General features: G+C 56.6%; 2 protein-coding genes across 2 annotated transcripts; both read left to right on the forward strand.

The window, feature by feature from the left end:
• Positions 1-6,633: 6,633 nt before the first annotated feature.
• LAPTM5 (lysosomal protein transmembrane 5) lies at positions 6,634-28,474 on the forward strand. Its single transcript, XM_012931656.2, has 8 exons — positions 6,634-6,778; positions 20,148-20,241; positions 21,003-21,079; positions 22,013-22,144; positions 22,993-23,115; positions 24,287-24,382; positions 25,489-25,575; positions 27,016-28,474. The coding sequence occupies exons 1-8, from the start codon at positions 6,692-6,694 to the stop codon at positions 27,103-27,105; spliced, it is 786 nt and encodes a 261-aa protein (XP_012787110.1). The 5' UTR covers positions 6,634-6,691; the 3' UTR covers positions 27,106-28,474.
• A 15,000-nt stretch (positions 28,475-43,474) lies between these two features.
• On the forward strand, positions 43,475-52,245 carry MATN1 (matrilin 1). Its single transcript, XM_055139757.1, has 8 exons — positions 43,475-43,623; positions 45,067-45,413; positions 47,168-47,390; positions 48,911-49,036; positions 49,631-50,047; positions 50,572-50,724; positions 51,385-51,463; positions 51,970-52,245. The coding sequence occupies exons 1-8, from the start codon at positions 43,524-43,526 to the stop codon at positions 52,019-52,021; spliced, it is 1,497 nt and encodes a 498-aa protein (XP_054995732.1). The 5' UTR covers positions 43,475-43,523; the 3' UTR covers positions 52,022-52,245.
• Positions 52,246-57,500: the final 5,255 nt, after the last annotated feature.

The following is a 57,500-nucleotide window of genomic DNA, read 5'->3' on the forward strand; positions in this document are numbered from 1 at the left end:
TGGATGCCTGAGAGGGGTCCTCAGCCCCGCCCACGGCAGGTGTGCCCATGGCAGAGAAGACACTGGGCTGGTGAGCACCTCACCCATGATTTTCAGCCGACCCCCTTTCCACACGGTCCACCGCCCGGGCCGTCTGTGTGCAGAGTCCCCGGCAGTTGTGGACAGGCCAGGACTGAGATGAGGCAGATGGCCTCAGGGATGCCCGCTTGCCCACACGACCCACCCACCAGTCACCCAGGGCCCTTTCATTTCCACGGCATGATAACGAAGTAAGAGAGGGGTCCTCAGATGTTCCCTGGACAGAAGCCAGCCCCTGGGAACCTCCTTAGTGGGGAGGGGGGCAAGAGAAGGGGAGAATGGGGAAAAAGAGAGAAACCTCTAGTTTGGCTTTGACCTTGCACTGCACCCCTCCCGGGTGGTGTGGGCGGCTGGGAGAGAATTCCAGGCCAGGACTCTGGCTAAACTCAATCTTTAGTCGGGATAAGCTATAGAGGGCGTTCAGCAGCTACCTGGGGAAGGAAGCCTTGGAGTCACCCCTGGCTGCCAAGGACACACACACACACACACACACACATACACACACACACAGACACCACACACAGAGACACACACAGAGACACACAGAGACACACACAGAGACACACAGAGACACACACAGAGATACACACAGACATACAGATACAGATGGACACACTGACACACACAGACACACACAAGCAAACACAGAGACATACACCCAGACACACACAGACATACAGATACAGATAGACACACCGACACACACACACACACATATATAGGCACACATATATATACACAAATACACACACAAACACATGTAGGCACACACAGGCACATACACAGACACACACACACAAACACACACCTGCAGGCACACACAGACACACACAGACAGACACACACACCGGTCTCTGAGGAGCACCTGTCCGGCTTTGATCCCTGAGCAGCTGAGCGCGTGCCGGCCAGGCACACAGCAGTGCCCCCTCCCTGCCCTCCTCAGACCCGGGCTGCGGAGGCTCAGAGAGCTGCGCGCCAGGAAGGGCTTCCGGGACCAGAAATCACCCCGGCAAACAATCATGAGGGGGGCAGCTCCGAGCCAGGCCCAGCGCTGTGTCAGCGTCAATGGAAAGGACTCAGAGCCTTTGACTGAACCCGAAACCTGGCAGCGCCTCTACTCATTCTCACCTCCAGGAGAGCGGGTGAAGGGGGAAGTTCCAGTCATGCTCTGCCTCAACAAAGAAAGCTCACCTCGGGCTCTACCTCTGAGGAAACGTGTCCGCTGCCGTATTAAACAGGCCAGCCCAGCGCCTGAGGAAAGCAGCAAGACAAACCCACCCCCCTCAGAGATAGTTTGGGAATTGAAAAGGATTTTTCTGGGAACTGGGAGCCCTCCCTGAAGTCAGGGATGAAGCCTTAGAGGAATCTCTGCTAGGAAGGACAGGCCCAAGGACACGTTTCCCACAAAGACCTGCTCCAGCTTTGCCTGTGGTGTGTGGGATGGGGGACATGGGGGGACGTTTGTCCTTACCTTGAAGAGACGGAAGGTCCTGAGGCTTCAATATTTCTACCGATACACAGAGTTCTGGAAGGTGTGGGGTGGGGGAACCAACAGGCTCAGATCTAGTCACTGTAGGGGGGCCAGTGGGTGAGAGTGACCGGGGACAGAGAGCTTGCTGTGGCTGAACATGTAGGTTCTCACCAGCCAAGAACTGGGTGCTGGCTTACCCCGCCTTTGCCAGAGGAAACCAGGTTTGGAGACTGCCACTGCTTGTCCAAAACCCCCAACAGGGGTCAGGGCTGTCCTTGTCGGTCATGTGGGTCATGTGGGAGCCCAGGTCAGGGAGCTAGGTCCCTCTGTGGACCCTGCTGAGTAGTTTGGATGAGTTTCCTGTGTTCACTGAAACAGACGAACATAAACTCAGCAACACAAATCAGTGACGGTAGAGCTCTATGGTCAGAACTCCAAAAAGGGCTTTGCTCCAGGTCAGGGGGTCGGGCAGGATTGTGGCCCAGGGAAGATCTGTGCCTTCCCCGCGTTCTGGAAGCCACCTCTGCTTCTTGGCCCAGGGCCCCTTCCTCCATCATCCAAGCCAGCAGGGAAAGTGCTTTCCAGTTTTCTGTTCTGCTGCCTCTGAAGCCGAGGCAAGGCAGTGAGTTCTTGGGAAGTGATAAAACCAACTCACCCCGAAGCTGCTAAAAAACCCACCTCGTTTGACTCCATGGCTTCGAGGCTGGCCTCACGTTCCGGGGAAAGGTCAACTCAGAGAAGCGATCACCAACTACATTGTAGTCGAAGGCCATGTGGGGGAAGGGAGTTGCGGGCTGAATGAGGGCTAGAGACTGAGCACAGCGGCCACTCAACACCTTTATTGCAAACCACAACAGCTAATTAGAGAGAGAAAACAGAAGGGAATGCCTTGCCACAGTGGCAGGGTGGGGTGGGGGGGAGATGGGATTGGGGAGGGTGGGAGGGACACTGGTTTACGGGTGGTGGAGAATGGGCACTGGTGAAGGGATGGGTTCCCAAACTTTGTATGAGGGAAGTATGAGCACAAAAGTGTATAAATCTGTAACTGTACCCTCACGGTGATTCTCTAATTAAAAATAAATAAATTAAAAAAAAAAACCCACCTCGTGGGCACAGGCACTAAGGCCTGATGAGATCTTTATCTGGACCAGAGAAGGTCGGATGGACCTTCCTCAGAGACAAACTCCAGTGGGAACACGGGGCAAGAGAGGAATGTCACAGTAGACCACCGGCTGCTCCCACCCCTTCCCCTTGGCAACCACCCTAGCAACAGACTCTCCCCTGGGTAGAAAGCCCCACGGGGGCAGCTTGGGAGAAACCCCTTTAAAGCCAGCTTGAACCAAGGAAGCGTGCACATGTGCTGCCCAAACCCGTGTGCCGCCTGCACCCACATGCTGCTGCCGAGCGCATGTGGTGCCTGAGCACACGTGTTGTCCACGTCTCCCCTCTGGAGATGTGCACTTTCATACCCTCATATCTAGTGCTGGCATGTGTACCGAGGTTCTCCTTCTACTCTGAAAAAGCCCATGTTCGCTCTCGGGCATGTTATTCTCCACCCCCCTCTCCCCGCACCCCTTCTTCATAACTTCCAGATAAAACCTACTATACTTTGCTACTCCTCTCCTGAAATTCTTTTCAGAAAGGCAAAAGGCAATGGATGTGAGAGCCCTGGGTAAGGTCTAGGACGAGCTCTACCTTTCCCGCAAGGAGCACGGCTCGCACAGTCAGCCTGAGACTGCCCCAGCCATTCCCCGGTGGCAGAAGGTGGATAGAGAGAAAACCAGCAGATTCCCTTCTTAAGGCTGCCGCCTCCCTCCCCCCTACTTTACTAAAGTCAACCCAGAACCCCACCAGTATTAACTTCATCTCCTCCTTTCTCTCCTGGGGTCCTCCTGGCTATCTGGACTCACCTGGATAATCTAAGAACATTTAAGACTGGCAAAACATACGAGGTAACACCTATTCTCAGGTTCCAGGCTTATGATATGGGCATCAACTTTTATTCTGCCTACTAGAGTAGCCTGTCCAAGGAGCTGGGCACCGGGGATAAAGCCAGCTCATCCTTCACAGGTTGGTGGAGGGGATGACAATTAGGTTTGCAGACCACAGGGAGTGACTGAGGCCCCACATGGGGCCAGCAGGTGCTGGAGGCTGGGGATGCCTTGAAGGCTGGTGCTCCTGGCAGGGAGAGAGTGTCAGGAAGATGCTTCTTCCCTGAAGGGTGTGTCTCTCAAGTGGCTGGCCTCGTGGACGGGTGGCCCGTGACAGCAGCAGGCTGAGGCTGCAGAGTGGAGAAGAGAGGAAACATGTTTGCACGTGACTCCATTTCAACCTCCCCTGCGTGCAGCGTCTGCCTCGGGTTTGCAGATGTGGAAACAACAGCTCAGAGACCTCAAGCTCCTTGTCTGGGCTCAAGCAGCTGCTGTGAGAGAGTGGGAGTTCCCAGGCCGGCGAAGACCATCTATTTCTGTAGAGGTTGGGCAGATCTATCTCCTTCTGAGCTTTCTTAAAAATTTTCTTTCGATCAACTAATGGTTCTTTAATTTTTTTTCTTTTTTTTTGGAGCCTCTCCAGTGTTGCTCAAGTACCAAGAGCCACTCCATGTGATTCATAGTGACTGGTCAGTGGTTACACGCAAGAGCTGAGAAGTGGTCGGTCCTACAGTGCTGGAGACAGCCAGGTTCACCCTGACAGTGTTGGGATTTCCAGACCACATAAAAGGCACGTGTCCTACCCTGTATTATCTCCCTGGCCCCCCGACTCGCTGCCTTCTCATTCTAATGCACCTTTTTAAAAATGAGACTTCATGAGGGCTGGAGAGATGCTACAGTGGGGAAGGCATTTGCCTCGAACATAGACAACCTGAGGTCTAATCCCGGCATCACATAGGGTCTCCTGAGTGACCCCTGAGCACAGAGCCAGGACTAAGCCCTGAGCATGGCTGCCTGAGTGCCCCTCCCCCACCGCCGCCTCTGCCAACTGCTAAATGAGGCTTCATACTATCCCCATAGTTGGAAAATCAGCAGGACTCTTGGGCTAGTCATGTGTATTTCCATAATGCATACTAAGAGAAATTCATCATTGTATCAGTGGCAAGTGTTCATCCACGTAGCACGTAATAATCTGTATAAATGCTTCCGGTGGGGCTGGCCTTCTCTTTGGGAATTCAATCCACATTTCACTCATCTCAGCAAATCAGAATGTTATTAACGGTCCTCTTTTACTCGGCTATGAAATGTTCGCACGGCTTCCCAGAAGAAGGAAACCCAGATTCCCCGGGTGGCCTCTGTCCCTCCTGGCCCCTGTGATTCCCATCTCTGGAGCTTCCCGCCATGGTCAAACACACGCCTCCTCTCGCTGCTTTGGTCACCCAGGAAAAGGTGCCAGGGTTGGAACCCAGGCCATGTGTTCTGGAGCCCAAGTCTATAACTGCTCCTCGGTTCCCCTTTCTGTGATATCTCATCTGTGGCAGGACAGACGAGAAAAGAAAACTGCAACAGGTTTGGAAAGTAGGGAAAGTGTTGGTGGGGCCTTTTTGGGATCCCCCAACTTGGAGAGCCCCCTTATTCTAATCAGCACACCTTGGAGTTTGATCCAGTTCTCCAGCCTAGTCTGTGGGTCCAAGAGAGCACCTCCTGGGGCTGGAGCAATAGCACAGCGGGTAGGGCGTTTGCCTTGCACGCGGCCGACCCGGGTTCGATTCCCAGCATCCCATATGGTCCCCTGAGCACCGCCAGGAGTAATTCCTGAGTGCAGAGCCAGGAGTAACCCCTGTGCATCGCCAGGTGTGACCCAAAAAGCAAAAAAAAAAAAAAAAAAAAAGAGAGAGAGCACCTCCTGCCAAGTGGGAGGAGTCTAGAGACCTTTCAAAACCTGTGGCAGAAGTGACAGGCAGCTGTGGTAGCCCATCCTAACTGCCTGATCTGAGGGGAGGCTGGGGCTTCCCTGTGGCTCCCCCGACACCTGCTACTGGCAGTGGAATGAGCTCAGGCTCTGGCCAGGGCTGACATCATTTTCCCTTTCTTGGTGGCCAGGCAGATAATTTACCACCCGAGCAGGGAGCACAGACCCCAGGGCAATAGCCTAATAGCTATGGTTTATACATTCCCATTTTCCTGAGAGAGGGGTACCAGCCCCCGGTCTCAGGCGAGCACCGGGGAGTTCAAGGCCAATGAATGGGGATTCAGCCAGATTCTGCCATACTCTGTGGGGGCGGGAGGAGTGGCCAGGCCCGGGACCTGCGACGTGGCTGAGGGGTTTGCTTAGGCATCACGGTCTGTCCTGGGATGGAGCCTACACCCCTCGCTGGACTCTGCTCAGGAAGAACATGCTGCTCTGCACTGGCTGCGGGGTGGGATGGGAAGAGATGACGAGCTCTGAGCTGGCGGCCTGGCTTCCTGTTCCGCCGCTGATTAGGCATGCATGACTATGGACACATCCGCTCCCCAGTGGACCTGGTCAGTGGGGACACTCAGGGTACCTGAATCAAGGGGCGTCGGTGAGGACTGAAGGGGTTAAGCCAGGGGAACACAGAGGAGGTTCTAGATAATGATGATTTCTGCAACCAGACAGATTTGGGGTTGAATCCTGCAACCAGCCCTAACTTGCTGTGCAATTTGGGGTGGAGGCCTTGCCCTCTCTGGACCTTTACTTTTTCAGTGTTGCAGGAAGGAGGTCTACTTCTAGTGATGTCTGAGGGGGACCTTATTGTGCCAGGGACTGAATCTGGGGTTCCCCCAGGCAGAGCATGCGCCCCAGCCCTTTGGGTCTTCTCGCTGGCCCAGACCCGTCTCCTCATCAGGAAACGGGGCTGGGCACAGTCCCTGCTGTCCGGGGCGGCGAGGAGCCTCGGGGAGCCAGGCCATGTGGGTGTCAGGGTGTGTCTGCGCCCGCTCCCTTTGCCCCTCCCCGGGCAGCCCTCCTGGGATGGCTGAGGGCCAGGTCCTGGGCTGGGTGTTGGCTGTGTCCCTTCCCTGCCGCCCCGCCCCGCCCTGCGGTGACGATCTTGCCCCTTCCTCCCCCCAACCCCCCCCCCACCCCGCCTGTCTGCAGGGGGCAGGAAGGAAGCGAGGAGGGCAGCCAGCTTCCCCTTTTCTGCTCTGCTCCCGGAGTCAGTGGCTCGGAGAAGGGGACAGCAGCGCCATGGCCTCCCCCACGGCTGTCGTCCGCCACACTTGCTGCTGCTTCAACGTTCGCATCGCCACCATGGCACTGGCCATCTACCATGTGGTGAGTGTGGGCACAGCGCCTGTGAGGGCCTGAGTGCTCCAGGCGATTCCTCCCCTGCCCCTGACCCCCTCTCTCTGTCCCTCTCTGTCCCTTCCTGGGCCTCGGTCTCCCACTCTATGCAGCGGGGGCAGGGGAGTCCATCCCGGGTGGCCTGGACTCAGTTCCTGCCTCTGTAAAATGGGGCAACAAGTAGCCACCAGACGTCCAGCACCAGGGGGACAGCAGAGGCGAACACAGGGTCCTGGGGAAGTGGGAACTGGCCTGTCCCAGGAGGGGAGCCAAGTCCGTCCCCCTCTTCCCATGGGGCCTGGGCTGCTGAAGGGGCGAGAAGTGGAGCTCTGTCCTCTGGGCTTCCAGAGTTGTCCTAGCTCAGCAGCTCTGCAATAGCCGCCGGCTACCCCCCAAAGATGAGGGGGAGTGTGTGCACCTGAGTGGGGCGTCTTCCCTGCTCGAGTGTCTGGGGGCAGCCGGGAAGGGCCCAGCGGTCCCCTTCATCTGCCCGTGGGGCCTTATCTGTTTGCTCATGACGGGGCTGATGACAGCTCCACCCCCCAACTCTCAGCCTCTGCCCGTGTCCTGACCACACTTGCCCCCGACCCCTCCAAACGCAGTCACACCCAGGTACCCAGACCCGGACGCTTCCCTCTCGGGGTGACTCAGGGCCTGTGGTTAATTGTTCTCTCAGGAACCTGGAAGGGCTTCCTCAAATTTGCCTGAACCCCACGGCCTGCGGGCGCTGCAAGCTACTTCCTCCTAGTTGTGCAGGCTGGCAGGAACAGTGTGTGGGGGGTGTCCAGGGAGCCTCTGCAGCCCTCCTCCCAGGGGCCAGTCTGGGCCTCACTGCTTTCTGGCTGGGCTGCCTCTCACCACTGCCTTAACCTCTCTGAACTTCACGTTTCCAGCTCTACGAGTGGGCACGGGAATCCTCACTGATGGGACGGTAGTGAGGACCGAGTGTGAAGGGCTGGCACAGAGCCTGCTGCTTGTTGAGGAGTGTGCAGCCAGCTTACAGCATCAGTGGGATGCCGAGAGGGGTGGACGGTGTCGGGGCTGTGGCCACCCAGAGTCGTGGCAAGGGAGTGTCGCTCCCAGGACCTGGGTGGCCACATAAGCAGCCAGGAGCAGGGCCCTGCGGAGTCTTTGTCCCCACCCTCCCTCTGACTGGCTGGTAAACCCAGACACATTCCTGTCTTGGGCCTCAGTTTCCCCTTCATAAAACGGGCAGCAAGAGGATGGGATCGGGCACGGAGTTCCGGAACTCCAGAGCCTCAGGGGCCACGCGTGGGGGAGTGCGGCAGGGTGACGGGCCCGGGGGTGCCTGGGGAGCCCCTGCAGGTCTCCTGCAGACAGCTGGCACCAGCGGGTAGGTGCTGGCCAGTGCCTCCTGTCCTCTAGAGAAGCAGGAAAGGAAGGATTTCATGCCCCGCTGCCTGCAGTCTCCATGGTGGTGGCTGACTCGAGGCCGGGAGAAACCCCCATGCACACTGCCCCACAGACCCTGGGTGAGCTTTATTTTTCCAGGGGCCACATCCGGTGGTGTTCAGGGGCTGCTCCCAACCCTGTGCTTTGGGGGGGGGTCACTCCTGGCAGTGCTCAGTGAGCCGCACGGTGCAGGGCTTGAACCCGGGCTCTGCATGCAGGGCATGCTCTCTGTCCACTGCAGAGCGCGCCCTCTGTCCACTGTGCTTCTCTCTAGCTGACTGTGATCCTTGAGTTGCTTCTCCATTGCACCACCTAGAGTCCTCACCTTATGTGGCTGAGTGACATCCAGGCCCGTCACGGAGCCGGAGAATGGTGGGCATCAAATCCATGAAGCCTGCTTGGAGGTGTTGCAGAGGCACATCGCTCGGCTGAGAGAGTGTGGGGAGGGGAGCACCGGAGTGGAGCACAGAGAGGATGAGGTTCCAGGCCAGAGGCTTGCACCGCATCCCAGCCTACCTGGTGGTGACAGGTTGGGGCACAAGTTGGTGGGCAGGAGGGCTGGCATGACAAGTGAAGAGCCTGACCCTCACCTGGGTGCAGGATGGACATTGGGGGCTGGAGGACACATGGTGGGAGGTTGGGGGCGTTCCTGGCCTCCTCTTGTAAGATGCTGGCCCCACCCCTCGTCATGCCCACTTCATGTCTCTGACATGGCATGATCACCCACCTGTGGGCAAAGTTGCCCCTCCCAGCCCCACTGGGGAGCCGGGGTCTAGTGGGGGCTTGGAGGCGGCCAGGAAGCTCTGCAGCCCTCTAAGCTGGGCAGCGGTCATCTCTGGCGGGGGGGGGTCCTGGGCTGACTGGGAGGCGGGATGGGAGATGTTCTCGGCTCCCTGTGGGAGGGTTCAGCCCCTTCCCAGAAGGGCAGGACTTGGGGGCTTTCTGGGGCCAGCAGCAGGGTGGCAGGTGTGCGGGCCGGGCCTCGGACATCTGGGTGGAAAATCAGAAGCGCCGCCCAGATGTGCCGCTGGGCAGGTTCGTCATCTGGAGTCAGTCATGGGCAACGGCCCCGAACGTTGGCAGCTATTTGTGGACAGGCCCCTTGGGCTGCAGCGTCCTGGGGAGGGGCCCCGCCCAGGGGCTGCTCCCGCCTGGAGCTAGGGCCTTGCTCGCTGCTGGACTGGGCTTGTGGGGTGCAGAGAGGGAACTCCCCAAGTCGGCGTGCTCACAAAGGGGCACCGAGAGCTGGCTTCAGTTGGCCCCTTCGCTCCTGCTTCTCAACCCGAAGCTCTCCCCCGGCCCCAGATAACCCTTTGGCCCTAGAATCACTTCCTCCCTTCCCCAGCCCCCGGCGGCCTCCCCCCACTCGTCAGTGAGCCCTACCCTGCAGTGGTGGCTGGAGCAGGAGGGAGGCCCAGGCAGGCCAGCGGGGCTGGTGCCAGGGAGCCGCCACTATGAGGCCAAACAGCACCATGACAATGCTAGTTCTTCGGCTTCTCTGTTTTCTCCTTACGGGGCACCATGGATAGATGTTGCTCTTTGTGTTCCTGGAGTGCGCAGACGCCACTAGGCTATACTAGCACGGGACAGGAACGAATAAAGACGTTACTGGTGCCCACTTGAGCAATCGAGCAATCAATGAACAATGGGATGACAGTGACAGTTACAGTGATTTGCTTATTTATTTTTTTTGGGGGGGTCACACCTGGCAGTGCTCAGGCTGACTCCTGGATTTGTGCTCAGGGATCACTCCTGGCAGGTTTCAGGGACTCTGTGGAATGTCGGGGTGCCAGGCAAGTGCCCTCCCTGCTGTATTCTCTCTCCAGCCCCAAGTAACACTTTAAATTAATTAATTAGTTATTATTATTATTTTTTTTGCTTTTTGGGTCACACCCGGTGATGCACAGGGGTTACTCCTGGCTCTGCACTCAGGAATTACTCCTGGCCATGCTCAGGTGGACCATATGGGATGCTGGGAATCGAACCCGGGCCAGCCACATGCAAGGCAAATGCCCTACCCACTGTGCTATCACTCCAGCCCCTAAAATTTATTTTTTAATTGAATGAGAGTGAGATACAGAATTACAATATTGTTCGTGAGATACACAGTTACAAAGTTGTTTATGATTGGGTTTCAGTCATATATGTTCCAGCACCTGTCCCTTCACCAGTAGACGTTTCCCATCACCAATGTCCCCGGTTTCCCTCGCACACGCCCCACCCCTGTCTGCCTCCATGGCAGGCACTTTCTCTCTCTCCCCCTCTCTCTCCTCTCTCTCTCTCTCTCTCTCTCTCTCTCTCTCTCTCTCTCTCTCTCTCTCTCTCTCTCTCTCTCTCTGCACACTATGGTTTGCAATACAGATACTGAAGGATTATCATGCACACCCCTTTACCTGCTTTCAACACTCAGCTCTTGTCCAGAGTGATCATTTCCAACTATTATTGTCACACTGGCCCCTTCTCTCTAACGGCCCTTCTTCTTTTTTTTTAATTTATTTTTTTAAATTGAATCACCGTGTTGAAAGTTACAAAGCTTTCAGGCTTAAGTCTCAGTTACATAATGCTCCAACACCCATCCCTTCACCAGTGCATATATTCCACCACCAAGACCCACAGTAAACCTCCTTAACTGCCCCACACACTTGTGAGTTTCCAACCATGAACCCGTGCTCCGAGGTGCCGTTCTCTAAAGGAGACTTTATTCCAGAGTAGATGGGTGCCTGGGTCAGTGGTGAAAGAGGTGCAGGCTCAGCCCACCACACACCAGCCCCCTCACTAACACCTTGCAGCTTTTCACAGAGATGGAGACTGAGGTCCTTCGTCCTTACTGTCTGCGAGTTTCACCACTCAGTCCCACTGAGGGCCCTTTCTCTTGCAGGGCTCCCTGGAGCCCTCTGCCCTTTCCTTCTGTCTTTGTTGTTTGCTGTTGTGATGCTTGGGCTGTTGCTTGCTGTTGGTGGCACCAGGGGACGCAGCCACAGTGTCTGGGACTGCAGTCAGTGACAGGGGGGAGGGGGGCGGGCCGGGTGGCAGGGATTGGACTCAGGGGCTCATGTCCATGAGAGAGATGTTGTCCCCGGGAGCCGCATGCCCTGCAGGTCCCCTGCGTGGATGACCCCCACAGTGCTGGCAGCTTTGGTCACACACTTGACGAAATGTTCCTCCAGTGCGACTTGTCTGAGGGGCTTCTTGCGACCGACTTGGCTTCTGTGTTTTGGGGAGGATGACCAGGGAGGGGAAATTCCATCAGCACATCCTGTTGCTTGGCCCTTGATCCCCTGGGAGAGAAGGCGTGTGTCAGGGCGCCCCGGTACTCCCATGCCCCCTTTCCATGTTCTCCTTGAGAGAAAGTACCCGCCTGACTCCTCTGTGTGTGTGTGTGTGTATGTGTGTGTGTGTGTGTGTGAGTGTGTGAGGAGGAGGTGGAAGGGAAGGGGGGATTGTCTCTGCTTCTCTCTCAGGGGTGGGGTGGCTGCACCTGGTTTTTGCGTTTCCTTTGGGAGGCTTGTGTGTCTTCATTTATTGCATAAATAATCAATTTGTGAGCTTGTACCGTGTGTCATGGGTCTCTTCATCATTGGGGGGTGTCCTGTCCAGTCTAACTGCTGTGCTGGGAGGAAGCCCCATGCGCTGCTCCCGTGGGGGCTCTGCCCTGAGTGCCAACAGCTCTGCCAGGGCTGGGACTGCCAGGCTCACTCACAGCCTCTGCCCTCCAGACTACCCATTGGTCAGGGAAAAAGTGTGACCATGGCTTGGTGGGTGACAGTGTTGCCACAGATGAGGGTCCAAGGAGGGCCTGAGCCCAGTCCTAGATTTGTGTGTGTGTGTGGGGGGGGGGGTGGCGGGGAAGATCCAAGGAGTGCAAGGATGAATAAGGGCATCGTTGGGCCAAATGATGCGCCTGGAGGGAGCAGCATGTGCAAAGGCTTGGGGACAGGGGGAACTTTGGGAACACTGAGAAATTCTGAACCAGAGTTAAGGGGAGGGATGACCTTGAGGGGTGCTAGGGTCAGCTGCAGAGGTCAGTAGGGGTGAGGCTGGGCAGAGCCTCTCACTTCCCTCCAGCTCCAAGTTAAGAGGAAGAGCTCTGCTTTTTCCAGGTCTTCCACCTTAGCCATGCAAAAACTGAGGCCAGGAGGGACCCTGGTCTGTTCCAGGCCCCACCCCAGGACATGGAGACTGGACACAGGTGAAAGGGATGACAAGCCCACAGTCGGGGTGGTCTGTCTGTCTTGGAGATCTTCCCTAGGCTTCATTTCTTTGTTAACGTCCAGCTTATGGGAAACTTCCTCCTCCAGGAAGCCCTCCTGATAGTGTCTCCTCTCACTGCTCCCCCTCCCCCGCAGACCTACCTCTCTCACTTTCTCTCTGCCTGAGCAGCCGGTGCCCGAAGCTGGTGAGGCCAGTCTCTGGATGACTGTCTCAAGGGGCTGTGCCCGGCTGAAGGGGACTGCCAGTGGCAGTGGAGCCTCAGGGACGCTCCTGAAAGCGCATCTGGTGGCACCTAAATATAGGTGCCAACCGCCTGCAGGGAAAGCCCCGGGCAAGCCTGGAGGCACCTTCTGCATCCGGCCTGGACCAGCCTCACAGGGGTGGGAGGGGAGAGCCAGGGCCTGGAGTCCCGAGTGGGAACTGAGTCGGGGCGTGCAGATCCCTCTGGGGGCCCGGCAAGCCCGCTGGCCCCGGGCCAGGTGCAGTCAGCCCGGTCTGGCCGGCCCTCGCCCTGCTCGCTGCTCCTCGGGAGGGGAGCGGCTCTGGGAGCTGGACTGAGCTGGGGGTCTCCTGCAGGGAGGGGCAGGAGCTGGGAGCAGCACAGGGGAGGGGTCCTAACTGGCCGGCCTGCTGGGACCCACTGGGACCCTGCCACCACTACTCAGGACAGGAAGGCGGGGCTGTGGCTTGGGGGCCTCCCTGCCCCGGCCCCTGCCCCGACCCGCGGGAAGTGGGGTTCTTATTTTGAGCCCCGGGCAGCGGTCTGGAACCAGAACTTCACTCTGTGCTCTGGGTGACGTGTGTGCTGGTCTCCCAGGGGACCGTGGCCTGTCTGGGGGTCTGCGGGGCGTGAGTGGGCTCAGAGTTTGTCAGGAGGTGCCGAGTGAGGGGCTGTGCACGGTGTCGTGCTGGCCCAGTGCTCGCGCCCCGCTGCCACTTCCTCTCCAGCCTGTGGGGTAACGTCCACCCAGAGCGCCCCACACATGGCTGCACCCCCAGGGCCCCGACTGAGGAAGACGAAGCCCAGGGGGGCTAAGATGGGGCTCTCGCTGCGACGGGCACGGGCAGCTTACCTGCTACTTTGCGGGGGCCGACGAACTGTGCGAGTCCTGCGCTTAGAAACGGCACCCACAGGGAAAAGGGGGTCTCGGCACCACCCGCAGGGGCTGGGCTGGTGCTGGCAGGCTAGAGGAGAGTGTGTGTGTGTGTGTGTGTGTGTGTGTGTGTGTGTGTGTGTGTGTGCGCGCGCGGGGAGAGTGACTGACGGGGAGAGTTTGGGAGTTTGGGGGCCAGGGGGGCTTCCCCAGTAATGAAAGATGACAAGGGCTTGAGCCAAGCCTGGGGCTGAGCCCTTAGGTGCTTATCCATGAAGAGTTTGATGACACCCCCCTCGCGCCCCCCTCCCCAACCCCCCCTCGCCGCCTCAAGGATAATAGAGGCCACCGGGGCTCACTGGGCCAGGAACTCACCCTTAGTGTCCTCATTCCGTTAAGACTCCTCAGTCTTCTCTCCAAGGGTCAGGTCTGGAGGGCAGAGGGCAGAGGGTAGAGGGCAGGGTTGGGGCATCTCCTCCGGCCAACCTGGGAGCAGCACCAGAACCATGGAATATGTTCTCTCAGCTGGGGCCTTTGCTCCAGCTGCTCCTCCTTCTCCCACCCCTGCCGGTCCCCAAGCAGGTGCCCCCTAGGCCCATGTGTCTCCCCGCGTCGTCTACATCCCCTCCCTCTTGTTTGTGAGGTTACCATTCCCGGGGACTCCTGCCTGGCACCCGGATGACCCCCAAGTCATAGTTCACTGTGGCTCAGAAGCCCTGCCCTCCCCTCCTCTCACTCCCCCTCCCCCCCCAGGCTGCCCCCAGCCAGCCCCTCTCGGGCACCAATCAAGCTGGATTCCACTTCAGCTCTGCACACATTTTTTTTTTTCTGCTTTTAGGGTCACACCCGGCGATGCACAGGGGTTACTCCTGGCTCTGCACTCAGGAATCACTCCTGGCAGTGCTCAAGGGACCATATGGGATGCTGGGAATCAAACCCGGGTTGGCCGAGTGCAAGGCAAACACCCTACCCGCTGTGCTATTGCTCTGGCCCCCCAGCTCTGCAAACCTTTCCCTGCAACCCTATTTGAACTTCTTCCAACTTGTGTAGTTCTAGAAGGTTCTATCACGGAGTGAGATCACAGCACTTGCTCACTCATGCCTGCTTCGTTCTCTCCCCAGGATGCTCGTAAACTCCACCCCGCTCCTGCAGCAGCCAGCTCCGTGTGTGGGTCTCTGCCGCAGAGGGCACCGTGTCCAGCCGCGGCCCTGTGCTTCGGTGCCCACACACAGCACGGCGGCTACTCCCTCGCTGTCTGGAGCCCGGTGGGCTCTGCGGGCAGACACACGCACACCAGCTGCATCTGGGCGCCAGCCCTTCTCTCTGCTCTACAGATGGGGAAACTGAGGCACAGAAAAGTGATGTGGCCATGTGGAGGGAGGGTGGCAGCCTCCCGAGCAGCTGGGCTCTGGGAAGAGGGGAGTCTCTGGGGCTCCGAGATGGCATCTGTGCTGCGGTGGAGAGGTGGCCCCTTCCGGCTGCCCCCGATAAGCTGAGACAGGAAGTGTGATGTGAGGCGGGGCTGGGAGCTTCCTTTGCCACTGACACATCTGGTTCTCACCCCCCATCTCTGCTCCAAAACCTGGGGGGGCGGTGCCAGGGAAAACTGGGACAGAGCTGCAGTAGCAGGTGATAATCAGAATCACCCGAAACGCCCAAGGGGCAGGTTCCCGTGAGTCATGGGCCCGGGGATGGGGGGGAGAGGCTCCTTGGGGAGATTGAGGGGCCAGGAGGGACTCATTCTGCAAACTGCGTTGTCTCTGGCCACCTGGGGCGAGAGCCCAGACCTGATGTCTCCTGGCGCCTCCTCATTTCATGTCCAGGCGGGGCCCTGCTGTCCTCTGGTGAGCGGGACACCCTGACCTTTATCCTTGCAGGCTGCTCAGAAGGAGAGCACAAAGGGCGTGGCCACTGCCTGCAGCAGGTGCCCATCACTGGGGCCGCTGGGGGTGTTTGAGCCTCCTCCCTCCCACTGTTGCATTGTGAGTGGAGGCTGTGCTCTTGGCTCGGAGAGGCATGCTGGAGGCACCAGGGACCCTAACAGCAGTGCCACCGGAACTCTCTCAGCTTGGCAGGGGTGGTGGTGGGGGGTCCCGGGACCAGCTCTGGCCTCATGCCCGCCCGGGGCACTGGTCCTCGCTGCCCCTCTCCCCCGCTGACAGCTGGGTGTGCGCGCCACAGGGTCTGAGGTGGTGTTTGACTCAGAACTGGGACATCTGGGATCAGGCTGATCTCGACCATCACCCGTGTATCCTGGTGTCACTGAGGTCAAGGCAACTGTGGCTTCGGCTTATGGCCACATGATTGTGGCAGTTAATTATCACTTCCCAGCAGGCACCCTGTGTCCCCCTATCACCCCCGCCGTCACCTCTATTATTACTGCACATGTGATCCTGGCCACACGCAGCCGCTGCCCGGTCCCTCCGTGCACGGTCACCACTGTCTGGCCTGACCATGGCCCCTCCCCCACCGCCAGCTGGGATGTAACCTGTCCTCCCCCTCCGTTTTTTTTTTCTCTCCTCTCACACCCCGTCCGTTTCTGCTCCTGCCCGGTCACCCCTCTCGGTCTCCCTGGAAAAGGAGTATGAATCCTCCTGGTCCCTGCCTGCCTCCGCCCCCACCCCCCCCCAACCCCGCTCGGTGCTCACTTAGGGAAGTTGTGCTTGTTGTTGAGAAGCGGGGGTGGGTAGGAAAGGGAACTGAGATCAGGAGAGGCGGAGGAGGGCCAGCAGGGGAGGGGAGTGGGGCTGGGGGCCGAGGCAGGACCTGGGGCTAGGCTGACCTGGACCCTGCCTCTCTGGCCTCAGTTACCCACTGGTCACTGCCTGTCTCGCCCCCGGCCCCTGCCCCTGCCATTCCAACCCCGCTCCAGCTCTCCAGGGCCTTAGCACTTGCCCATCTTTTGGGATGGCTGGAAAGCTTCTGTTTATTCTTCAACGCTCGGGCGTTTCCTGCTAGTGGAACCCAAACAGCAGCTCTGGTTCCTTCCTGTCCTGCCCCCGCCTCCCCACTGGTGTCTCCTATACACTTACACAGACATTAGAGTCTCGGGGCTGAAACTCCAACAGGCCAGGTGGGGTTAACCATGGGGGCTGGAGGCCCCAGGTGCCCCCTGATGGTGCCACCCAGAAGCAGTGACGTAGCAACAGAGCCCATAGCAACCCCATGAGGCTGGGCGGTCACCACCCCCATTTCCCAAGTAGGAAGACTGAGGCTCAGAGGGGGCAGTCACCTGCTTAAGGACACAGAGCTGGGGATAAGCCAGGCACCCTCCTTGGCAGAGGAGCGAAGGTAGTGGAGGGGTGAGAGGGGGAGAGGGCTGTGTGTGTGTGGGTGTGGGGGGCATGCAGGAGACAATATTCTTATCCCACTTCCCCTTAGGGAGAGGGGAAACCTGGGAAATCCGGGTTTGGGGGCTTCCCCAAGGGTACACTATAGCGAAGCCAAGAAATTTTCAGGGGTAGTAAATGGGTTGGGGGCAGTGAGGGCCTGGGGCGCTGCTCTGGGGCACGGGGCAGAGCCCAGGCTGCCCTGGGGAATGACATATGCAGGAGCTCAGTTGTCCCAGAGTGGCCTCTGGCAAAGGGGGTGGCTCTGCCCACTGCCCAGAGGATGCAGACGGGCCAGGAGTCTCTCTGGTAGCAGAGGGAGCCCCTGAGTGTTGGGGAGAGTTCGGGGCCCCCTAAGGGTGCGAGCTCGCGCACGGTGGCCTGGCTCTGCCACCCTGGGCTATAGCTCCCTGCTCGGGGGTCCTGGGGCTCTCTGGGACAGAGGCCTCACCGCGCCTGGGAGGGAGGAGGGGAGACCGGTGGAGGTGAGCCTGGCTTTGAAGGCAGGATCCGTTTGTTTTATTTCCCCCCACAAAACAAAAAATCCGTTTGGGGCGCTGCATGACTGTGGGGCGTGGGGGAGACAGGTGCTCTCTCTGAAGGCTTGGAGCCCCGACGAGGGGTGGGCAAGGCGGGCCGGACCCCAGCGAGGGCCAGGAGACACGGGCAGAGAATCAGAGACGGGCCCAGGGCCTGTTCTGGGCTCCAAAAGCTGCAGCACAGCCTCAGTTGGCCAGGGGGGCCATGGGGGTCCGCGGGGGGCCATGGGGGCCCATGGGGGGCCATAGGGTGCTGTGGGGGGCCATGGGGGGTTGTGGGCAGCTATGGACAAGCTCCCTGGGCACTGAACCTCCTCTCTGGGCTGTGGCTCCAGAAGAGAGTTAAGTGGACTCTCCCGGGGTGCCTGCCCTTCGGGAGTGGTGGTTGGGGAACAGTGGGGAGGGGGGAACGGCAGGCCTGGAGGGGCTGTGAGTTCGGGACCAGAATTGAGGAGCCTTGGAGGGTGAGTTACACATTCACAGAGGTTTGTAAAGCAAAGTGATGTCCAGGGGTCCCAGGAGAGCAACGTTAGCATTTGTAAACATTACAGTCCTGTTCTTTAGTTCTGAGATGTGTGTGTGCATATGTGTATGCGCACACTTGTGTGTGTGCACGAGCACATGTGTGAGCACATGTGTATGTGTGTGTGTGTGTGTGTGTGTGTGCGCGCAGGCACGTGCAATGTGTGCATGGTGACACTGATGACCATGCAGACAGGAGCCCAGGAATAGACTTTAGAGGTAACACAGAAGTAACAGCAAGGCCTTATGGACGGAGGTGCAGACTGACCATCTCTGGGCCTGGAGTGTGTGTGTGTGTGTGTGTGTGTGTGTGTCGGGTGGGGGGCAGGGGGTAGCAAGCATCGGGCAGCTCTGGGAGTCGGACTCCAAAGCTCCGCTCTGCTTCCAAGCTGTGATGCCCCTGAGCGAGCCCCTTGGTGTCTCTAAGCTCCCGAGAGGAGGAGGAGTTAACCGGCCGCGCAGACAGGCTCTTCTCCGCTTGCAGCCCTGACTCAGCTGTGCCCAGGGCTTAGAGAGTCCTCGGTACCTGGGGCCACACAGGCGACCCCACCCCCGTATGACACACATGTGCTTTGCCTCCACCTGGGAGCAGGCGCTCACCTCACCTCTTCTACCCAGACCAGCTGACGCTCCCCTGCTCCACTTTCTCTTCCAGGAGCACCTGGGGGGGTGGGTGGCCTGGGGCTGGGGGCTTTAGCCTTCAGGGGCCCAGCAAGCAATGTGTCTTCCTGAGCACTGTTTGCTGTGGCTCAGTCACGGAGTCTGCCCGCCACACCCCCGCCCCCCGTCCCCTGGGGCCAGCTCTAACCCTTCCTGGTGAATCAAGTCTTCTGGGGTCTCCCTGTGCCCTGCAGGCAGACGGAGGACGGCCAGCGAGCTCACACAGCTCCTGCCCCCCAAACTTCGCTCCGACACTGCTCCCCGCCAGCCCCCAGGCAAGCCCAGAGCAGAGCAGTGTGAGGCCGACTGCCGGGCCCCCAGCCCCGGGTTCAGTTCACACCGTGCAAGGCATCCCTCAGCAAGGCCAGGGGCACCCCATTGGCTTATCCTGTGGGGAAAACTCAGAGGTGAAGTGCCTTGGCCAAGGTCACAAGCGGAGCTGGGCTCAAGTACGTCTCTGGCTGAGCCTGGAGGCTGGAGTCCGGCTCTTCATCACTCGTCTCTGCTACCCCGTTCTGCCTCCTGAACAGGATGTTAGTGTGGCAGGAAGACAGATGGAGACCTGCGTCGGAGCTAAAAAAACCACAGTGTCAGTGAGGAGGAAACAGATGGTGGGTGTCTGGCTGCCTGTCAGCTGAGCCTGAGTTACATGCAGAGACACCTAGAAGGTTGATGCTGAGGTCATGTTAATAGAGATAGGACATCCATGACAAGGGAGGAGATGCATCATTTTTCTCCATGAGGGCAAATAATTCCTGAAGAACAGTGTGCGGTAGGGGTGAGGGGTAACAGAAGACTGTACCTCTTGTGGTTGGAAACCTTTCAGCTGAGACTGCTTGACCACAGGATGGAGTCATCTGACAGTGGAAATGATCCCCAGGATCCTTTTAAACTGCAGCTTTGTGGCTGGACTGCCTTTATTTCCAGGACTTTCAGACACTCCAGACCTCCTCCTTCTTTCCAATCCTAGCAATGGCGCCCTGAGGAGACAAGGATCATTGGTTCATTCATTCGTTCACTACACCTGGCAGCTAAGGCAGAGAGGAGAGGCGCGAGCCCTCCGCCCTGGACCCTGCAGGCAGTCACACTGCCCCTGAGCTTAGTGTGGGGGCGTGTGTGGAACAGAGACTTGAAGGGCTCATCCCCTCCCGCCCCACTGCAACCCTGAAGCTTTTACTATTATCCCCATTTTGCAGATGAGCACATGGAGACGCCAAGGGGGATACGGTTAGCAGCACCCATGGGTCAAATGATCCCATTCCTGCACGGGTGGTTCCAAGAACAGGGGTCAATGCCCGGATACTGTCCTTGTGAAATGGGGTGCAGGAGAGGGGCCTGGCCTCTGGTGAGGCCCTTCCCTCCGGCCGCCCGGTGCGTTTCTAAAGGCTCTCCTTGGCCTCTCATTCACTCCTCCGGGCAGCGGACAGAAACTGCTAGAAGGATCCTGATCTCACAGCTCCGGCGGCTGAGCCAAAAGGACGAGCCGCCGACGTGCCTGTGGTGCAGAGAGGCAGAAGGGGACGGCGGCTGAGCCCTGCACAGCTGCTGTCTGTGCCGGCCGCCGGCTGACGCTGTCTCTACTCTGTTCCAGATCATGAGTGTGCTGCTGTTCATCGAGCACGCCTGGGAGGTGGCCCACGGCACCGCCTCCTGCAGGCTCTCCAAGACTAGCTACCTGCGTGTTGGTAGGTCCTGACTGCTGCCCAGCCATGAGTGGGCGGGTGGGGAGCAGCCCTGGCTGAGGCTGGGCGTTGTCCCCTCCCCCCCTTTTTTATTTTGCTTTTTGGGTCACACCTGGTGATGCACAGGGCTTACTCCTGGCTTTGCACTCAGGAATTACTTCAGGGGGGACCATACGGGATGCTGGGAATCGAACCCGGGTTGGCTGCGTGCAAGGCAAATGCCCTACCTGCTGTGCTATTGTTCCAGCCCCGCCCCCCCTTCCTTTCTTTGAGCCTCTGCCAGGGCGGATGTGCCACCTGTCTGCACCTGACGTGCAGAGAGCAAACCTGTCTGACTTAGAAGGTGGCAGCGCAGACTACTAATAGCTGCCCACCTCCTGCCACGCTGTTTCCCTCGCCAACCCCTGCTCACCCCTCCAGGGTCCTGTGGCCCCTGAGCTTCCTGTCCACACAGGCCTGGTCTCTCCTGGGAGATGCTCAGACCCCTGGTCACTCACCCACAGGCCGCCTTCTCAGAGCCTTCTCTGACCTGCTAAAGCAGAGCTCAGCCTCCCAGCCGTGCCCCTTACACTACCTGGCACTAGCCAGAATGGGTTTGGGTCTTGGGGCCCCTTCTAGACTGAGAGCAGCAGAGGGTGCAGCCTGAGTATGAGGATATGCACTGCCATGGTCCCTGTGCCAGGGGCTCCCAGGGTGTGGTCCTGGGCTCCAGGTGGGTCCCCAGGAGCGGCCGTGGGCCCTCACCGTGTCCCCCTGTCTTCCAGCCAACCTGGTGTCCAGCTTCCTGCTCATCGCTATGCTCTTCATCATCAGCCTGAGTCTGCTGATGGGAGTGGTCAAGGTGAGGGTCTGAGCAGAGCCCGGGGCAGGGGGCCGGAGCTGCCCAGTTGCCCACTTGCTGGTCCTCCTCACAGGATGCCGGGGGGGGGGGAGGCAGGGGGAAGCAGTGCTTTAGGAGACCGCTAGGGAGATCTTCAGGCTGACCCTGGAGAGCCCTGATTCTACTCCGACTTTGGGGCTCGAGTAGGGGAGGAGGGTGGACACTCACCCACTCACCTCTCCCCCTACCCCAGCAGGCCGGAGACTCACATCCTTTTGGGCTGCAGGCAGGGGCAGGCGATTTCAACAGAGGAAAGGGGAGAAAGGGTCGGGGTGGGAGAAGGGGCTGGGTCTGTCATCATGACAGGAGCCAGAGGGGGTGCGACCATGGATACTCAGGTGCCCTCCACCCAGCCCTGCGGGGGCAAGACTGTAGCTCCACCCCACCAAAGAGGAAAGCCCCCTGTGCCCTGGCCCTGTGCCCTGGCCCTATGCCTGCCCCCGCTGGGCAGAAAGCTGGTCATGTGACCGTGACAGTGGGGTTAGAAGTTGGGAAGGGGTCTGGGCCCACGGGCGTCCGGCACTCAGAGTGATTCTAGGGGACCACGGGAGAAACCATGAAGCCCCCTCCTGTGAATCCACCCTCCACTCGGGCCTCCGACTCCATCACAGCGGTCACTTGCTCTTAGCCAAAGGAGAGGGACTTCTGCCTGGCTTCCCGTCTCGGACACGACCGAGTGTCCTGCCTTTAGCAGGCATTTCCCCACGTCTGACTTCAGCACCCTCCCCTGCGTCCCCCCAGTCTCTTTCCGGGCCTGCCTTGGGGGGTAGAGGGGGTCTCACCACCAGAAAGTTCTCTCTGGCTAGGGAGCACTTGCCCCCACAGCCGTAGCCCAGTCTGCAGGGGTGCGGTGTCGGCGTGCCCGGACCCCCTGACAGCTGCTCTGCCTTGCAGAACCGGGAGAAGTACCTGCTGCCCTTCCTGTCGCTGCAAATCATGGACTACCTGCTGTGCCTGCTGACCCTGCTGGGCTCCTACATCGAGCTGCCCGCCTACTTCAGGTTCACCTCCCGCACTGGCCGCATGGTGAGCACCGGCTCTGCGTCGGCCATTGGCACGCGTGGGCTGGACGGGGGAACCCCTCAGGCTCCCTTCTTCAACCGGGAGCAAGTCCCCGAGCTCTTCTACCACATATGTGTGTGTGCACACACACACACACGGATGTGTGCACACACACAGACACAGACACACATGCGCATGCATGTATGTTCTCACACACACGCACACATGCACACACACATGCACACATGCACACACCGCCAAGTCTCTGCTGGGACCCCGTGGCTGCATTTCCTTGCAGTGCCACAGCAGCTCTGCCCGGCGTCAGCCCTAGCGGGTGGGGACTGACAGCCCAGGGAAGCTGGGATCGCCTTTCCGGCCCCCCACGCCTGCTCCGTTTCTCCTTTGTAAACAAGCTGAAGGCAGAAAGAGGAAGATGCAGAAGGCTCCTGGGTGGTGCCACCAGTGGGGTGGGGGGTGCGAGGGGGCGAGGGCGGTGGTGAGGATGAAGGCTGGCACCAATCCCCGATCTGACTAACCCCCACGCAGCTTTTCATTTTTTTCCCATCGATTCAGATTCTGTGGTTTACAGCACTATTAATAATGGTTTTTTGTGTACATAAGTCCAATACCGTGGTCGCTGCCGTCACATGGGCTGGGAAGCTGGGTCACAGAGGGCCGAGCTGAGTGGCGGGACACCCCCCTTCTGTCGAGGCTGGTCTCATCGGAATGTCTGGCATCCACCTCTCGCCGGGGGTGGACTGAAACGGTGCTGGCCTCAGGCTGAGACGGTCTATCAAGCAGGGGCCCCCGAGGAAGAGGCCCCGGCGGTTTCTGATGGCTGGTTTCTCTTCCTCCTCGCCTGTCCTCTGCAGGTCCCCTCCAAGGTCCCCCTGATGACCCTGCAGCTGCTGGACTTCTGCCTGAGCATCCTGACGCTCTGCAGTTCCTACATGGAAGTGCCCACCTACCTAGACTTCAAGGCCATGAACCACATGGTGAGGCCGGGCGTGGGGCTGGCCGCCTGCAGGTCGCTGGTGGGGCCAACACTCCCTCCCTGTGCTGAGAGCTGCCGGGGGGGCGGGGGAGGGGGCCGTGGGAGGAGAGTCTGTGCGAGGGAGGGACGGAGGGACAGATGCAGGGGGAAGCATGGAAGGTGTCAGGGGACAAGTCAGACCAAGCAGGCAGCCAGGCAGGCCTGTGGCGGGTGGGCACGACAGCTTGATCCCAGGAGGGGCCTCGAGGGAGGCCCGCGCAGCAGCAGCGATATTCGCTCTTGACTGATGACTAACCACTCGTCCCTCAATGGGGGGCCTTGAAACAACAAGCAGTGGTTATCTCGCCTGCTTCTGGGGTTTGGGACTTGGGAGGGGCTCAAGTGTGCACCTGTTTGCACACTTGGGGGGAGCTTGCATACAAGCTGGAGCTGAGGCTTCACGCTCCTAGACTCGCATCAGTCTGAACGTCGGCCTCCAGAATGCCCACTCACATGGGCTAGGACCCTCGGCCTCTGGGTCTTCCCATTGGCCTCTGCAGCGGTGCCTTGAACACCTCAGGGCACGGCTGCTGACCTCCCAGGGTGAATAACTGAGGTGGAGAGAGGAGGGAAGGAATGGCATGCCTTTTAGTTTTTGTTTTGGGGTCACACCCAATGGTGCTCGGGGCTTACTCCTGGCTCAGGGGACTACACATATATGGGGAGCAAAACACGTGGTCATGTGCAAGGCAAGCACTTTACTCACTGTACTATCTCTCCAGTCCCCAGTATATCTTATTTTAACACCCTCTGGGCAGTCACGCTCCCCTCTGCCACACTCTAGCTAGGAAGTGTGTGGCTAAAATCAACCCCACCGGGCTGTGTGTTTTGTACTGGATAAGTGTGGGGACGTGTGTGTGTGTGTGTGTGTGTGTGTGTGTGTGTGTGTGTGTGTGTGTAGTGTGTGTGTGTGTGTGTGTGTAGCTGCAGGTTAGCCCCCTTGGGACCCACTGTTGTTTGGAAGCTGCTTGCACGCTTCCCAGGCCTTTTAGGGTGAGGTGGGTCCCATCTGCCCTGACCCTGCTCTGAAGAAGGGCGAAGATCTGACCTGCCGCCAGCTCAGGGACTGGCACCGCTGCCTGGTGCAAGTGCTTATGACTACACACACAGATGGGCTCTCAATTCCGTTGCAGAACTATCTCCCTAGCCAAGAAGGCACAGCCCACAGCCAGTTCATCAAGATGATGATCATCTTGTCCATCGCCTTTGTTGCTGTTCTCATCCTGAAGGTGAGTGGCCGGACAGGCCTGCCCCGGGCCTCTTTCCTGCTTCGAGCTCCTTTTTCCTGTCCCCCACACTGTTTTTCTGACCCCATCTGGGATGCCCGGGTGGGTCAGCGAAGACTGCCATGTATTTAGGGTTCAGAGACATGCAGAAAAGCCTGTCAAGGGCCAGCTCTCCCACACGCCCTGGGAGGGGGCCAGCAAGTTTCTGGGGCTGGGGTCTCACCAGACAGGGCCTGGGTCGGGTCCTCTTGCTTTGTTCACAGCAATTCTATGTGATTTACCTGGGGTCCTTTGATAGTGGTGGGGGTTGAGAAGGAAGGAGGGCTGATGTCGGTCTTCTTTGGGGAGTGGGTGACCCGTGGGATGAATCTGATCTCAGTTCCCTGTTCTTGGAGATGGTGAGTGCATGCAGAGCTGCACGGCTGAGGAGGAGGAGGTGGAGGAGTAGGAAGACGAGGAGAAGGAAGAGGAAGGGAAGAAGGAGGAGGAGGAGGAGGAGGAGGAGGAGGAGGCAGCAGGAGAACAACCAACAGAGGGAACGGGAACTGGGGGTATTGAGCTTAGACAAGAGATGACTCCAGTGGCACAGTCACAAGACCTACAATCTACAAGAGCCCATTGCAAAGCCCAGTAGCATCTTGCAGGGCATTGGGTGGGATTCTTGAGTCACCCCATGGAAGGGGGGTCTGGACCCAACATTGGCCAATGCCTCCCAAGTCCAGGGCAGACATCTACCATCAGCCCTTTCCTGACTGTGGAGGACTGTCCACTCCTGGGAGCCTTGATTAGCTACAGGCAAGCAGGAGGAAGGCTCCAGTCCTGCCAACACCCTCAGGAGGTCATGAGCTCCCCGTTATTGGGGCGAGACAAGCAGGGTCCATCGAACTATTTCATCAAGGACCGAGGGTGGTCCACAGCCTGGAAAAGGCCCTTCCTGGACTGAGTTCTCAGGGCTGGGGAAAGAACAGTGTCCAGGGCTGACAGGGGGTCTGAGTTGGCTGCTGCCTGCCGGGGAGAGCTGGGGCACCCCAGGAAGCCCCTGACGCTTGTGCTGAGTGAGGGGAACGGATGGTCCACACAGCCGAACCCGACCCCCCCCCCCCGCCCAGGTCTACATGTTCAAGTGTGTGTGGCGATGCTACAAACTCATCAAATCCATGAACTCGGATGAGGAGAGGATGAGGAACCTGCAGAAGGTGAGCCTGGCTGGGCGTGGCGGGGAGAGGGGGAGTGAGGGGCCCCTCACCAACTACCATGGACTGTGCCATGTGGCAAGGCCAGCCCCTCTCCCACCCCACTCACTGTGCCATGTGGGCAAGTTTCCCTCCCTGGCTGCGTCATTGGACAAAGGCGAGGTGCATCTCTTTCAGCTCCATAGTCCAGGGTTCTAGTCATTCATTTCTGCTTTGATCCATTTCTGCTCCTCACTCTTTTCTGATTTTATATTCAACCCTTAAGGTGCAGAGGAAATTAAGATGCTCCCCCTTCCCTCGAGGAGTGTGTGGTGCAGAGGAAATTAAGGCCTGAAGAGTCAGTTCCAATTCTGGGTGAAGCCAGAAGGCCATGGGAACAAGAGGAGGCAGTGGGCTGTGTTTAGGGGGCCAGGGAAGAGGGATGAGGGGCACTATGAAGCATCAGATTGACACGAGAGGGGGTCCAGAGAGGCAGCACAGTGGGTAAGGCACTTGCTGTGCATACTTCTGGTCTCATTAGATCCCTGGCACCATATATGTCCCCCAAGCATCACCGGGAGTGATCCCTGAGCACAAAGCCCAGAGTAAATCATGAGCATTGCTGGGTGTGCACTGCCCCCATCCCCCTGAATAAACTGCCAACAAAGAAATGAGAGAGGAAGTGCAGCTGAGGCTCACTTTACTCATCTGTAAAAAGGACTTTGGATGAATCTTGTTCTTTTGGTTGTAAGTGGCAGAAACTCCATCAGATGTATTTGAGGGTGGAGTGGGGAGAACACACACAACGGTGCTCAGGGATCACTCTTGGTGGGGCTCCAAGGACCATTTGTGCTACCAGGGATCTAACCCGGGTCAGCCATGTGCAAGTCAAGCTCCCTACCTACTGTACTACCGCTCTGGCCCCAAGTCTATGAAACTTCAGGGGACGCTTAGCAGCTCCAGTGCAGCATGGCTGCGTGCTGACGCCATCCTGCGAACACGCCCACTTACAGCTCTCCTCCTTTCCTTGGTCTTGGTCCAGTTCTGGACAGCCTTACCTCCCTAGGAGCCACAGAGCAGCTCGTACCCCTTGACTGCCATCTGCCCTCTGAGCAATAAAAACAAGCATATAAAACAAGGGTGTAGGAAGCTTGTCTCATTTGGGCCAGCTTGGACCCCTGACCACTCCCAGACCAAGGGAGACCTTGGTGGGGGTGGGCTTTCAGGCCCAGTGATCCCTTTCTGGATATGTGCAATGGCATCAACTCCCCTGGAGGCACATATATATTGAATATTTTCCAGGGAGAAGGTCACCTAATGACCAGAGCAAGGGGCCTGGCGCAGAGGGGGCAGGGTCTGCTGTGAGCCCAGTGTGGAGAGGGCACCGGACCAGGCTCCATGATGTGGGGTCATGGTGTGGGTCCTTCCATCAGTCCTCAGTGATCCTCTCTCTGTCCCTCCCAGGTGCACCTGCCGTCTTATGAGGAAGCCTTGACTCTGCCGTACAAGACTCCAGAGGGGGGCCCAGCGCCGCCCCCGTACTCGGAGGTGTGATGTGCACCAGGCCCCAGCCCCAGTGCTGGCACGGGCAGAGCTGCCTCACAACCTGCTTCTTTGCTTTGGGAGCCCGTGGCCGGGGCAAGCCACCCGGCTGACTGCAGGACAGTTGTTTGTGTCCACCTCCCTGGCTTTTCTCTCAGGGCTTGGGAGATGCTCACAATTGGGTCAACCCTTTAGGCTGAACACCTCCTTTGGGTGTCTCACAAATTCAGTCCAATAGCACCCGGCTTATTTTGATTAGCTCTGACGTTTGTCTCGAGGACTAGCCAAAGTCAGTAAGTTTGGTTAAGCAACTATCAGCTTGGCCAGTTTAATCAAGTGATTAGTAGATCAAAAATACACTTATCAGTTCAATAAAGTAATTTGGTTAAGCAACAGACCATTGCATTGGTTTCTACATGGCAATTTAGCCAAGTTTTGTCAGTTAATCCTCCACACCCTTCATCCATTACCCATCCATCTATCCATCCATCAACTCACACACCCACCCACCCACATTGATCCATCCATCAATTCATCCATTCATCCACTCACCTCTCCATCCACTCGCCTATCATCCATCCAAATTATTCACATAGTTTGCTCAGTGATCAAGCCAACAAACTATCAAAGGTCAAGTTAGCATAGAGATGAAATTCAATAATAATAATAATAATAACACTGAGCAATCTGAACCATCCCAATCAATTGAATCCAGTAACTGGCTAGCTCTCTGGTACTTCTGAGTGACTGAACAATTGTAAATTCAAATGAAAATATAGTCTGACAATGGCCACGCTGCCATCCCATGGTTCGTTCCAGGCCACTACCATCATTTCCATTCTCAGACAGGCCCTGAAAACACGCCAATATTTCATGGAAGTGTCACCATTGACTGCCCCTATACTGTCACACAGTGTTGGGCTCCGAGACAGTCCCACAGACGCAGGTGGTCATCGCTAGTACAGCTGTCTATCTTGCCTGGCTGGCCAGGCCCCCTGTCTCCAGTTTCTTTGCAGGCAACACGAACTGCCTGAGGTGTGCAGTCAAGCAGAAATTCAACCTGAAATCAGCAAATCTGTTTGTTGGACTAAATCCACAGTCGCACCAGCATAAGAGGCAAACTCTTCATGGGTGCAAAGCCTGCCACAGGGCTCTTGGTGGTACTGAACGGAGGATTTGGTTCCATCGCCTCCTCTTTGGCCTGCTTCCCTGTGTGCCAGCGTTTCTGGTGGAGCTCAGAAGTGGAGACTGAAGGCTGGTTCAGAGGCCTGCGAGTGGGGCTCAGAGGCAGAGGGCTTTGTCGGAGGAACCCCCAACACCTGCTGTGTAATTGCTTTGTCTGTGATGAGGAGAGTTTAAATAAAGCAGCAACATGCTTCTATCTGGCTGGTGTGATTCCTAGGATAGCTGGGGGTGGTGCTTGGGATTTATCTTCTGCCTCATTTCCCCCAACACACACACTCATATACATATACACACGCACAAACACGCCTCCACACCTGGGCACACATACAAATGAACATAGACACACACACGAACACATGCACACACACATACATTTGCACCCACGCATACGTACACACATGTACATGCATACAACACAAACATGGACCCGTATGCACACACTCACAGACACAATTGCTTACATGCACACACAATACATGCATACACACATGCACAGACATATGCACACATGGCACATATGTCCACACGTGTATAAGCACATACATGCACACACCCTGTCTGCTTCTTCAGTCCAGCATCTCACTGGCACCTGTCCATCTGGGGGCATCATGAGCTGATACTGCCCCTGACAGTACGATGGGGGAACCACAGACTGTGAAGAGCTGATGTTTTCCAGATGAGGCCTGAACATACTACCCAGAGAACAACTGTTTGGACCAGGTTCTACACTGAGTGCTGGGGTTTATGTGACTGGGTCAGACTTACTCTAGTTGTTCCAAGTTTGTGGCCGAGCAGGGAGAATCCATAAATAACTATAGTAGCCTATGGCCATGGACAGCCTGGGAAGGCTTCTTGGAGGAGGTGTGACCAAGACTCAAAGTGAAAGTTGTCAACGAGGTGTCACTAGGACTGAAAGTTAACATGTGGGGAAGGGAGGTTTCAGCCTGGGCTCCAGGGAGGACAGAGAGATGAGCTGGGGCTGCTGGCTCAGAGTGGCTGTATCTGGGCAGGGGAAGTGGCTAAGTCTTGGGGTCTTGGCGGAGAACAGTCTTTACACTCATGGTCTCATTGGCTGTAAGACTGACTCACCCCAGGCAAGAAAGCAAAACAGGAGAGGGCCACGAGTAACAGAAACCTGGTGTGTGTGTGTGTGTGTGTGTGTGTGTGTGTGTGTGTGTGTATGTGTGTGTATGTGTGTGTGTGTATGTGTGTGTATGTGTGTGTGTGTATGTGTATGAGTAACAGAAACCTGGTGTGTGTATGTGTGTGTATGTGCCTCTCTACAGTGGTCCTAATGCTTTTTGACCTACATAAGTGGGAAGTCCAGAGATTTCTGGCCCCGGGCATGGTTGGACCTAGAAATCAGACTTCTTAATAATTGATTTCTCTTTCCGTCTCCTGCCTTCTGCTGCTGGAAGTGCTGAGCTGCAGAGGGGTGGCCTGAGAGGAACGTGAGCAGAGTCTGAGGTGGGGTGCCCAGGGCTCTGGCTCATCCCCTAATGATGCCTGCAGGGGGGGTCCTGAGGTCTGTCTGAGCAGCGCCTTGCAGAGCTCTGTAGTACGTTACAGGCCGGCTCCGGGTTCTAGGGACGATGAGATGGAAAGGTGGGGACCCAGCAGAGAGCCAGGCAGGCATGGGGCAGAGCTGGGCTGGGCTCGCTGTCTGCCTTCCAGGATGCTTCTCGTGGGGACAGCGGATTTCTGTAATCAGCTGCTTTTCCATCAGCCCCCAAGACAGCTGACGAAGTGTGGTGGTGGTCATGTGAGGGCCAGCAGGCTCCCACCGCACAGTGGGGGGAATCAAGGCCCAGAGACCGAGGGCCCCTCAGGGAATCCCACCTAGTGGGGATTAGGTGAGGGGCACAGGAGGAGGAGCTAGCCCCCGTCTCCATGAAGAGGGACCCAGGGGCCAGGCTTGTGTGTCCCGAGAACCTCTGCCCGCTCCCTCTGGCCTGGCCGCGAGCCGAGGAACAGACAGAGATGTATAGCAGGATTGTGTCCTGCGGCCAGCCTGCCGGCAGGGCCTGCGAGGCACAGGAAATAACTGGGTTTGGGGAAGTCGTGGGGCTTGGCCAAGCCAGCTCTGCATCGCCGGGCAGCCCCCGAGGGCCCCCATCAATGCCCTATTTGAGGCGCACACAGGGGTCCTTTGATAGGCCGGCAGTTTGGACCCACTGAGAGGGCCTGTTTGGGTTAAATGCCCAGAAAGGAGGTGGCCGGGGGAAGCGGGGGCTGCATGGGCCGGGCAGGTGGGGGCGCTGGAGGGGCTGGCGCGGGGAGGGAAGGGGAGTCTGCAGCATCAGACTAGGTCACTGAGGTAGGGCCTCGGTTTCTCAGGGCTGGATGGAAGCGGGAAGCATCCTCTGGGACTGTCAGTGCCTTTGCGCTTGCCCCTGGCCCCAGGCCGTGTGCTGTGCTGGGAAGTTCCTGGGCTGGCCTGAGCAACCCCATGGCCAGGACCGAGTGGGGGTCTGTACCTCTCAGTCTGGCTGGAGTCTGGGCTCGCCACCAGCTGTGGCTGGCCTCAGCGGCCGCAGGAGACTTGCAGTGTTCCGTCAGTTCACTGCTGGGGGCTGGAATCCACGCGTCGGGGGAGACTTAGGGGGTTTTCCTGGGAGAAGAATCAGCTGGGGGTGCATGAGGGTGACCTTCAGGACACCGAACATGGTTCGCCTGGAGACCCACTAACTCTCTCACCCGGGTGTGGGATCTGGGGGGGATAGTGAGGTGTCCCCCCCATCCCAAGACAGAATTCATGCTTCATTGGGGAGAGGAGACAAAACTGAGGGTTTACCTGTAGTAGGACCATCTGCAGGGCTTAGAAATACAGACTCTCTGGGTCTGGCTGTCTGGGACTTTTTATTTTCTTCTTCTTCTTCTTCTTCTTTTTTTTTTTTTTTTTAAGGCTATATGTAGCATTGCTCAGGACTATCCAGCCAAGAATGGAAACTTGGGGTGTTCATCCACAGCCCTTCCTCTTGGTCGAGCTTTGCCCCGGCCATTCTAAGTTGACACAACACCTTGGTCCTGACCAGCGTGCACAGGAACTGTAGCTATGACTGGAGGTGAACTCAGAGGTGGGCTGCAGGCCCTGGGGGAGGGGCAGATGGCTCTACAGGGAAGTCCTGCCTACACATGCTCACTCTCTCTGGCAGAGTGATGGACAGTTGGAGGGACCCCATGAGATCCCCGGCCTGCAAGGCTTCCTGCGTGAATGACCTCTCTGCTTGAGTGAGTCAGGGGATCGGGAAGGGAGGGGGAGGTCTCCGTGACCTGTGAGCTTCCTTCAGAGCCCGAGATTCCAGATTCATCTTTCCTCCCAGGTAAAGATATCTGCTTCATTGTGCCAGCGCCAACGTAGCCTTGTGTGCCTCGCAGGCTGGCATCGTCTGGAGAGGTGAGTCACTGAGAGCAGCGAGTGGGCAGCCCCGCCACAGAGCAAGACAAAATGTGCTCTGAGAAGACAGGAGGTGGGGCGAGGAAGAGGTGGGCGGGCACACGGAAAAAGTAGCAAACAGCTTCAAAGAGCTCAAGCTGAAATGTCTTTCTTTTTAAATTTTATGAGCTATAGCCTGGCGGTGCTCAGGGGCTGTTCCAGCGGTGCCCGGTGGGCCACGGAATGCCCAAGATGGAACCCAGGATGGAACCCGGGGCTCCTTCCAGCAGGGCACTTGCACCAGCCCTTCGCACTGTTTCCTGGCCCCTAAGTTTGAATTTTCATGTAGAGGTAATACGGGGCCCTGACTGGAATGGGTTTTTTTTTTCCCCTCTGGGGCTAGGGAGAGAGGGTCTCTGCTCACCACATGCCCACCCACCTTCCTGACGTCTAGTAGAGCGGGGGTGGGGCGCTCCCACAGAGCTAGGAGGAGAGCTCAGCTGTCTCCCATGCACGTGGCTGGAGACGGATTTGGAGACGGTGAGGCAGGAGCAGGCCGAATGGGGAGCATCTGGGCGGGGCAGCGCCTGTCCACCACCTGACCCTGTCAATCACATGAGAAAACCACCCTGCTAAGCCTTGTCGAGCTGGTGGTTTGTCTGTCTCTGCCACTTAGCCTGGCTGGACTCCCGCAGAAGGCACTGCAAAATGACCAGGCCCAGAAGCAGCACTAAGACATGTCACTCTCAGCGATTTTGTGACATTCACATGAAGGTCCTGAACTTAAGGCACGAAATGGAGTTACAGAAGCATGTAAACAGAGCTCGTGTTCCTACCAACCGCGGGGCGAGGTTCCTTTGCCGCTACCTCCCGCCGCCACCAGCACTCGTTGATTCCCTCCGTTTGGATACGGGCCATTCTCAACGGTACCAGGCCTTCTCCCATCATCGTTTTGATTTACTTTTTTCTGATATGGGTGGTGAGGAGCATTTTTCCACATGTCTGTAGGCCATCTGTATATCTTACTTGGAGAGGTGTCTGCTCAGCTTCTCTCACATTTGGATGGAGTTTTTGTTGCTATTGAGTTTTATGAGTTTCTCTGTCTTGGGTATTAGTCATTTAGCAGCTAGATGACGTGTGAATATTTTTGCCCATTCAGTCGAGTTTGCTCTTTGGTGATTTTCTTTTTTTTTTTTGAAGTGCTGAAGCTGTTTAGTTGGATGTCATACTGTTTATTTTGCTTTTGTTTCTCCAACAGTTGAATCACTGAAGCTGTCATGAAATGTTTTCTTCAATGGATTTAAGTGGAATATCTAAGTCTTTAAATCATTTTGAGGTAACTTGTGTATGCTAACAGAAATCAATGCAATTTGATTCTTTTGCATATTGCTATCCAGTTTTCTCCGGCACTATTTGTTGAAGAGACTTTCCTTTCCTCATTTTATGCTCTTGGCTCTTTTGATGTAAATTAACTATTCCTATATACGAGGGTTTACTCCTGGGCTCTCAATTCTGTTCCATTGGCCTCAGTGTCTTCTTTGATTATACTATCATGTTGTTTTTATTACTGTAAGTTTTAAGGAGGGCTCCTAAGCAGTGCTGGGGGCGGGGAAGTGATCTTCTCCAGTGATACTTGGTCATTTAAGCCAGATGGTTCAATGCAAGGGACTGAGGACATGGTGCTGCTCTGGCCCAATGGTGCTAGGACCACCAGGATCACCGATGGTGATTAGGGGCCTCCAGGAACATGCCCAGCAATGCTGGGGGTGGAGAAGGAATTATGGTGCTGAGGATCTAACCAGGGTTTTACGCAGACCTAAACCCTGGGTTATTTCCTTGGCCTCTTCTTACTATAATTTTGTGTTATAGTTAAATTCAGGGAATGTAAGGCCTCCCATCTTTTTCTCAGGATTGCTATGGCTACTGAAGGGTTTTGTAGTTCCGTACAAATTGACCTACATATGAAGTTTTATACAAAGTAATATTTGTTCTATGCCTTTGAAGAATGTCATTGGAATTTAAGTGGGGAGTGTATTAAATCTCAATGTTTTGGGTAGGATGGTCATTCAAACAATGATAATTCTTATCATTGTCTCTTTCTTTGTGGTTTCTTTTAACAGTAGCATAGTTTTCAATGTATAAATTTTCACCTCCTTTGTTAAATTGATTCCTAGGTTGATTCCTTTTGATTTCACTGGAAATAGAGATAATTTTAAAAATTTCTTTCCTAATTCATTGTTTGTGTGGAAATGTGGCTGATTTTTGTATATTGATTTTGTACCCTGTCACTTTAGTCTGTTGGTTTGCAATTCCTAATACTTTTCTCTGTGTGAAGTCTTTGTGTATGCAGGGTTCCCTGCATAGTACTATTTTATCTGCAAGTCTCATAGTTTAACTTCTTTTTATAATTTGAAATCTTTTATGGCCTAATAGCCAAGACTAGAACTTGCAACTGAGTTGAATAATGGTGGTGAGAATGTACATCTTTTCCTAGGCCTGATCTTTAAGGAAAGGCCGTCAGCGTTTCACTGTTGTGTATGACCTTAACTATGTTTGCTTATGTTCCTTCTTCCCCATTTTGTTGAGATGGTAAGAAAATAAATTGATGTTGAATATTTTCTTATTTCTTTTTCTGGTTTCTGGGCCACACCTGGCAGTGTTCAGGGTTTACTCCTTGCTCTGTGCTCAGGCATCACTCCTTGTGGGGCTTCCAGGATTAAACTAGGTTGGACATATGCAAGGCAAATGTCCTGCCGACTTCTAATATCTCTCTAGGAATATCTAGTAGCATATCTCTAGTCTCAGATGTTCAATATTTCCTTCCTTCTACCCTCCCTCCCTCCCTCTCTCCCTCTCTCCCTCTCTTTCTCTCTCTTTCTTTCTCTCTTTCTTTCTCTCTTTCTTTCTCTCTTTCTCTCTCTCTTTCTTTCTTTCTTTCTTTCTTTCTTTCTTTCTTTCTTTCTTTCTTTCTTTCTTTCTTTCTTTCTTTCTTTCTTCCTTCCTTCCTTCCTTCCTTCCTTCCTTCCTTCCTTCCTTCCTTCCTTCCTTCCTTCCTTCCTTTCTTTCTTTCTTTCTTTCTTCCTTCCTCCCTCCCTCCCTCCCCCTCCCTCTCCCTCCCTTCCTCCCTCCCTTCCTTCCTCCTTTCCTCCCTTCCTTCCTCCTTTCCTCCCTTCCTTCCTTCCTTCCTTCCTTCCTTCCTTCCTTCCTTCCTTCCTTCCTTCCTTCCTTCCTTCCTTCCTTCCTTCCCTCCCTTCTTCTTCTTCTTCTTCTTCTTCTTCTTCTTCTTTCTTTTCTTTCTTTCTTTCTTTCTTTCTTTCTTTCTTTCTTTCTTTCTCTCTTTCTCTCTCTTCTTTCTTTCTTTCTTTCTTTCTTTCTTTCTTTCTTTCTTTCTTTCTTTCTTTCTTTCTTTCTTTCTTTCTTTCTTCCTTCCTTCCTTCCTTCCTTCCTTCCTTCCTTCCTTCCTTCCTTCCTTCCCTTCCTTCCTTTCTTTCTTTCTTTCTTTCTTCCTTCCTCCCTCCCTCCCTCCCCCTCCCTCTCCCTCCCTTCCTCCCTCCCTTCCTTCCTCCTTTCCTCCCTTCCTTCCTCCTTTCCTCCCTTCCTTCCTTCCTTCCTTCCTTCCTTCCTTCCTTCCTTCCTTCCTTCCTTCCTTCCTTCCTTCCTTCCTTCCTTCCTTCCTTCCTTCCTTCCTTCCCTCCTTCTTCTTCTTCTTCTTCTTCTTCTTCTTCTTCTTCTTCTTCTTCTTTTCTTTCTTTCTTTCTTTCTTTCTTTCTTTCTTTCTTTCTTTCTTTCTTTCTTTCTTTCTTTCTTTCTTTCTTTCTTTCTTTCTTTCTTTCTTTCTTTCTTTCTTTCTTTCTTTTGCTTTTTGGCTCACACCAGCAATGCTCAGGGGTTACTCCTGGCTCTGCACTCAGAAATTACTTCTGGTGATGTTCAGGGAACTGTTCTGGATGCTAGGGATTGAACCTGGGTTGGCCATGGGCAAGGCAAATGCCTTACCCACTGTACTCTTGCTCTGGCCCTAGATGTTAAATATTTTCATGAGCTTTTTCTCAATACATTTATATGATCACAAAAAATTTTTACCTTTCCTTTGTTAATGTAGTATATTATATTAACTAGTTTATGTATGTTGAACCATCTTCGAATTCATGGAATAAACTCCAGTTTGGTCATTATATAAGATAATTTTTACTTTACTGTTGATTTTATTTTACAATTTGTTTGTTTGTTTGGGGGCCTTATCCAGCTATGCTCATGCAGGACTTGCTCCTGGCTCTGTGCTCAGGGATAGTTCCTGGTGGGCTCAGGGGACTGTATGGGGTTCCAGGGATTGAATTTGAGTTAGCTGCCCACTAGGCAAGCATCTATCCCTCTGTACAATCTCCCAGCCTCTAGAACTTTTGTTGTGTTGTTGATTTCAGTTCTCTAAAATTTGGTTGAGGATTTTGTGTCCTGCTCATCAGGGATATTTGTCCTTGGTTTCCTTGTTTTGTGGTATCTCTGTCTGTTTTTGGTATCAAGGCAATGAGGGCTTTGTAGAAACCATTTGGAAGAATTCCCATTTCTTCAACTTTTTGGATGAGTTTGGGAAGTACAGTAATAGGTTATCTTTGAAAGTTTGGTAGATTCAATAGTAAACCCACCTGGACTGACCTTTCTTTCTCCCAGAGGGGAGTCTTTTGATTACTGTTTCAATTTTCTTGCTTGTAATTGTCCTATTCTAATTTTCTGTTTTCTCTGATTCAGTCTCGGGAGGTTGTAGGATTCTACACATTTATTTATTTGTTTAAATTCTCCAATTTAGTATCATAAAGTTGTTCATAGTAGTTTCATAATCCTATTTCTGTGATAGCTAATGTAACTTCTCCCCTCATATTTCTGATTCTATTTATTAGTATTTCGTAGAGTTTTCTCTTTCTTTTCTTTTGACAATCTAGCTAATGGCTTGTCAATCTTGCTTTTTTTTGGGGGGGGGTAATGTCACACCTGGCAGTGCTCAGGTGTCACTCCTGGCACTGTACTCAGAGATCACTCCTGCTGGGGTTCATGGAACCATTAGGGGTGCCAGGATCAAAGCTGAGTCAACTGCATGCAAGACAATCAAGTGCCTTTGCTATTGTACTATCTCTTGTTTATTCTTTCAAGCAACCAGCTTTTGGTTTCATTGATCTTTTTAATAGTCTTATTGATTTATATTTTATTCCCATTTATTTTTATTATTTTCTTTCTTCTACTTACTTTGGGTTTTACGATTATTCCCTTTCTAGTTCCTTAAGATGAGAGTTTAGATTATTTTTGAGTTTTTCCTATTTTCCTGATGGAAGCCTGTTTGTTAGAACTTCCCTGTTAGTACTGCCTTTGTGGTGTCCCATATGTCCTAATGACTCCTGTAGTCATTTGTTTCCAGAAATAATTTTAATTTTCCTTCACTTCCTCATTAATTCAATAGCATGGTGCTTAGTTTCCAAAAGTTTGAGTTTTTCCCAGCCTTGTATTTTGATGAATTTCTACCTTTATAACATTGGGATCTGTAAGGACCCTTTTAGATGATTTTAAATGTTTATAATTTTAATGTTTATAACTTTATTAATACTTTTTGTGTTGTGACCTGGCGTGTGGTCTGTGCTGGACAGTAGTCCTTGTGCACTGGAGAAGAATGTCTACTCAGTTTTTGGCAAGTGGAGAACCAGTAAATGTCCGTTAGCCCAGAGTGGGGTATTCGAGTCTTCCTCAATGATTGTGTTGTCATTTTCTTCAACCCTATTAATAGTTTTTTATATGTTTAACAAGTATATGTGTATATATATGTATATTAGTGTCAAGTCTTTTTATGTCTTATCTCTTCATATTTTAAAAATTGTATTATTTTTATAAAGTAGTTCACAATATTTGATTACATTTAATATTTGAACACCAATCCCACCACCATTACACCTTCCACCACTATTTTTTTTATTAGTTTATTTTTAATTAGAGAGTCATCGTGAGGGTACAGTTACAGATCCATACATCTTTTCCCCCATACAAAGTTCGATAACCCATCCCTTCACCAGTGCCCATTCTCCACCACCAGTAAACCCAACATCCCTCCCCCCCTCCCCAGTCCCGTCTCCCCCCACCCTACCCTGCCACTATGGCAGGGAATTCCCTTTTGTTCTCTCTCTCTGATTAGTTGTTGTGGTTTGCAATAAAGGTGTTGAGTCCACCACTATATTTTGGATGTTTCCATCCCAAACTGCAACCTCTGCCCCAAAGCAGAACCGAAATAATTTATTTTGTATTGTTTGTTATGAATAAACCGCTGAAAATGCTCCAAAAAACTTTCCTTAGAGGAGCGTGTGTGAAGATTGTTGTATTTCAACCAGGGGCCATCAAGCCCTTCTAGAAAAGATTACTAATATGTTGTTAAGGGCTGAGTCTTGTGTGCTTACATAGCACTGTAGCACTGTTGTTCCGTTGTTCATCGATTTGCTTGAGTGGGCACCAGTAACATCTCCATTGTGAGATTTGTTGTTACTGTTTTTGGCATATCCAATACGCCACGGGTAGCTTGCCAGGCTTTGCTGTGCGGGCGGGATACTCTTGGTAGCTTGCCGGGCTCTCCGAGAGGGGCAGAGGAATCAAACCTGGGTTGGCCGTGTGCAAGGCAAACACCCTATCCGCTGTGCTATTGCTCCAGTTCGTGTGTTTATATATATATGTATATATATCTGTAAAAATATATTTCCCTTTAAGATTGGTTGCCTTCTACTTTAAACCCCATCAAGTGTGATGAGCTGCTCTTGGAGCATGAGTGGTGTGAGGTATGAGATGTCCAGGGAGAGTATGAGTTTACTCCTGAGAGAGGCTCGACCCACATGTGTGAAAAGCAGCTGTGAACATGGTGGAGGTTTAGTCCTGGAGGTTTTCGGCTGCCGGGGCTGGGTCCTTTGGGGTGGGGTGGGGCCTCACCCATCCCCCTCCGGGGTGCCCCGAATGAAGCAGCCTGGCCCCGGGGTTTGGCAGCACGGCTATGGCAGGTCGTTTTATGCTCTCTTCCTAGAAGAAAGGGCAATGAGTTTCTAAATCATGGGCGTTGATGAGGTGCCCCTGCCCTGACATCTCTCCTTTTGCCTCCTGCTATACAGGGTGCAGAGACACTTCTCTGGGTCCCTGTTTCTGTGGGAGGGTCCCTGCCTTGGGATAGAACCTGGTGACTGCAATTGAGTCTTCGGCCTGCCTGGATTGCTCGTGACTTGGCAGCTACCAGAAATCTCCTGTATTTCCTAAGTTCTTTCATTTCATAGAATTCCTCCAAGTCTGGCTGCTTGAATGCCCCTGGAAGAATGCAAAATAATTTTTTGTGATGGATGAATGAAAAGTTTAATTTAACTCATTTAAAATTGAAAGTTGCATTAATTTGGAGTGCATATTGGAATAAATAAAGGGTTCACCAAACCAGTGATTTCGTAGTTATTATTTCTTGGAGGAGGACAAGAATTTTTTTTTTTTCTTTTTGGGTCATACCTGGTGATGCTCAGAGGTTACTCCTGGCAATTCCTGTACTTAGGAATTACTCCTGGTAGTGCTCTTAGAGACTGTTTGAGATGCCAGGGATCAAACCTGGGTCAGCCTCATGCAAGGCAAACGCCCTCCCCACCGGACTATCTCTTCGGCCCAGAAATGTACTCAAAAGTTCATAAAGAAGAAAGATGAACTGCACAGAGTAAAGGTGAATGCGTGTCCCACGAAACTGTGGCAAAGGGCTAAGGGGCTTTGTTGCCGTTGGCCTTGAAGCCAGTCCTGGGACCCAGCATCGGTCTGCTCTTCAGGAAACGAACACCCATGGCCTGCCAGGGGGCGGGCGGGGAGTCTATTCACTGCCCCAGGCCTCTCGCTTGATCACAAATGCTCTCTCTTGGATGAAACACTGAAGACTTTAACTTTCTGGAAACCCGAGGTGTGTGAAAACAAGGCAAGGAACAGCAGGGGTCCTTCACGAGGCCGGCTGACCCAGGGGTAGCCTCAACGGCCTGTCCGCGTGTTCCCACCCCCCTCTGGCCCATCCCGCACACACTGTTCCTGAGTGTGATTTCAGGGCCGCGAGGGTTCCCGTGTTAGAAACACAAATATTTGTTTTCTATTCTCAACATATAGGCTGGACTTCCCGGTCTCCTCCCCACAAGCCCTTGCTCCCCAGTGGAACGTTCGAGCCGCCCGCCCCTTCAGGGAGCCTGTCTCTGTTCCTGAAAAAGTCCCTCCGTGCATTTCTGTGGCTCCGCTAATGAGGGGAGAAGTGACCCAGCAAAGGCAGCTGTGTTCTGCGGACCAGCCCATAGAACTGCCATTCAGAGGTGCTGAAAGGCCTGTTTCATGGGCCCAGCTGCCGCCTCGGCCAAGGGGGCTGTGTGTGCCCCCAGTTCCTGCCCGCTGGGACTCAGTGGGGTCTGCTCTACATTCCCCTAGGCCACCTTCTGCGGGACCCCGGGGCAGAGCTGGGCCTCTCTCGCCACTGAGCCCCCGCCTGACCTTGTTTGCTTCATGCAGAGTGGAACTGGTTCCTCATGGGCCCCTTCCTCAAATTCACTTCTTCATTTGGTCACCCGGAACACTTGATGGGGCGCCACGCTGGGTGGCCGGGGAGTTCCAGGGCCGCCGGCCTCCACGGGGGGCAGGCAACACCCTGACAACACCGTTTTGGAAGGTGACAAAACCACCATGACCACGTCCCATAGTGTCTCTGGAGATGGGGATCGAATCCACACAGGGTTGAGAGAGAAGAAATCAGGCTTTTGGAGTTGAGGGAGGGCTCTGAATGATGAATAAAACTGCAATGGGAAAAGTCAGGGGGAAACGCTTTCATTCCCCGTGCTCTTTGCAACAGGGGCAAAGAGGAAGGAGGTCTGAGTTTCTGACCCCAGTGTCTCTGTCTCTGCCCCTGAACTGGTTAGGAATGTCTCTGGCCTCAGTTTTCTCATCTGACAAATGGGCCAATATATTCAAATCTGCTGGGAGAGTTGTCAGAGTGATGGCTGTGTCATGAATGGGGAAGTCAGGGGCTGTCATCATTCTTTTTTTTTGTTTATTTTTTGGGGTCACACCCGGCGATGCTCAGGGGTTACTCCTTGCTCTGCACTCAGGAATTACTCCTAGCAGTGCTTGGGGGGACATATGAGATGCCAAGGATCAAACCCAGGTCAGCTGTGTGCAAGGCAAATGCCCTACTATCGCTCCGGCCCCGGCTCTCATCATTCTTGCTGAAGGTTGTGGGTGAGTTGTGGCCAGAAATCACGTCTCAGAAATATGGCAAGAAATCACTTCTTGGAAAACGTACAACACTTTTGGTGGAGGTATAATTTATAGAGAGTGGAGTGCACAGGCCTTAAGTGTTGGCAATTGCACCCGCTAGAAAGATGATAGTCTTCGACTGTCCACTTTATCCTCCTCTTGCCTCCTTCCATGGTACCAGTGAGCTGCCATTCCCATTACATACGCCCGCCGAGGCTCAGAGAGGTCAAGTTACCAGTTTCAGGCCACACAGCTGCCAGGGGGCAGCAGCAGAAACAGATCTGAACCTCTCTCAGGTGGCCCTTCCTGCTCTGCCCCATGAAACACAGTCTTCATTGGCCGAGGTAGGAACCATTTTGCATCATGTTCTTTTGTGTTTGGTTTTGGCTTTTCTGTGCAGAGACCGGCCAGGCCTAGATGCAGAGGTCAGTCAGTCGAGCACATACTCTCTCAGGGGTGAGACTGTCAATACCCAGGAGCACTGGGGAGGGGGCTGACGTGAGGGAAGTGGGGGAGCGAGGGCATGAAGAAGGACACAAGACCACCTCCAAACCGCAGGGTAGCTGAGAGAATTGGCCATACCAGAAGCCGTACCCTATGCTGCCCATGACACCTCATAGCTGTGTGGCTTCAGACAAGTTACTTCACCTCTCTGTTTTCCTTGGTTCTTCTGGCAAGTGGGAGTGAAACGAGTAGCTGCCTCAGGAGCCTTGTCAGGAGAATAAAATGAGGCAGCTCCTATTATCTGACTCCTCCAATCAGCCTCAGGAGCTAGGCACTTTTAGAGCACCCTGCCCCCTCAGTCCATCCCCCAGCTTCTAGGGGAGGAACGTGGGGTACAGAGATGTCCCAAGGAGCTTGCGGAGGGTTACGCAGGTAGGTTCTCACAAGCCAGGCCATAGGGCTCTCAAGTCTGTGCTCCTCCCACACGTCACTGCATGATCATTGCAGTGTGTGTGTGTGTGTGTGTGTGCGTGAGCGCCCGCGCTTCAGTCCTGAACTTGGTTTTTTTTTTTTTTTTTTTTTTTGCTTTTTGGGTCATACCCGGCGATGCACAGGGGTTACTCCTGGCTCTGCACTCAGGAATCACCCCTGGCAGTGCTCAGGGGACCATATGGGATGCTGGGAATCAAACCTGGGTCGGCTGCATGCAAGGCAAACGCCCTCCCCGCTGTGCTATCGCTCCAGCCCCTGAAATTGGTTTATAACCTTTTGCTGCACGATCATTGCCTGGTAATAAATCTGCTCGCCACGCTGCTCTAAGGTAAACAGAGCAGTCGTGTGACCGGCCGGCTCGGGGATGCACATTTGTCTTCTCGCACACTGCAGACCGCGAAGCTGTCAGTGTGGGCAAACAAACCGTTTAGAGACCGCTTGTATCGTTTCTACAGGGAGGACTGGTGACCACTGATGCCCACTGGAAATATTAAGCGCACGCCCTGGGAACAGTTACGCCCGTGGGCAACTCAAAGCTGGGGCCTTCTGCTGCAGGAAACGGTCTCTAAACACTTGACAAAGTCAGGCATTTCAGAGGGGCTGGAGGGAGCAGAAGGCGTGGCAGCGCGAGGAAGCACACACACCTTTTGTGAGAGGGACCTGAGGACTCACCTCAGACAACAAGCCAATGAGCGAGGCCAGGTGGGCGGGCACCGAAGATGAAGTGTTCTAAGTCCGCACCTCATTGCTGTAGTAAATTTTCTCAAGTGTAATATTTTAACTACGGTGTATGTATCAATAGCTACTACTGTGGTTTTTTTTTTTTTAAACCAGAAAAATGTTGGCTAAAATGATCACAAAGAAACAGTGTGTGTCGATTTGGAAGATTTCATTTTAAGGTATATTCACAAAGATTCCATTTTCTAATCAATGACTTTTTAAGTCATATAGACAGATTTTTAAAAAAAGGTCTTCACATAACGGTCTCACTCCATTTTTTTTTTTAAATTTTCTGTGAGAAAACTGGGTATAAAGCCGTGCCCGTTGAGGCGGTGGCGTCTGGGAGCCCTGGTCCCCGCTGCCTGCCCCTGTCCATGGCACTGGAACCAAGGTCCATGCGCTTCGGTCACGACCTTGCAGGGCTCCGCGTGCCAGAGGGGAGGGAGGGCATTCTTGGCAGCGGCCCCTGAGTCTGCAAAGGCTTGGACAGCACCCCAAAATCTAGGTGCAGCTGGAGACCAGAGCGGGCGAGGAAAGGCGGGGGCCAGCCCGGCGGGCGAGGTGTGCCAGGAGGAAACTGGCACTGGCACTGCAGGTGGGAGAGGAGCTGGGTGGGAGGCGGGGTGCGCGGCTGGACTCAGGTTGGCGCTGGAGTCCGGGTCCCGGGGGGCGGCTCCGGTTGCTTTCACAGTTCAGGAGCCCAGGGGTGGGCGGGGCCTGGGGCCAGGAGGGGCGCGCCCACCTTCCTCTCCCGTCCCCGCGCACACACACCTCCATTCAAGCTGGATCCGCCCCTGCTGGGGGACTGGGGTGGGCAGGGTGGGCTGTCCCCTGTGCGTGGGGGGCCGCCCTGGCCCCGCGGCTGGGCGGGAGGAGGTTGATAAGATCTGGCTGCTGCGGGCCCTGCCCTGTGCCACCCCGCGGCTGCCGCTCTCCTGCCAGGACCATGGGGACCCTCTCTCCCCCCAGCCTGCCTCTCTGCGGGCTGCTGCTGCTGCTGCTGCTCCGGGCCCCGCGGGCACTGGGCCTCGAGCCACAGGCCAGAGGTGAGGTGGGAGGCCCTGGCCACCAGGGTGCCGGGCACTGCTAGGCAGAGCCTGGGGGATGGAAAGAGGGACTGGGGAGCTGCTGGAGGGCACAGGCGCAGACAGATAGGAGACAGGGGGATGGTTCCATGTGGGAACAGGGCTGGGGGTCTCTGGGGGGGTTCCCTAAGGCCACCGGGATCCTGCCAGGGGTCAAAGGGCAGAGTCTGCTGAGAATCAGTAGCTGCTGCACCAAGTGTGTGTGTGTGTGTGCCTGGGGGATGGGGTGGGAGTGGGGAGAGGAGGAGGGGGTTGAGAGGGGGATGTGTAACAGATGAGTGGAGACCTGGGGTCAAGACTCTTCTTTTTTTTAATTTTTAAATTTTTAAAAAATTTTTTGGGTTTTTGTTTCACACCTGTTGGTGCTCAGAGGTTACTCCTGGCTCTGCACTCAGGAATTACTCCTGGCAGTGCTCGGGGGACCATATGGGATGCTGGGGATCGAACCCGGGTCAGCCATGAGCATGGCAAATGCCCTCCCTGCTGTGCTATGGCTCCAGCCCCAATACTCCCCCTTTCATCAGCCCCTCCAGCATGTACCGACTTGACTCCCTGGAAACCCCAGGCCCTGCCCCAGAGTTTAAAGTGGGCCAGGGGTCCTCAGACGCCCATTCCTCCTGTCTGGGTGGGGAAAGGCTGGAGAGGGAGGCGGCTCAGTACTCTCTCCACGCAGCGCCCAGGCCCGCTGCTCTAAGGTAGAGCCATTTCCACTGCCACCCTGACCTCAGTTTCCCCATTTGTAGTCTCGGCTTGGGGGACATGAGGCAACCAGCTGCAAGGGATTCCTAAGGTCCCTTCAGGAATTTTGAGGAGGCTTTGGGGGCCCCCTGGAGAGCAGGAAAAGAGAAGTTCCTCCAGGGCAGCCCCCAGAGTCACAGGGCTGAGACCCGAGCCGGCTCTGACTGCACCATTTCCTGGCACGCCATATCCTGCAGGGCGCCTGGAAAGGCATTGCTCCCTCGGGTGGGGGGTGCGGGGCCCTCTGGTCAACCTGGAGACGGGCCACTAGGAACTGCTCCCCGCTGCCCGTGGGCCCCACAGCCGCTGCAGTGACCCGCTTTGATGCCAGGATGAAAGGGCTGTGGGCAGGCTCGCAGGGCTCTGAGGTGGGGCTGCCTTGAGAGTGCCCCTCCCTCCCCCCCCACCCCCCTGCGCTGAAACCAGGCAAGTGTGTTTGCAGGCTCCGCTGGGCTCCTCCTGCCGCCTGTGAGGGGAGGACCAGCCCCTCAGCTCATCAGAGGAGGAAACTGAGTCTCAGGGAGGTGAAGAGGCTTCCGGAGGGCTGAGAGGATTGCCTGTGTCCCCGCATTCTGGCCAGTCCACCCGCCCTGAGGCCCCAGCCGCCGGGAGGATGCTCCGCCCCTCCAGCCCCCTGATCTGAACTTTGCCCCCGCCCCCTCCCAGGGCACCTCTGCCGGCCCCGGCCCACCGACCTGGTGTTTGTGGTCGACAGCTCCCGCAGCGTGCGGCCCGTGGAGTTTGAGAAGGTGAAGGCCTTCCTGTCCCAGGTCATCGAGGCGCTGGACGTGGGGCCCAACGCCACGCGCGTGGGCGTGGTCAACTACGCGAGCACCGTGAAGCAGGAGTTCCCGCTGCACGCCCACGGCTCCAAGGCGGCGCTGCTGCAGGCCGTGCGCCGCATCCAGCCGCTGTCCACGGGCACCATGACCGGCCTGGCCATCCAGCTCGCCATCACCAAGGCCTTCAGCCCGGCCGAGGGCGGCCGCGCCAGGTCCCCCCACATCAGCAAGGTGCGTGCTGAGACCCTCCCCGCCATGGGCGGGTGGGGCTGGGGGTCGCGCTGACAGCATTAGTTCTGCACATACCCCGGCAGGAGGTGGGCATTTGTGAGACTGGGCAGACGCAGGACCCTGAGCCCACCCACCTTTGCCCACCTGGGCCCCAGGGGAGACTTGGCTGAGCTCACACCAGCACTCTAGAGGCAGGAGGTCAACCTGGCGCCCCTGGGCAGGCGGAGAACATGGAGCTCTCTCCCTCCCACTCCAGCCCTCAGCTGCGCTCCCCGAGCACACTGCTAACTCTCACTGTGCCTCAGTTTCCTCCCTGAGGAATGGGGGGGGGGAGCCGCACAGTGCCTTCTCACAGGGCGGCCAGGAGAACTCAGCGGGCACCAGGAGCCCTGGCACAAGACGGAGGAGTGAATGAACGTCTGTTTATCAGCCTCTGCGGGGAGGGTGGAGAAGCCAGTGCTGTTCCCAGGGTCAGCCGGCAGCACTGCAGGCAGGGCTGAGGGGACCAGGTGGTGTCCACTGACCTGTGCAGGACTCAACCTTGGGGCAGTCAGGAGCCACCTCCCACCCCGTGCCCCTCCCCACGCACACCCCACTCTCACAAGCAGTAGCTGCTGACTCACGAGAGCTGAAGGAGGCTCAGGGGTGGTAACCCCATTTCATGCAGGGGAAGGGGTGGGGCACCAGAGACTTAAGGGACTCGCCCAGGTGACAGGTGGCAGGTGTGTTCCCACAGACCATCGCAGAAGATACAGCCACCACGGCCATGAGGCGGCTCCTCAGACAGCCTGTTCGTCCTGTAACCAGGGGGAGCGGGAGGGGTGCTCACTCGTGCTGCTCTGCAGCTGCCCCTGGTAGACCCTCCTGGAGACAGGGTAAGGGGGGTGGTGGTGCCCTCTGCAGCAGTCACTTCTCTGGAATTGATCCGTGCAGGTGGCAGGGGAAATCCATGGTGGGCCCTGAGTGCAGGGCCCAGGCCTCTGGAGGGGAGGAGAGGGGCAGGCCCCTCGTGTTGCACAGAGACAGCGGTTGCCTGGCTTGCTCAGGAGCGGTGAGCTGGGATCTCCGCACACCTCTGACTCCTCGAGCTGCGTGTCCTCCCACCAAACCGCAGGTGGCCAGGCTGGCTGTTGGCACCAGTGCCAAGGGTGGGCCTGGATACTGAGCCCCAGACTCAGAGAGCCTGGCTCAGCCCAGGCTCTCCTGTCTGTCTCTCCAGGATACAGAGCAAGAAAGCCTTGCGGGGGGTGGGGGGGTCCGGTGGTACCTTCTTACCGGGGATCCCCAGCACGCAGCATCCTGGGAATGCAGAGATTAAAGGCAGCATCTTCTTTTGGTTTGTTGAACGTCTTCATGACGTCCCTCGCCAACTCCCAAACTATAATCCAGCCTCTGCCTCCCTCTGCCGGCCAAAGGCAGAACTGCAGGGCGTGGGGCGGTTTGGCTGGGCGAAGCGCTCCGGGGGGCGTCTCCGGACCCTCGTGATCCGCGGAGACGTGGCCCTGCCTCAGGGGACCTGGAGCTGCTGGTCTGAGGAGGGAGACCTCCGAGACGCTACTCGGAGGTCTTGTCTCTTTCAGTCCGAGAGAAACTGCGCCAGCAGGACTCTCCTGCCCGGGACAGAACCCCGGCGGGGGAGATGAGCTCGGCCAGCGCCTGGGGGTGTGGCCGGGACCCAGGCGCCGTGCCGCAGGCTCAAGGGGCCAGAACCGGGAGGGGGACCCGCTCCTCACTGGCGCCCCCGCGTGTCGCAGGTGGTCATCGTGGTGACGGACGGGAGGCCCCAGGACAGCGTGCGGGACGTGGCTGCCCGGGCTCAGGCCAGTGGCATCGAGCTGTTCGCCATCGGCGTGGGTCGCGTGGACAAGGCCACGCTGCGACAGATCGCCAGCGAGCCACAGGACGAGCACGTCGATTACGTGGAGAGCTACAACGTCATCGAGAAACTGTCCAAGAAGTTCCAGGAGGCCTTCTGCGGTGCGCTGGTCGTGGGGATGGACTGGGCAGGGCTGAGTGTCCGCGTGGGCGGGGCTGAGATGCAGTGGGGGCGGGGCCCGGAGGGGCGGGACCGAGAGGCAGTGTGGGCGGGGCCAGGAGGGGGCGTGACCGAGAGACAATGTGGGCGGGGCCCGGAGGACGGGGCTGAGAGACAGAGTGGGCGGGGTCTTTGGGGAGCGGGACTGATAGGCAGGCCGGGTCGAGGGGGCGGGGCTGCAAGGCTGCATGGGGAGGGGCCTTGAGGGGCGGGCCTGAGAGACTGCGTGGGGTGGGGCCGAGGCTGTGAAGGGGTAGAACGGGGGAGAGACTCAAAGCCTTTATGGGGCGGGGTCTGAGGGGGCGGAGCCTGGAGGCAATGTCCGGGCAGGGCCAGGATGAGACTGAGGGGGCAGTGAGGGGGGTGGGGTCAGGTAGGGGGTTGGCTTACTGGGGTTCCTGAGAGCTTGTGGGTAGGGAGGTTGGGACCAGAGGGACTACGCAGGCCTAGACCTGGGCAGGGATGGGCTGAGGGTGTTTGTCTGGGTGGTGCTGATTAGGCCCAGACAGGACCAGAGTTCAGGCAGAGCCTGGTTGGGTAAGGAACCAGCTCTGGGTCAGTGTGTTCGGGGCAAGGCTGGAGATGGAGCCCGGGTCAGTCAGATTGAGGCCAGGGTGTGCCAGCGCAGGGACAGGTCCTGGTCCTGGGCACGGGGTGAAATGAGCTGGTAAGAGAAGATGCCTAAATCCCATTAATATGGCAGGGTCCTGACTGGGACCAGCTGGGGATGGGCACTCAGTGAAGGGAGGTACTAAATAGCCCTGAGGGTTTATAAGCCAAGGCAGGAATTGGGTGCCAAATTCTCTGTGATGCTAAAGGGTCCGGGGGCCAGGACACTGGGCTGCAGAAGATCCTTTGCAGAGGGAGGTGGGCTTTGTGTAACGGACACTTCCTACCCTCTTTAAAAGGCTCTTATGGGACCAGGGAGATGGTACGGTACAGCGGGTCGGGGTCTTGCCTTGCTCACGGCTGACTCGGGATTGATTCTCATCCCCTGTATGGTCCCTATGGTCCTCAAAGCAGACCAGGAATGATATGAGTGAAGAGTCGGGCATCAGCCCTGAGCACAGCTGGGCGTGGCCCCAAACCAACCAACAAATCAAACAAACAAAAAGGGTCTTAAAGGAGTCTTAAAGGTGTCCCTTGCTGTCAGTGGGGTCACGGAGACCATGTGTGGCATCAGCCTCAGCACCAGGTGTGTAATAAAGAGTCCCCGTGTCTTCTTTGCAGTTCTAGGGAACCGACCAGATGAGCGGCCCTGGCCCTGTGACCTTTCTACCTTTTAGGCAGGAAGTTTGGCAGCAGTTTTATCAACTTCGTTAGGGATCTCAGCCTTGGTGCCGTGATTCAGACTCTGGGCCGAGGTCCTGGGGTCTGAGGACCTTCATTTGGGGGGGCCTCAGTTTCCGTGGGAGTGAGTCTGGCCTGCGCGTGCCAGACAGGCTGCCTGGTGTCTTCACAGTGGTGTCAGACCTGTGTGCGACGGGGGACCATGACTGCGAGCAGCTGTGCCTCAGCTCTCCCGGCTCCTACGCCTGCACGTGCCACGAGGGCTTCACCTTGAACAGTGATGGCAAGACCTGCAATGGTCAGTGGGCGGGACACGGGCATGCCCAGGGAGGTCGGGGAGGGGAGGGAGGAGGCCTCGGTGACTCCCCACACGCTCTCTGCCTCTGGGTCAGTCTGCAAAGACGCCTTTCCAGAAGCTGGTGTCTGCAGAAAGTTCTCTCGTGATTTGGGTTCCTTTTCCTGTCTCTCTCCTTTAATTTATTTATTTGTATTTAGGTCTGGGGACCACACCCCGCTGTGCTCAGGCTCTGTGCTTCGGGCGCACTCACTCCTGGCAGTGCTCAAAGGACCGTGTGTGGTGCCGGGGTTGAACCTGGCTCACCCTCTGGCAAGGCAGACACTAACTTGGCTCTCTCCAGCCCCCTGTGTCCCTCTTCAGTGTGGTGCAGGGAGTCACGTGGTTTTGCCTTCAAATCTCGGTGCCTCCGTGTCTGCACTGTGTGACCCCACAGCGGGGGGAACAGGCCCTGGAAGCTGTGTTTCAGAGAGAGGGTTTTGAGGGCAAGATGGGCCGCTCCCCAGCACAGAGCCTGGGGTGCCGTGGCCTCCCGGCCAGTGGGCAGCCGGCCTTTCCCAATCTCCAGCTTCCGTCCGGCCTTTTCTCCCTCCCCAGTCTGCAGCGGTGGTGGCGGCAGCTCGGCCACTGACCTGGTCTTCCTCATCGACGGGTCCAAGAGTGTGAGGCCGGAGAACTTTGAGCTGGTCAAGAAGTTCATCAACCAGATCGTGGACACGCTGGACGTGTCGGACCAGCTGGCCCAGGTGGGGCTGGTGCAGTACTCCAGCTCTGTGCGCCAGGAGTTCCCCCTGGGCCGCTTCCACACCAAGAAGGACATCAAGGCGGCCGTGCGCAGCATGTCCTACATGGAGAAGGGCACCATGACGGGCGCCGCCCTCAAGTATCTCATCGACAACTCCTTCACCGTGTCCAGCGGGGCCAGGCCCGGGGCCCAGAAGGTGGGCATTGTCTTCACGGATGGCCGGAGCCAGGACTACATTAATGATGCTGCGAGGAAGGCCAAGGAGCTGGGTGGGTACCGGCTGCCAGGATGCTAAACACCCCCGCTGACGTGACACGTGGCACAGCCCAGCTTCCTGTCTGTTCCCATGCGAGCCATGAACCCAGTTTGTCCAGTTGGTTTGTCCAGTTCTCTCTTAAACCCATGAAAAGATTGAGCCCCCATCACAGTGCGTGACTTGTCTTGATGGTCCCCTAGTCAGCGGAGCTTGGGACTTTTCCAGATGAGTGTTCCCCAAAGCATACTAACTGTTGGGGGGCAATCCTGGTCTGTTTTGGACAAGCCTGTGTCTGTTTTATCACTTAGTAAATAAGAATAGTAATGACCACCAGATGGATGGTTGAATGAGAGGAGCGAGTTCCAGGGAAAGGAAGTCAGAGTAGAATCTCAGTAACTTAAGTTCCTTTGGCCTCAGTGCTGTGCCTGCAATTCCAGCACCTGCCACCAGGCGGCATCAGGGTAGCCTGACTTCCCCGGGAGGCGCCACCCGTGGCTGTTGCTTCCCTGGCCCACTCTTGTTTTATTCTTTTGACAGGCTTTAAGATGTTTGCGGTGGGCGTGGGCAATGCTGTGGAGGACGAGCTGAGGGAGATCGCTTCCGAGCCTGTGGCAGAGCACTACTTCTACACGGCGGATTTTAGGACCATCAACCAGATTGGCAAGAAGTTGCAGAGGAAGATCTGTGTGGGTGAGTGGGACCAGATCCGGCGTCGTGGGAGGCGGGGGTGGAGCCATCCCGGAACGGGGTATTGGTGGCAAAAAAATAGGAGCGGGAGTGGCAGCAAGAGGTGGCAGAACCCGGAGGCGGGCTGGTTGGCGTGACTTACTACCAGCGGACACGTGACAGCCAGGCCGCGTGCTCACTGCTGTCCGGATGCTACACTGTTAACCCTGTGTGGTCCGAGCCTCATCCCTACGTTACAGACAGGGGAACAGAGAGGAGGCAGGGTTCGAGCCCCGCTGCCTCACGGCTCTCTGGCTGTGGTTCCCCTGTTAGGAAGATGGACCCAGAGCCGGACAGGCTGGGGTTTGCCTCCTTGCTCACACGCTGTCAGCCACAGACAAAGGGTTTTACTTGTCTGGGGCTTATGAGATTAATGACTTCAAGCCCAAAGGCTGAGCTGGGGGGGGGGTCACTGAGGTGACAGTACCCTGTGTGTCGGGCCCTGACGGGAACTCTCAGGCCAGGACGACATTCAGGGGGACCCGCCTCCCCGCCTGGGGGCTCTGTCGCAGAGCTCTCTGCTGGGGGCCCCACTCTCCCCGGGCCTCGTGGCCCTTCCCACCTCCTCGCCGGCCGGCCGTTCACCGATGGTCCCCTTTCCTCTCCCTGCGTCTCGTCCTCCAGAGGAGGACCCGTGTGCCTGTGAGTCCATTGTGAAGTTTCAGGTCAAAGTGGAGGAGCTGCTGCAGGCGCTGACCAGGAAACATATCCTTTCCCAGAGGCCACTGCGGCAGGGCAGGGGGCAGGGGAGGGGGGGGTGGAGCAGCGAGGGGAGGGGAGGCCCCGGAGGGGCAGGGGAGAGGGAGCTGTGCTCCCCTGAGTAGTGGCTTCTGCTGAAGAGAGGTGGACTGGGCACGGGCTCTGTTCCAAGCAGAGGCTCCTGGAGGGAAGCAGGGAAACTGAGGCAGAAGCTGGGACTGCATAGCCCTCCTGCCCCCCAGATCCTAGACACGTTTAGGGAAGCGCGGTAGCACCGTGTCCCACGGGCCCCGCACCCTCAGCTCTCGGGGACGGACCTGCACCAGCCCCAGCCACCACGGTGGAGCCCTGCGCCCGGCCGCCCGCGGCTGTCTGGGGGCACCATTCTGAGGGCAGGACACTCTGGGGGGAGCGGAAGGCCTGGAAGGGGGTGCCGGGGGTAGCGGGAACTGGGGTCCAGGGCGGTGCCACGCTGGGTCCTAGCGATGCGAGCTCCTTAACTGCACGCCCACTGGAAGCCGTGAGTAAGCGGCTGGCCGTCCTGGAGAACAGAGTCGTCTAAGGCCGCTGGCTCCCACCTCTGTCCCCCACCCCAGCCCCCGTCCCCCGCCCCCGCACGGCCGAGGATCCCGCACACGAGCCCCCCAAGTAGAGCAGCGTGGCCATGCTAGTGAGGGCCTGGGAGGGGCAGGGCCTCGGGGACGCACCCCCCCATCCCCTCTGCTCCCCTGCACCTCTTGCCCCGGCCCAGGTGTGTGTGTGTGTGTGTGTGTGTGTGTGTGTGTGTGTGTGTGTGTGTGTGTGTCTGTGTCTGTGTGTGTGTGTCTGGGCACAGGGATGCGTGTATGGGAGTGAGAATATAGCTATGTGTGAGAAGGATAGGGTTTGCATTTTATTTTTTCAATCCAAAGCCTAATATATTCCTGTTGTTTTTTCTTAGTGAACCTGTCTCGATGTAAGTGCTGTGAATCTCTTTCCTGAGCTCCCGCCTCTCTTTGGGAGAACAATTAAACGTGATTTAACAGCAGCACTGAATGGGTCTGTGTTCGCCTGCTTCTTTGGGGGAGCCGGAGAAGGGTTCTGCGGGTGGGGGCGGCAGTGGAGGGCCGGCGTCAGAGTTCTGCCTCTCTGCCCGTGGTCTCCCCCCAGAGCCCCAGCTGACGGTCATGCGGGACCCCGAGGGCCATCTCGCCTCTCAGCCTAGCAGGAGACCTGGGTGTGTGTGTGGGGGGGCGCTGCAGCTAGCCCTGCTCTGCATACTTTGGCTCCAGTGCCCAGGACCCCCGGGGGGGCAGTGCTGCTGGTGGGGGTGGGGTGCTAGGACCCAGACAGGAGCTCTGCCTCTAAGCCCCCCACCTCCCCTCCTCCAGCTGCTCCTTTTACTTCTTTTGTAGAATTCAAGCAATTTTGCTCCAGGTGCGGTTTTGAAAATCAGCCTCTGCTTTTCATGTGGCTCCTCCAGAGTCCTGGGGCTCAGCCGTCAGCTGAACGGTTGACTTCCTGTACCCCACTTACCCACCCTGGGGTGATACTCTGAGCCCGGCTGGCTTAATGGGCGGTTATATGACCAGATCCACATGGGCAGGCCTGCAACAGGCTCAGACCTCCCTGAAAATCCTCCCTTAGGGGCAGGTGGCGCCCCAGAGCCTAGTCCAGCCTCTTTCCCTCTTCCCTGCCCTCCCTGCACACCCCCCGCCCCCCACAATCACACACACACACACACACACACACACACACACACACACACACACACACACTTTTACAAGCTCTTTCTGGTCTGGGCCCGGATTATTCCCACCACCCCTTCCTGTGGCCTTGCCGGCCAATGCTTCCTTTTTTTCTGCGATGATCCCCACCTCCTCCCCCGGCCCCCAGGCTGACACAGGGTGACCCTGTCTCCTGGATGCAGCTGACTGGACATGGATGAGCACGTGGCCCGCGGCAGACCACTGTGCCTCTTGTGGGAATTTGGTTGGGGTGGCCGCACCCAACTTCCTTGGCCAGGGGGCTGGACTTTATTTTCTTCCAGGGGTGCCCAGAGGCGGAGAGTTGGAGCTCACTGCCCTCAGGGAAGTGGAAAGTGACCTTTACTGGCCACCTGGAGGCGTCTTAGTCCTGGGCTCGGTGCTCTGCCGGGCTCACTGCGGCAGGGGGTGTGACCCACCCACGGGGCTGCTCCCCTGCTCTGCTGCAGAGATTTCTCAGGAAAGCAAACCCCAGTGTGCGTGCGCCGACACAGGCGTGTGCATGTGTGTGCGGGTGTGTCCATGTGCACGGCACACGTGTGCTCAGCAGCTAGCCGTTTAGGGTGAGGTTGGGGCTGAGGTCTTTCCTGTTCATATTCCTGGAATTCCATAGCAGGAGGGTAGGGGGAGGAGCTTCGAATCAGCCACTGGGAGCCAGCTCCAGGCTGGAGTCACAAAGGCTCGTGAGGGCCCTTGGCTGTGGGTTTCCCAAAGGCCACCCAATCTGCAAGGCACAGAAGGGGCACGGGATCCCAGGCGGAGGCGGTGGGCCAGGTTCTGGCTCATGGATCGGGGCCACTCTGCCTACTCTTTATTTGCTGTTGTTTTGGGGTCACACCTGGTGGTGCTCAGGGCTTACTCCTGGCTTTGATCTCAGGGGTTACTTCTGGTGGGCTTGAGACACTATGTAGGAATGAACCCAGGCCGACTGCATGCAAGGCCAAGCGCCCTGCCTGTTGTACTGTAATGCCTGACCCTGCTCTGTCCACCTGGACCAGGGTCTCCACCACGAGGGTCTCCATCCCACGGCCTCTCCTGGGGATGCAGCCCAGCCTCTGCTCATGCCTCGGTAGCCACAGAATTCAGGCCCTAGGCTCTGACGGGATCCCTTGCCCACCCTGGGCAATGCCGGGGCCAGGATGCCGTAAGGTCCTGCTTGGTAGGGCTGGTACCCCGGACGGCTGAGCCGTGACTCCTGCAGCAGATGCTTGGGTCCAGGGGGCTGGGGGTCCAGAACCAGCTTTTGTGGAGACGCTGTGGACCTCGTACTCTGTTCAGGGCTGAGGGGCTCTCAGAAGCCCACATCACCAGGTTCCAGGAAGCGGGAGTCAGCATCTGGGGGTCTTCAAAACCAGGCTCATCCCAGTCCCCCCACCCCCAGCAGCCGCCACCTCCCTGGTCTCCTCTGGTTAACAGGAGGTTGTAAACACCTCCCAGAAAGAGGGAAAACAGCCAATCCCCTGCCGGCCCCTTCAGACAGACACCAGCACAGGCGCAGACAGGCGGCAAGTGGCGCTGTAACTGATAGTTTTGTTTTCCTGATGATTGTGTAGATAAACAGGGCTAAAGTAATTAGGATTTCTCTCTCTCTCCTTCCCCAGGCCCGACACAATGGGAGTCTCTGGGCCCCCAGAGAATCGGTTACTGGGTTTCAATAAGGGGTTTGTCTTGTGCAAATAGAGTTCATTAATGGATTTACAAGGGAAGCAGAGGGCACAGTGCTCCGGGGATTGTTCTGCGGCTCCTCCTTTAATTACACCCCTTTCTCCCGGACCAGCGCTTTGTGCAGTGGGGCAGGGGAGGGGAAGGTCCACACGCCCCATCTGTTCCCAGTGCAATCAAGAGCACAATCACCTGGCGGGAGTGGGGTGATGCTTGGAGCTTCCTTTCTACTTTTCGGTTTTTGGGCCACACCCGGCGATGCTCAGGGGTCACTCCTGGCTCTGCACTCAGGAATCACCCCTGGTGGTGCTGGGGGACCATATGGGATGCTGGAGATCGAACCCCGGTCGGCCGCATGCAAGGCAAGCACCCTCCCAGCCGTGCTATGGTTCTGGCCACTGAGCTTCGTGCAGTCTGAGAATTGCCTCGTGACTGCGGCTGGGGGGTTCCCCCTGGTGCTGCTCACGGGGACAGCGGCTTAAGTCCCTGCCGCCCCACTGGTTGGATCTTCTCGGAGGTGCTGGGCCCTAGACACACAGTCTTGGTGCGAACTTCCCTGTGGCACCTTTGGATGCTTGCTTCACAGCAGGGAAACAAACCAGGGTGCCCAAGTCCTGAGTTGCCGCGTGCTGGGCCCTGCCCGGCGTTTCCCAGGCCTCTCTGTGCGCACACAGGCCTTTGAGCCTTTCTCTCTGGTTGCTCGGAACCCCCGCCTCTGGACGAGAATGACCAGACGCCCTCAGACTCCTGCTCCAGAGCCTGCCCTGGCTCCCTGCTGCCTCCAAGGTAAAATTCTAGGCACGCTGTGGTCGCTACTGCCCAGGCCTGGGGGACTCCAACCTTCCTCTTATTCCTCCTCATGCTTGGATGCTGTGTGGGTGACCCTGCTTCCTCCGTCTGTGAAGTGGGCGCCTGATGGGTGAGATCTTGGGGACAGCCTTGAACCTTGGGCTTCCGGGATCTTAGAGTGGCTGGTATCTCGTCTCAGTCCGCTGTGGAGGAATATGGCCACCAGGGGGCAGCAATGGTCCAGGAATGAGCGGAGCGCCCAGCTTTTGGGGTGGGGTGGGGGTGGTTAGTTGTGTGGTTTCTGGAGCTGGGCTGGATTAACTGGCCCCTTCCTCCAGCACAGAAAGGCGGCAAGGGGACGGTGACCCCCCTCCATGGGCAGCCGCCTGCCTGCCAGCCTGGCTACTCCTCCAGCTCTGGCTCCGGGGGCTCTGTGAGGGGCCTGGCCTGGTGCTTCTCTGGGCCTTGGGCCAGGCCCCGGGCTTTGCCTGCCTCAGGGCTGGCAGCTCAGTGGTCAGGGCATGCTTTACAGGAGGTGGGGGCTCAATTTCTGTTACTGCGCAGTCCTCTGAGTACTGTTGGGTCCAGAGCACAGCCAGGCGTGGCCTACCACCTGGCCCCCCGTAAGCATCCACCCCCATTTTACAGGTTGGGTAAAGCGAGTCTCTGAGATCTCGCCAAGAGCTTGCAGTGGAGGTTCCAAGTCAGGGACACAGCCCATCTGCTGGACACGACTTCCCCCTCCTCCTGGGGCATCCCTTCCCCAGGGGAAAACCCCTGAGCTGCCCTGGGTGTTCTTTGTGGCCAAGACCCTCCCTAGGACCCCTCCAGCTCGGCTGCGCCCCATCTACAGTGGGGCTGGAGGCATTGCATGAGACCCCCTGCCCAGGTCTGGGGCTGGTGGAGCACGAGCACAGTTCAGGGTGCAGCACCCCTTTCTGGGTCTCCCCCATCTCCCCCGACCACACACACACACACACACACACACACACACACACACACACACACACACACACACACACACTCCCCCCTCGTTCCTGCAGCAGCCCCCGGCCTGGGGACAGCCACCCTCCCTGCTTGGCTGTGGGTGGACCATGCTGGGAATGTGCACTCAAGCCTGGGGCTTCCTCCAGAAGCCGGGACTGGCATGGGGGTGCGTATTTAGAGCCCTCCACCTGCATCCCATTCTCAGAGCCCGTTGGGGCCACCCTGGGGCCTGTGTCCAGCTGCCCTTCCAGCTGCCGTGATGTGTCCTCTGCCAAGGCCGAGACTGGGCGCAGGGGTGAGGCCGCTCCCCCGCCCCCAGCAGAGAGACAAGCTGCGGCTGGCCTGACCGGGTGGAGAAGCTGCTGGAGGAGCATAGAGGGAGCATTGGGGCCTGTGAGCCTGCAGGGGGACCCCCAGGGTCCAGCCAGGCTCTGTGATGGGAGGGACCTCAGGCAGGTCCTTTTACCTCCGTGAGCCTCAGTTTCCTCATCTGTAATGTGGGGTGGGGTGAGCAGAGCTATGGGGGTGGGGGTTGGTGGGAGGAGGGGGCTGGTGTTCACGTGGCTCAGGGTCAGCGTCCAGCTGTGCAGTGGGGCTGGTGGGTCTAGCATAGTCACCCTCGGGGTCCCGGCTATCACCAGGGCTGTTCGGGCTGGGGTGGTTGATGCCTCCACTTGCGGGGGGCTGGAGCTTGTCTCCTCAACCCCAGCACAGCTCCTGGCAAGCAGCCCCCCCACCCCCACCCGGGGTGTCTTGCTCCAACCCACAGCTCTGGGCCCACAGGTGTGAGGAGATGGCGAACGTGGCTACGCCGAGTGCTGCTGACCTCTCTGGGTTCTGACATCCGTGTCGTGGGCT

Source organism: Sorex araneus, chromosome 5, assembly GCF_027595985.1.
Source record: "Sorex araneus isolate mSorAra2 chromosome 5, mSorAra2.pri, whole genome shotgun sequence".
In the NCBI taxonomy this organism is placed as follows: Eukaryota; Metazoa; Chordata; class Mammalia; order Eulipotyphla; family Soricidae; genus Sorex; species Sorex araneus.

Coding starts and splice junctions, on each gene's coding strand:
- LAPTM5 (XM_012931656.2), top strand. CDS start 6,692: ATGGCCTCCCCCACGGCTGTCGTCCGCCACACTTGCTGCTGCTTCAAC. Junction 20,242..21,002: donor GACTAGCTACCTGCGTGTTG/GTAGGTCCTGAC, acceptor CCTGTCTTCCAG/CCAACCTGGTGTCCAGCTTC. Junction 24,383..25,488: donor TTGCTGTTCTCATCCTGAAG/GTGAGTGGCCGG, acceptor CCCCCCGCCCAG/GTCTACATGTTCAAGTGTGT.
- MATN1 (XM_055139757.1), top strand. CDS start 43,524: ATGGGGACCCTCTCTCCCCCCAGCCTGCCTCTCTGCGGGCTGCTGCTG. Junction 50,048..50,571: donor GAGGAAGGCCAAGGAGCTGG/GTGGGTACCGGC, acceptor TTCTTTTGACAG/GCTTTAAGATGTTTGCGGTG. Junction 50,725..51,384: donor GCAGAGGAAGATCTGTGTGG/GTGAGTGGGACC, acceptor CTCGTCCTCCAG/AGGAGGACCCGTGTGCCTGT.